A 72,089-nucleotide genomic window follows, 5' to 3' on the forward strand; every position below is an offset into this window, starting at 1 on the left:
TAGTCACATGTGCTATAACATTTATATATGATTTATAGTCACATGTGCTATAACATTTGTACATGATTTATAGTCACATGTGCTATAACATTTGTACATGATTTATAGTCACATGAGCTATAACATTTGTACATGATTTATAGTCACATGAGCTATAACATTTGTACATGATTTATAGTCACATGTGCTATAACATTTGTACATGATTTATAGTCACATGTGCTATAACATTTGTACATGATTTATAGTCACATGAGCTATAACATTTGTACATGATATATAGTCACATGAGCTATAACATTTGTACACGATTTATAGTCACATGTGCTATAACATTTGTACATGATGTATAGTCACATGAGCTATAACATTTGTACATGATGTATAGTCACATGAGCTATAACATTTGTACATGATTTATAGTCACATGAGCTATAACATTTGTACATGATGTATAGTCACATGAGCTATAACATTTGTACATTATTTATAGTCACATGAGCTATAACATTTGTACATGATGTATAGTCACATGTGCTATAACATTTGTACATGATTTATAGTCACATGAGCTATAACATTTGTACATGATATATAGTCACATGTGCTATAACATTTGTACATGATTTATAGTCCACATGTGCTATAACATTTGTACATGATTTATAGTCACATGAGCTATAACATTTGTACATGATTTATAGTCACATGAGCTATAACATTTGTACACGATTTATAGTCACATGTGCTATAACATTTGTACATGATGTATAGTCACATGAGCTATAACATTTGTACATGATGTATAGTCACATGAGCTATAACATTTGTACATTATTTATAGTCACATGAGCTATAACATTTGTACATTATTTATAGTCACATGAGCTATAACATTTGTACATTATTTATAGTCACATGAGCTATAACATTTGTACATGATTTATAGTCACATGAGCTATAATATTTGTACATGATTTATAGTCACATGTGCTATAACATTTGTACATGATGTATAGTCACATGAGCTATAACATTTGTACATGATTTATAGTCATGTGCTATAACATTTGTACATGATTTATAGTCACATGAGCTATAACATTTGTACATGATGTATAGTCACATGTGCTATAACATTTGTACATGATGTATAGTCACATGAGCTATAACATTTGTACATGATTTATAGTCACATGAGCTATAACATTTGTACATGATGTATAGTCACATGAGCTATAAAATTTGTACATGATTTATAGTCACATGAGCTATAACATTTGTACATGATGTATAGTCACATGAGCTATAACATTTGTACATGATTTATAGTCACATGAGCTATAACATTTGTACATGATGTATAGTCACATGAGCTATAACATTTGTACATGATGTATAGTCACATGAGCTATAACATTTATTCATGATTTATAGTCACATGTGCTATAACTTTTGTACATGAATGTATAGTCACATGAGCTATAACATTTGTACATGATGTATAGTCACATGTGCTATAACATTTGTACATGATGTATAGTCACATGAGCTATAACATTTGTACATGATGTATAGTCACATGAGCTATAACATTTATTCATGATTTATAGTCACATGTGCTATAACATTTGTACATGATGTATAGTCACATGAGCTATAACATTTGTACATGATTTATAGTCACATGTGCTATAACATTTGTACATGATGTATAGTCACATGTGCTATAACATTTGTACATGATGTATAGTCACATGAGCTATAACATTTGTACATGATTTATAGTCACATGTGCTATAACATTTGTACATGATTTATAGTCACATGAGCTATAACATTTGTACATGATGTATAGTCACATGAGCTATAACGTTTATTCATGATTTATAGTCACATGTGCTATAACATTTGTACATGATGTATAGTCACATGAGCTATAACATTTATACATGATTTATAGTTACATGAGCTATAACATTTGTACATGATGTATAGTCACATGTGCTATAACATTTGTACATGATTTTATAGTCACATGAGCTATAACATTTGTACATCATGAATAGTCACATGAGCTATAACATTTTTTCATGATTTATAGTCACGTGTGCTATAACATTTGTACATGATGTATAGTCACATGAGCTATAACATTTGTACATGATGTATAGTCACATGAGCTATAACATTTATACATGATTTATAGTTACATGAGCTATAACATTTGTACATGATGTATAGTCACATGTGCTATAACATTTGTACATGATTTATAGTCACATGAGCTATAACATTTGTACATAATGAATAGTCACATGAGCTATAAAATTTATTCATGATTTATAGTCACGTGTGCTATAACATTTGTACATGATGTATAGTCACATGAGCTATAACATTTGTACATGATGTATAGTCACATGAGCTATAACATTTGTACATGATTTATAGTCACATGAGCTATAACATTTGTACATGATTTATAGTCACATGAGCTATAACATTTGTACATGATTTATAGTCACATGAGCTATAACATTTGTACATGATGTATAGTCACATGAGCTATAACATTTGTACATGATTTATAGTCACGTGAGCTATAACATTTGTACATGATGTATAGTCACATGAGCTATAACATTTGTACATGATTTATAGTCACATGAGCGATAACATTTGTACATGATGTATAGTCACATGAGCTATAACATTTGTACATGATTTATAGTCACATGAGCTATAATATTTGTACATGATTTATAGTCACATGAGCTATAACATTTGTACATGATGTATAGTCAAATGAGCTATAACATTTGTACATGATATATAGTCACATGTGCTATAACATTTGTACATGATTTATAGTCACATGTGCTATAACATTTGTACATGATTTATAGTCACATGAGCTATAACATTTGTACATGATGTATAGTCACATGAGCTATAACATTTGTACATGATTTATAGTCACATGTGCTATAACATTTGTACATGATGTATAGTCACATGAGCTATAACATTTGTACATGATGTATAGTCACATGAGCTATAACATTTGTACATGATTTATAGTCACATGAGCTATAACATTTGTACATGATGTATAGTCAAATGAGCTATAACATTTATTCCTTGATTTATAGTCACGTGTGCTATAACATTTGTACATGATGTATAGTCACATGAGCTATAACATTTGTACATGATGTATAGTCACATGAGCTATAACATTTGTACATGATTTATAGTCACATGTCCTATAACATTTGTACATGATTTATAGTCACATGAGCTATAACATTTGTACATGATTTATAGTCACATGAGCTATAACATTTGTACATGATTTATAGTCACATGTGCTATAACATTTGTACATGATTTATAGTCACATGAGCTATAACATTTGTACATGATTTATAGTCACATGAGCTATAACATTTGTACATGATTTATAGTCACATGAGCTATAACATTTGTACATGATGTATAGTCCACATGAGCTATAACATTTGTACATGATTTATAGTCACATGAGCTATAACATTTGTACATGATGTATAGTCACATGAGCTATAACATTTGTACATGATTTATAGTCACATGTGCTATAACATTTGTACATGATTTATAGTCACATGTGCTATAACATTTGTACATGATTTATACTCATGTGCTATAACATTTGTACATGATTTATAGTCACATGAGCTATAACATTTGTACATGATGTATAGTCACATGTGCTATAACATTTGTACATGATTTATAGTCACATGTGCTATAACATTTGTACATGATGTATAGTCACATGAGCTATAACATTTGTACATGATGTATAGTCACATGAGCTATAACATTTGTACATGATTTATAGTCATGTGCTATAACATTTGTACATGATTTATAGTCACATGAGCTATAACATTTGTACATGATGTATAGTCACATGACCTATAACATTTGTACATGATTTATATTCACATGTGCTATAACATTTGTACATGATTTATAGTCACATGAGCTATAACATTTGTACATGATGTATAGTCACATGTGCTATAACATTTGTACATGATGTATAGTCACATGAGCTATAACATTTGTACATGATTTATAGTCACATGAGCTATAACATTTGTACATGATGTATAGTCACATGAGCTATAACATTTGTACATGATTTATAGTCACATGTGCTATAACATTTGTACATGATGTATAGTCACATGAGCTATAACATTTGTACATGATTTATAGTCACATGAGCTATAACATTTGTACATGATTATAGTCACATGAGCTATAACATTTGTACATGATGTATAGTCACATGAGCTATAACATTTGTACATGATTTATAGTCACATGAGCTATAACATTTGTACATGATTTATAGTCACATGAGCTATAACATTTGTACATGATGTATAGTCACATGAGCTATAACATTTGTACATGATTTATAGTCACATGAGCTATAACATTTGTACATGATTTATAGTCACATGAGCTATAACATTTGTACATGATGTATAGTCACATGAGCTATAACATTTGTACATTATGTATAGTCACATGAGCTATAACATTTGTACATGATGTATAGTCACATGAGCTATAACATTTGTACATGATTTATAGTCACATGAGCTATAACATTTGAACATGATGTATAGTCACATGAGCTATAACATTTGTACATGATTTATAGTCACATGAGCTATAACATTTGTACATGATTTATAGTCACATGAGCTATAACATTTGTACATGATGTATAGTCACATGAGCTATAACATTTGTACATGATTTATAGTCACATGAGCTATAACATTTGTACATGATTTATAGTCACATGTGCTATAACATTTATATATGATTTATAGTCACATGTGCTATAACATTTGTACATGATTTATAGTCACATGTGCTATAACATTTGTACATGATTTATAGTCACATGAGCTATAACATTTGTACATGATTTATAGTCACATGAGCTATAACATTTGTAAATGATTTATAGTCACATGAGCTATAACATTTGAACATGATTTATAGTCACATGTGCTATAACATTTGTACATGATTTATAGTCACATGTGCTATAACATTTGTACATGATTTATAGTCACATGAGCTATAACATTTGTAAATGATTTATAGTCACATGAGCTATAACATTTGTACATGATTTATAGTCACATGTGCTATAACATTTGTACATGATTTATAGTCACATGTGCTATAACATTTGTACATGATGTATAGTCACATGAGCTATAACATTTGTACATGATATATAGTCACATGTGCTATAACATTTGTACATGATGTATAGTCACATGAGCTATAACATTTATTCATGATTTATAGTCACATGTGCTATAACATTTGTACATGATTTATAGTCACATGAGCTATAACATTTGTACATGATTTATAGTCACATGTGCTATAACATTTGTACATGATTTATAGTCACATGTGCTATAACATTTATTCATGATTTATAGTCACATGTGCTATAACACTTGTACATGATTTATAGTCACATGAGCTATAACATTTGTACATGATGTATAGTCACATGAGCTATAACATTTGTACACGATTTATAGACACATGTGCTATAACATTTGTACATGATGTATTGTCACATGAGCTATAACATTTGTACATGATGTATAGTCACATGAGCTATAACATTTGTACATTATTTATAGTCACATGAGCTATAACATTTGTACATGATGTATAGTCACATGAGCTATAACATTTGTACATTATTTATAGTCACATGAGCTATAACATTTGTACATGATGTATAGTCACATGAGCTATAACATTTGTACATGATGTATAGTCACATGAGCTATAACATTTGTACATGATTTATAGTCACATGAGCTATAACATTTGTACATGATTTATAGTCACATGAGCTATAACATTTGTACATGATGTATAGTCACATGAGCTATAACATTTTTACATGATTTATAGTCACATGAGCTATAACATTTGTACATGATTTATAGTCAAATGAGCTATAACATTTGTACATGATGTATAGTCACATGAGCTATAACATTTGTACATGATTTATAGTCACATGAGCTATAACATTTGTACATGATGTATAGTCACATGAGCTATAACATTTGTACATTATGTATAGTCACATGTGCTATAACATTTGTACATGATGTATAGTCACATGAGCTATAACATTTGTACATGATTTATAGTCACATGAGCTATAACATTTGTACATGATGTATAGTCACATGAGCTATAACATTTGTACATGATGTATAGTCACATGAGCTATAACATTTATTCATGATTTATAGTCACATGTGCTATAACTTTTGTACATGATGTATAGTCACATGAGCTATAACATTTGTACATGATGTATAGTCACATGTGCTATAACATTTGTACATGATGTATAGTCACATGAGCTATAACATTTGTACATGATGTATAGTCACATGAGCTATAACATTTATTCATGATTTATAGTCACATGTGCTATAACATTTGTACATGATGTATAGTCACATGAGCTATAACATTTGTACATGATTTATAGTCACATGAGCTATAACATTTGTACATGATTTATAGTCACATGTGCTATAACATTTGTACATGATGTATAGTCACATGAGCTATAACATTTGTACATGATTTATAGTCACATGTGCTATAACATTTGTACATGATTTATAGTCACATGAGCTATAACATTTGTACATGATGTATAGTCACATGAGCTATAACGTTTATTCATGATTTATAGTCACATGTGCTATAACATTTGTACATGATGTATAGTCACATGAGCTATAACATTTGTACATGATTTATAGTTACATGAGCTAGAACATTTGTACATGATGTATAGTCACATGTGCTATAACATTTGTACATGATTTATAGTCACATGAGCTATAACATTTGTACATAATGAATAGTCACATGAGCTATAAAATTTATTCATGATTTATAGTCACGTGTGCTATAACATTTGTACATGATGTATAGTCACATGAGCTATAACATTTGTACATGATGTATAGTCACATGAGCTATAACATTTGTACATGATGTATAGTCACATGTGCTATAACATTTGTACATGATTTATAGTCACATGAGCTATAACATTTGTACATGATTTATAGTCACATGAGCTATAACATTTGTACATGATGTATAGTCACATGAGCTATAACATTTGTACATTATTTATAGTCACATGTGCTATAAGATTTGTACATGATGTATAGTCACATGAGCTATAACATTTATTCATGATTTATAGTCACGTGTGCTATAACATTTGTACATGATGTATAGTCACATGTGCTATAACATTTGTACATGATTTATAGTCACATGAGCTATAACATTTGTACATGATGTATAGTCACATGAGCTATAACATTTGTACATGATGTATAGTCACATGTGCTATAACATTTGTACACAATTTATAGTCACATGTGCTATAACATTTGTACATGATTTATAGTCACATGAGCTATAACATTTGTACATGATTTATAGTCACATGAGCTATAACATTTGTACATGATGTATAGTCACATGTGCTATAACATTTGTACATGATTTATAGTCATGTGCTATAACATTTGTACATGATTTATAGTCACAGGAGCTATAACATTTATTCATGATTTATAGTCACATGTGCTATAAACATTTGTACATGATGTATAGTCACATGTGCTATAACATTTGTACATGATTTATAGTCACATGAGCTATAACATTTGTACATGATGTATAGTCACATGTGCTATAACATTTGTACATGATTTATAGTCACATGAGCTATAACATTTGTACATGATTTATAGTCACATGAGCTATAACATTTGTACATGATTTATAGTCACATGAGCTATAATATTTGTACATGATGTATAGTCACATGAGCTATAACATTTGTACATGATTTATAGTCACATGAGCTATAACATTTGTACATGATTTATAGTCACATGAGCTATAACATCTTGTACATGATTTATAGTCACATGAGCTATAACATTTGTACATGATTTATAGTCACATGAGCTATAACATTTGTACATGATGTATAGTCACATGAGCTATAACATTTGTACATGATGTATAGTCACATGAGCTATAACATTTGTACATGATGTATAGTCACATGAGCTATAACATTTGTACATGATTTATAGTCATGTGCTATAACATTTGTACATGATTTATAGTCACATGAGCTATAACATTTGTACATGATGTATAGTCACATGTGCTATAACATTTGTACATGATGTATAGTCACATGAGCTATAACATTTGTACATGATTTATAGTCACATGAGCTATAACATTTGTACATGATGTATAGTCACATGAGCTATAACATTTGTACATGATTTATAGTCACATGAGCTATAACATTTGTACATGATGTATAGTCTCATGAGCTATAACATTTGTACATGATGTATAGTCACATGAGCTATAACATTTGTACATGATTTATAGTCACATGAGCTATAATATTTGTACATGATGTATAGTCACATGAGCTATAACATTTGTACATGATTTATAGTCACATGAGCTATAACATTTGTACATGATGTATAGTCACATGAGCTATAACATTTGTACATGATGTATAGTCACATGAGCTATAACATTTATTCATGATTTATAGTCACATGTGCTATAACTTTTGTACATGATGTATAGTCACATGAGCTATAACATTTGTACATGATGTATAGTCACATGTGCTATAACATTTGTACATGATGTATAGTCACATGAGCTATAACATTTGTACATGATGTATAGTCACATGAGCTATAACATTTATTCATGATTTATAGTCACATGTGCTATAACATTTGTACATGATGTATAGTCACATGAGCTATAACATTTGTACATGATTTATAGTCACATGTGCTATAACATTTGTACATGATTTATAGTCACATGTGCTATAACATTTGTACATGATTTATAGTCACATGAGCTATAACATTTGTACATGATATATAGTCACATGAGCTATAACATTTGTACACGATTTATAGTCACATGTGCTATAACATTTGTACATGATGTATAGTCACATGAGCTATAACATTTGTACATGATGTATAGTCACATGAGCTATAACATTTGTACATGATTTATAGTCACATGAGCTATAACATTTGTACATGATGTATAGTCACATGAGCTATAACATTTGTACATTATTTATAGTCACATGAGCTATAACATTTGTACATGATGTATAGTCACATGTGCTATAACATTTGTACATGATTTATAGTCACATGAGCTATAACATTTGTACATGATATATAGTCACATGTGCTATAACATTTGTACATGATTTATAGTCACATGTGCTATAACATTTGTACATGATTTATAGTCACATGAGCTATAACATTTGTACATGATTTATAGTCACATGAGCTATAACATTTGTACACGATTTATAGTCACATGTGCTATAACATTTGTACATGATGTATAGTCACATGAGCTATAACATTTGTACATGATGTATAGTCACATGAGCTATAACATTTGTACATTATTTATAGTCACATGAGCTATAACATTTGTACATTATTTATAGTCACATGAGCTATAACATTTGTACATTATTTATAGTCACATGAGCTATAACATTTGTACATGATTTATAGTCACATGAGCTATAATATTTGTACATGATTTATAGTCACATGTGCTATAACATTTGTACATGATGTATAGTCACATGAGCTATAACATTTGTACATGATTTATAGTCATGTGCTATAACATTTGTACATGATTTATAGTCACATGAGCTATAACATTTGTACATGATGTATAGTCACATGTGCTATAACATTTGTACATGATGTATAGTCACATGAGCTATAACATTTGTACATGATTTATAGTCACATGAGCTATAACATTTGTACATGATGTATAGTCACATGAGCTATAAAATTTGTACATGATTTATAGTCACATGAGCTATAACATTTGTACATGATGTATAGTCACATGAGCTATAACATTTGTACATGATTTATAGTCACATGAGCTATAACATTTGTACATGATGTATAGTCACATGAGCTATAACATTTGTACATGATGTATAGTCACATGAGCTATAACATTTATTCATGATTTATAGTCACATGTGCTATAACTTTTGTACATGATGTATAGTCACATGAGCTATAACATTTGTACATGATGTATAGTCACATGTGCTATAACATTTGTACATGATGTATAGTCACATGAGCTATAACATTTGTACATGATGTATAGTCACATGAGCTATAACATTTATTCATGATTTATAGTCACATGTGCTATAACATTTGTACATGATGTATAGTCACATGAGCTATAACATTTGTACATGATGTATAGTCACATGAGCTATAACATTTGTACATGATTTATAGTCACATGTGCTATAACATTTGTACATGATGTATAGTCACATGAGCTATAACATTTGTACATGATTTATAGTCACATGTGCTATAACATTTGTACATGATTTATAGTCACATGAGCTATAACATTTGTACATGATGTATAGTCACATGAGCTATAACGTTTATTCATGATTTATAGTCACATGTGCTATAACATTTGTACATGATGTATAGTCACATGAGCTATAACATTTATACATGATTTATAGTTACATGAGCTATAACATTTGTACATGATGTATAGTCACATGTGCTATAACATTTGTACATGATTTATAGTCACATGAGCTATAACATTTGTACATAATGAATAGTCACATGAGCTATAAAATTTATTCATGATTTATAGTCACGTGTGCTATAACATTTGTACATGATGTATAGTCACATGAGCTATAACATTTGTACATGATGTATAGTCACATGAGCTATAACATTTATACATGATTTATAGTTACATGAGCTATAACATTTGTACATGATGTATAGTCACATGTGCTATAACATTTGTACATGATTTATAGTCACATGAGCTATAACATTTGTACATAATGAATAGTCACATGAGCTATAAAATTTATTCATGATTTATAGTCACGTGTGCTATAACATTTGTACATGATGTATAGTCACATGAGCTATAACATTTGTACATGATGTATAGTCACATGAGCTATAACATTTGTACATGATTTATAGTCACATGAGCTATAACATTTGTACATGATTTATAGTCACATGAGCTATAACATTTGTACATGATTTATAGTCACATGAGCTATAACATTTGTACATGATGTATAGTCACATGAGCTATAACATTTGTACATGATTTATAGTCACGTGAGCTATAACATTTGTACATGATGTATAGTCACATGAGCTATAACATTTGTACATGATTTATAGTCACATGAGCGATAACATTTGTACATGATGTATAGTCACATGAGCTATAACATTTGTACATGATTTATAGTCACATGAGCTATAATATTTGTACATGATTTATAGTCACATGAGCTATAACATTTGTACATGATGTATAGTCAAATGAGCTATAACATTTGTACATGATATATAGTCACATGTGCTATAACATTTGTACATGATTTATAGTCACATGTGCTATAACATTTGTACATGATTTATAGTCACATGAGCTATAACATTTGTACATGATGTATAGTCACATGAGCTATAACATTTGTACATGATTTATAGTCACATGTGCTATAACATTTGTACATGATGTATAGTCACATGAGCTATAACATTTGTACATGATGTATAGTCACATGAGCTATAACATTTGTACATGATTTATAGTCACATGAGCTATAACATTTGTACATGATGTATAGTCAAATGAACTATAACATTTATTCCTGATTTATAGTCACGTGTGCTATAACATTTGTACATGATGTATAGTCACATGAGCTATAACATTTGTACATGATGTATAGTCACATGAGCTATAACATTTGTACATGATTTATAGTCACATGTCCTATAACATTTGTACATGATTTATAGTCACATGAGCTATAACATTTGTACATGATTTATAGTCACATGAGCTATAACATTTGTACATGATTTATAGTCACATGTGCTATAACATTTGTACATGATTTATAGTCACATGAGCTATAACATTTGTACATGATTTATAGTCACATGAGCTATAACATTTGTACATGATGTATAGTCACATGAGCTATAACATTTGTACATGATTTATAGTCACATGAGCTATAACATTTGTACATGATGTATAGTCACATGAGCTATAACATTTGTACATGATTTATAGTCACATGTGCTATAACATTTGTACATGATTTATAGTCACATGTGCTATAACATTTGTACATGATTTATACTCATGTGCTATAACATTTGTACATGATTTATAGTCACATGAGCTATAACATTTGTACATGATGTATAGTCACATGTGCTATAACATTTGTACATGATTTATAGTCACATGTGCTATAACATTTGTACATGATGTATAGTCACATGAGCTATAACATTTGTACATGATGTATAGTCACATGAGCTATAACATTTGTACATGATTTATAGTCATGTGCTATAACATTTGTACATGATTTATAGTCACATGAGCTATAACATTTGTACATGATGTATAGTCACATGACCTATAACATTTGTACATGATTTATATTCACATGTGCTATAACATTTGTACATGATTTATAGTCACATGAGCTATAACATTTGTACATGATGTATAGTCACATGTGCTATAACATTTGTACATGATGTATAGTCACATGAGCTATAACATTTGTACATGATTTATAGTCACATGAGCTATAACATTTGTACATGATGTATAGTCACATGAGCTATAACATTTGTACATGATTTATAGTCACATGTGCTATAACATTTGTACATGATTATAGTCACATGAGCTATAACATTTGTACATGATTTATAGTCACATGAGCTATAACATTTGTACATGATTTATAGTCACATGAGCTATAACATTTGTACATGATGTATAGTCACATGAGCTATAACATTTGTACATGATTTATAGTCACATGAGCTATAACATTTGTACATGATTTATAGTCACATGAGCTATAACATTTGTACATGATGTATAGTCACATGAGCTATAACATTTGTACATGATTTATAGTCACATGAGCTATAACATTTGTACATGATTTATAGTCACATGAGCTATAACATTTGTACATGATGTATAGTCACATGAGCTATAACATTTGTACATTATGTATAGTCACATGAGCTATAACATTTGTACATGATGTATAGTCACATGAGCTATAACATTTGTACATGATTTATAGTCACATGAGCTATAACATTTGAACATGATGTATAGTCACATGAGCTATAACATTTGTACATGATTTATAGTCACATGAGCTATAACATTTGTACATGATTTATAGTCACATGAGCTATAACATTTGTACATGATGTATAGTCACATGAGCTATAACATTTGTACATGATTTATAGTCACATGAGCTATAACATTTGTACATGATTTATAGTCACATGTGCTATAACATTTATATATGATTTATAGTCACATGTGCTATAACATTTGTACATGATTTATAGTCACATGTGCTATAACATTTGTACATGATTTATAGTCACATGAGCTATAACATTTGTACATGATTTATAGTCACATGAGCTATAACATTTGTAAATGATTTATAGTCACATGAGCTATAACATTTGAACATGATTTATAGTCACATGTGCTATAACATTTGTACATGATTTATAGTCACATGTGCTATAACATTTGTACATGATTTATAGTCACATGAGCTATAACATTTGTAAATGATTTATAGTCACATGAGCTATAACATTTGTACATGATTTATAGTCACATGTGCTATAACATTTGTACATGATTTATAGTCACATGTGCTATAACATTTGTACATGATGTATAGTCACATGAGCTATAACATTTGTACATGATATATAGTCACATGTGCTATAACATTTGTACATGATGTATAGTCACATGAGCTATAACATTTATTCATGATTTATAGTCACATGTGCTATAACATTTGTACATGATTTATAGTCACATGAGCTATAACATTTGTACATGATTTATAGTCACATGTGCTATAACATTTGTACATGATTTATAGTCACATGTGCTATAACATTTATTCATGATTTATAGTCACATGTGCTATAACACTTGTACATGATTTATAGTCACATGAGCTATAACATTTGTACATGATGTATAGTCACATGAGCTATAACATTTGTACACGATTTATAGTCACATGTGCTATAACATTTGTACATGATGTATTGTCACATGAGCTATAACATTTGTACATGATGTATAGTCACATGAGCTATAACATTTGTACATTATTTATAGTCACATGAGCTATAACATTTGTACATGATGTATAGTCACATGAGCTATAACATTTGTACATTATTTATAGTCACATGAGCTATAACATTTGTACATGATGTATAGTCACATGAGCTATAACATTTGTACATGATGTATAGTCACATGAGCTATAACATTTGTACATGATTTATAGTCACATGAGCTATAACATTTGTACATGATTTATAGTCACATGAGCTATAACATTTGTACATGATGTATAGTCACATGAGCTATAACATTTTTACATGATTTATAGTCACATGAGCTATAACATTTGTACATGATTTATAGTCAAATGAGCTATAACATTTGTACATGATGTATAGTCACATGAGCTATAACATTTGTACATGATTTATAGTCACATGAGCTATAACATTTGTACATGATGTATAGTCACATGAGCTATAACATTTGTACATTATGTATAGTCACATGTGCTATAACATTTGTACATGATGTATAGTCACATGAGCTATAACATTTGTACATGATTTATAGTCACATGAGCTATAACATTTGTACATGATGTATAGTCACATGAGCTATAACATTTGTACATGATGTATAGTCACATGAGCTATAACATTTATTCATGATTTATAGTCACATGTGCTATAACTTTTGTACATGATGTATAGTCACATGAGCTATAACATTTGTACATGATGTATAGTCACATGTGCTATAACATTTGTACATGATGTATAGTCACATGAGCTATAACATTTGTACATGATGTATAGTCACATGAGCTATAACATTTATTCATGATTTATAGTCACATGTGCTATAACATTTGTACATGATGTATAGTCACATGAGCTATAACATTTGTACATGATTTATAGTCACATGTGCTATAACATTTGTACATGATTTATAGTCACATGTGCTATAACATTTGTACATGATTTATAGTCACATGAGCTATAACATTTGTACATGATTTATAGTCACATGAGCTATAACATTTGTACATGATTTATAGTCACATGAGCTATAACATTTGTACATGATGTATAGTCACATGAGCTATAACGTTTATTCATGATTTATAGTCACATGTGCTATAACATTTGTACATGATGTATAGTCACATGAGCTATAACATTTATACATGATTTATAGTTACATGAGCTATAACATTTGTACATGATGTATAGTCACATGTGCTATAACATTTGTACATGATTTATAGTCACATGAGCTATAACATTTGTACATAATGAATAGTCACATGAGCTATAAAATTTATTCATGATTTATAGTCACGTGTGCTATAACATTTGTACATGATGTATAGTCACATGAGCTATAACATTTGTACATGATGTATAGTCACATGAGCTATAACATTTGTACATGATGTATAGTCACATGTGCTATAACATTTGTACATGATTTATAGTCACATGAGCTATAACATTTGTACATGATTTATAGTCACATGAGCTATAACATTTGTACATGATGTATAGTCACATGAGCTATAACATTTGTACATTATTTATAGTCACATGTGCTATAAGATTTGTACATGATGTATAGTCACATGAGCTATAACATTTATTCATGATTTATAGTCACGTGTGCTATAACATTTGTACATGATGTATAGTCACATGTGCTATAACATTTGTACATGATTTATAGTCACATGAGCTATAACATTTGTACATGATGTATAGTCACATGAGCTATAACATTTGTACATGATGTATAGTCACATGTGCTATAACATTTGTACACAATTTATAGTCACATGTGCTATAACATTTGTACATGATTTATAGTCACATGAGCTATAACATTTGTACATGATTTATAGTCACATGAGCTATAACATTTGTACATGATGTATAGTCACATGTGCTATAACATTTGTACATGATTTATAGTCATGTGCTATAACATTTGTACATGATTTATAGTCACATGAGCTATAACATTTATTCATGATTTATAGTCACATGTGCTATAACATTTGTACATGATGTATAGTCACATGTGCTATAACATTTGTACATGATTTATAGTCACATGAGCTATAACATTTGTACATGATGTATAGTCACATGAGCTATAACATTTGTACATGATTTATAGTCACATGAGCTATAACATTTGTACATGATTTATAGTCACATGAGCTATAACATTTGTACATGATTTATAGTCACATGAGCTATAATATTTGTACATGATGTATAGTCACATGAGCTATAACATTTGTACATGATTTATAGTCACATGAGCTATAACATTTGTACATGATTTATAGTCACATGAGCTATAACATTTGTACATGATTTATAGTCACATGAGCTATAACATTTGTACATGATTTATAGTCACATGAGCTATAACATTTGTACATGATGTATAGTCACATGAGCTATAACATTTGTACATGATGTATAGTCACATGAGCTATAACATTTGTACATGATGTATAGTCACATGAGCTATAACATTTGTACATGATTTATAGTCATGTGCTATAACATTTGTACATGATTTATAGTCACATGAGCTATAACATTTGTACATGATGTATAGTCACATGTGCTATAACATTTGTACATGATGTATAGTCACATGAGCTATAACATTTGTACATGATTTATAGTCACATGAGCTATAACATTTGTACATGATGTATAGTCACATGAGCTATAACATTTGTACATGATTTATAGTCACATGAGCTATAACATTTGTACATGATGTATAGTCTCATGAGCTATAACATTTGTACATGATGTATAGTCACATGAGCTATAACATTTGTACATGATTTATAGTCACATGAGCTATAATATTTGTACATGATGTATAGTCACATGAGCTATAACATTTGTACATGATTTATAGTCACATGAGCTATAACATTTGTACATGATGTATAGTCACATGAGCTATAACATTTGTACATGATGTATAGTCACATGAGCTATAACATTTATTCATGATTTATAGTCACATGTGCTATAACTTTTGTACATGATGTATAGTCACATGAGCTATAACATTTGTACATGATGTATAGTCACATGTGCTATAACATTTGTACATGATGTATAGTCACATGAGCTATAACATTTGTACATGATGTATAGTCACATGAGCTATAACATTTATTCATGATTTATAGTCACATGTGCTATAACATTTGTACATGATGTATAGTCACATGAGCTATAACATTTGTACATGATTTATAGTCACATGTGCTATAACATTTGTACATGATTTATAGTCACATGTGCTATAACATTTGTACATGATGTATAGTCACATGAGCTATAACATTTGTACATGATTTATAGTCACATGTGCTATAACATTTGTACATGATTTATAGTCACATGAGCTATAACATTTGTACATGATGTATAGTCACATGAGCTATAACGTTTATTCATGATTTATAGTCACATGTGCTATAACATTTGTACATGATGTATAGTCACATGAGCTATAACATTTATACATGATTTATAGTTACATGAGCTATAACATTTGTACATGATGTATAGTCACATGTGCTATAACATTTGTACATGATTTATAGTCACATGAGCTATAACATTTGTACATAATGAATAGTCACATGAGCTATAAAATTTATTCATGATTTATAGTCACGTGTGCTATAACATTTGTACATGATGTATAGTCACATGAGCTATAACATTTGTACATGATGTATAGTCACATGAGCTATAACATTTGTACATGATGTATAGTCACATGTGCTATAACATTTGTACATGATTTATAGTCACATGAGCTATAACATTTGTACATGATTTATAGTCACATGAGCTATAACATTTGTACATGATGTATAGTCACATGAGCTATAACATTTGTACATTATTTATAGTCACATGTGCTATAAGATTTGTACATGATGTATAGTCACATGAGCTATAACATTTATTCATGATTTATAGTCACGTGTGCTATAACATTTGTACATGATGTATAGTCACATGTGCTATAACATTTGTACATGATTTATAGTCACATGAGCTATAACATTTGTACATGATGTATAGTCACATGAGCTATAACATTTGTACATGATGTATAGTCACATGTGCTATAACATTTGTACACAATTTATAGTCACATGTGCTATAACATTTGTACATGATTTATAGTCACATGAGCTATAACATTTGTACATGATTTATAGTCACATGAGCTATAACATTTGTACATGATGTATAGTCACATGTGCTATAACATTTGTACATGATTTATAGTCATGTGCTATAACATTTGTACATGATTTATAGTCACATGAGCTATAACATTTATTCATGATTTATAGTCACATGTGCTATAACATTTGTACATGATGTATAGTCACATGTGCTATAACATTTGTACATGATTTATAGTCACATGAGCTATAACATTTGTACATGATGTATAGTCACATGAGCTATAACATTTGTACATGATTTATAGTCACATGAGCTATAACATTTGTACATGATTTATAGTCACATGAGCTATAACATTTGTACATGATTTATAGTCACATGAGCTATAATATTTGTACATGATGTATAGTCACATGAGCTATAACATTTGTACATGATTTATAGTCACATGAGCTATAACATTTGTACATGATTTATAGTCACATGAGCTATAACATTTGTACATGATTTATAGTCACATGAGCTATAACATTTGTACATGATTTATAGTCACATGAGCTATAACATTTGTACATGATGTATAGTCACATGAGCTATAACATTTGTACATGATGTATAGTCACATGAGCTATAACATTTGTACATGATGTATAGTCACATGAGCTATAACATTTGTACATGATTTATAGTCATGTGCTATAACATTTGTACATGATTTATAGTCACATGAGCTATAACATTTGTACATGATGTATAGTCACATGTGCTATAACATTTGTACATGATGTATAGTCACATGAGCTATAACATTTGTACATGATTTATAGTCACATGAGCTATAACATTTGTACATGATGTATAGTCACATGAGCTATAACATTTGTACATGATTTATAGTCACATGAGCTATAACATTTGTACATGATGTATAGTCTCATGAGCTATAACATTTGTACATGATGTATAGTCACATGAGCTATAACATTTGTACATGATTTATAGTCACATGAGCTATAATATTTGTACATGATGTATAGTCACATGAGCTATAACATTTGTACATGATTTATAGTCACATGAGCTATAACATTTGTACATGATTTATAGTCACATGAGCTATAACATTTGTACATGATTTATAGTCACATGAGCTATAACATTTGTACATGATTTATAGTCACATGAGCTATAACATTTGTACATGATGTATAGTCACATGAGCTATAACATTTGTACATGATGTATAGTCACATGAGCTATAACATTTGTACATGATTTATAGTCACATGAGCTATAACATTTGTACATGATTTATAGTCACATGAGCTATAACATTTGTACATGATTTATAGTCACATGTGCTATAACATTTGTACATGATGTATAGTCACATGAGCTATAACATTTGTACATGATGTATAGTCACATGAGCTATAACATTTGTACATGATGTATAGTCACATGAGCTATAACATTTGTACATGATTTATAGTCACATGTGCTATAACATTTGTACATGATGTATAGTCACATGTGCTATAACATTTGTACATGATGTATAGTCACATGAGCTATAACATTTGTACATGATGTATAGTCACATGAGCTATAACATTTGTACACGATTTATAGTCACATGTGCTATAACATTTGTACATGATGTATAGTCACATGAGCTATAACATTTGTACATGATGTATAGTCACATGAGCTATAACATTTGTACATGATTTATAGTCACATGAGCTATAACATTTGTACATGATGTATAGTCACATGTGCTATAACATTTGTACATGATTTATAGTCACATGAGCTATAACATTTGTACATGATTTATAGTCACATGAGCTATAACATTTGTACATGATGTATAGTCACATGAGCTATAACATTTGTACATGATTTATAGTCATATGTGCTATAACATTTATACATGATTTATAGTCACTTGAGCTATAACATTTGTACATGATTTATAGTCACATGTGCTATAACATTTGTACATGATGTATAGTCACATGAGCTATAACATTTGTACATGATGTATAGTCACATGTGCTATAACATTTGTACATGATGTATAGTCACATGAGCTATAACATTTGTACATGATTTATAGTCACATGAGCTATAACATTTGTACATGATTTATAGTCACATGAGATATAACATTTGTACATGATTTATAGTCACATGAGATATAACATTTGTACATGATTTATAGTCACATGAGATATAACATTTGTACATGATTTATAGTCACATGAGATATAACATTTATTCATGGAAGCCTGGGGTGACGATTTTTTATTTTTTGTTATCTCTACTTGATAACAGCACAAGGTGAAGTAATGGTACTTTTTCTTAAATGTTGCCCTATATTCCAATGGTTTCAACTTATTCTTCAACCAGGAACATAAACTTAGTGATATGTAGGTACCAGGGCACAGACCTACAGAGGAAACCTACACTGCATAGTGCATATGGGTTTGAATACACACTGGGAGCAAAAACACAAATGGGCCATAAAAAACAAATGTTGGACCCATGACATTCAAGCTAAAGACTAAATGTACAGTTTATATTATAAGGTTTCCATTTTTACTGTTTGAGTTCTATAAAAACTAAGACGTTCTTTCCCTTAAAGAGACAGTCTACGCCAGAATTATTTTGCTTAAATAGATAGTTAATCCCTTGATTATCCAGTCCCCATTTTTGCCTTACCAACACTGTTATATTAATGTTAGTTGTGGTAGGTGGCGCAAACCAAGTTGCTATTCCCAATGTGTCTTACTGTAAATATGTGTGATAATATGTGGGCTCAATATATGTTAATGTTTTGATAAGTACTATTTTATATTCTCTTATGGAAAAAATTGGATGTCGTAACTTTAAAAAAAATATATTATACTTTATTTGATTCCGGTAAATTTACCCAATAATGGTGATGCTAAAAGTACAATTAAACAAATATTATTACAAATTCCTTCAAAGTTTAAAAAATGACACCGGTGTTTCTATGTATCTATGTATAAAATGTACGTAATATATAAAAATATGAATATATAAAAATTAAATTAAAATAATATCGTTGAGATCTTGCAATTTATACAGTTATAGGTTTATCACAAGTTGTAATTTCTAACAGAATGTTTGTAAATACAATTTAATAGTGGATAAGACAATAGTTGCTGAAATCCTTAATTAAGGATTTCAGCAGTTTTTCGGGTTATAAAATAAACGTAGATAAATCGGAAATTCTATGGGTCATCAAGAGAAAAAATAGTTTAGTACAAAACCCATTTAAACAGGTATCCTCCAATATACGGTATCTAGGAATAATTCTATCTAAAAATCCAGCAGACTGGTATAAATTGAACTATGACTCGCTCTGGCAGAAATGTTTTGAGTTGCTTAAAAATTGGACTAAACTATCCTTATCTCTGTCTGCTAAAGTGACAATTGTTAAAATGACGCTGTTCCCGAAAATTCTTTTCTTGATGCAAAATATCCCTGCCTTCATCCCAGCAAAAGATCTGCGGCGGTTCAATACACAATGTCTCCAATTCTTATGGAAGAAGGGGAAACCACGAATAGCTCTGAAAAATTTGTCTCATACGAGATTAGATGGAGGATTAGCTTTCCCAAATTTGAAATTTTATAATTGGGTAGGTCTAGCAAAAAACGCCCTAGACTGTTTAGCGGGTAACGAATATCTCACCAATTATAGAAATGAGCAGAGAGCAATCTCTCCACTATCCCTAACGGCGCTACTTCACTTTCCGGTGACAAAACAAATTGACAGAACAAGCTTTCAGTTCACAATACATAATGTCACAATGGCATGGAAGAAAATCTGTCAGACATTAGCTCCAGGTTCGAGAATGTCCAAATACCTGCCAATCCAGGGTAATCCCCATTTCATCAGTGGGATGGAAACGCAAGTCTTTAAGGAATGGAATGAGGAAGGATTAAATAGAGATTACCAGTTAATAGACCAAGAATCTAAAACTGTCAAGACTTTTAACTCCCTAGTAATGGAATTCAATCTTAAAAGAACACACTTTTTTGCATATCTACAAGTGCGTCATTTTATTGACTCTAATAAATTGCTGGATCCAAGGGCTTCTATATCAGAATCGCTCGAATCGTGTATAAAGCTTTACCAAGCAGGAAAATATTCTATCGCCTTTCTATACCAAAAATTAAACTCTATAGTGGCTGAGGGGAAAATAGATGGTTTATATACTAAATGGAATAAGGATCTGGGAAATCTAACCTATGAAAGGTTCAAAGGAAGCTTTTCTCTTATATTGGAGTATACACGAGTAATATCGTTTAGAGAATCACATATAAAATTATTAAATAGAGCTTATCTTACCCCTTGGTGGATCTCTAGATGGAAAAGGCAAGAAACTGGTAGGTGTTTAAGATGTGACGCTGAGAAGGCAGATTTAGTACATGTCTTCTATAAATGTCCCAAGATAAAACAATATTGGTGTAAAGTTGAATTTTGGATTAATAGGTTTTTAACATCCAGCATCAAGTTCAAGATAAATGACATCTTTTTCCTAGTGTCTGATAAAGATAGGACTAACAAACACCTAATAAATACTGCTATTTTAGTTGCCAGACAGTTGATTTTATGTAACTGGAAAGGGAAAAACGCGCCAAGCTTCACCACCTTTACAGGAAATATGGTTATGCAATTAATAGTAGATAGTAAAGATCCTACAATATTAAAGGATAATCAAATTAGATTATTTCTGGCAAAATCGGAGATGATGATAGCAGATTTGTCTGAAGACATTAAAAAACAGGTCTTACTCCACCTACATGATTCGACATTTTTCCAGCAGCTACTTCTAACGGATAGGTATAGGCATTTGAGTAACATGATTAATAGCGGAAATTTTGAACGAGGATTGAGGGGGGACGGGGAGAGTGGCATAGAATCTGTTTTTTCTTTTTTCTTTTTTATTTATTTTGTTTTTTTTTTCTTTTCTTCTTTTCTTTCTTGCTCTGTTTTTTTTCCTTCTTCTTTTGTCTTGTCGTGTCTTGTCTTGTAGTAAAAAAATTGTATAAAATACCTCCATTGAATGCAGGTTGGATTTGTATTTCAACAAAGGATATGTTTCACGTATCATTGTATTGTTTATTATAGGTAGAGATTTGTTCTTTATCTTTTGATATCAAGCCCTGCGTGGCGTATCATGCTGTTTTTTCTGCACTCAATGTTGGATAATAAAAACAAATTAAAAAAAAAGACAATAGTTGCTGTATAGTTCATATAGGATTTTACAAATTAGTACCTTAAAGTGTATCTGTTTGATATCACTTTTGCGGTTAAATAAATGCCGCTATGCCAATAATTTGCTGATGGCAGTTCTATATGGGCTGCTGGCGGTTAAATAAATGCCGCTTTGGTTTCCTCTTGTTAGGTGGGCTTATCTGTTTGCTGCTAGGAAATTCACTTTTATATAAATGCTTGTGTAGTTGCCGTGGCCGCTTTGTTATCTTGTCCTTTGTCGGTCAGTGACCGATCGCGCTCTTAAGGATTTCTTGGTGGGATCTTCGTTGTGGTTAGGTGCTAACCGTTTGCTGATGTTTTTTAAGTAACTCCGGTTTTTTCTATTCTGTGGTTTGTCTGTCGGTCAGTGACCGATCACGATGGTATGGTTGTTGGATGACCTCCTGATATGGAATATTTGCGTGCCTCTCCGGTCCGTTGTTCCCAGGTTTCTTTGATGTCGGTCATTGACCGATCTGAGTACTGAAATGTGGTTGTGGGATAAGTAGAAAGTTTGTGGGATAAGTAGAAAGTTTGTAGGATAAGTAGAAAATGGAATTCTAGTTATCAATGTGATCTTTGCGGTTAAATATATGCCGCTAAGTAGGAACTTGAATATTTCACCAGGGTATAGCTGGCATTCTCTTTGTCTTCTCAAATCCTTTGCAGGTGTGCTCTGGTATCAACGCGTTTCGGCTGGACAGCCTTTTTCAAGATACCAGATGTGTGGATTCAAGGCTATTTAAAGCCTCTATAATTTAGCAAGAAATCCTTAAGAGCGCGATCGGTCACTGACCGACAAAGGACAATATAACAAAGCGGCCACGGCAACTACACAAGCATTTATATAAAAGTGAATTTCCTCGCAGCAAACAGATAAGCCCACCTAACAAGAGGAAACCAAAGCGCAATTTATTTAACCGCCAGCAGCCCATATAGAACTGCCATCAGCAAATTATTGGCATAGTGGCATTTATTTAACCGCAATCATCTCACAAAAGTGATATCAAACAGATACACTTTAAAGTGAAGGTAAAGTTACATGGTTTACCACACATCCAGGCATTGTATGACATTAACATATCCAGATTGCTATATTATTTTTTTTATAAAAATATTATTAACAGTTTTATTCTTATTGTTATAATTCCTACCGTTATCTAGCACGCTCCGCCCACCTTCCACTTCCTATCTCTCTTAGTGAGTTTATGTATAGAGCGGTCCCAACCACTCTATACGTAGCTGCAATGCGCGTTCACAAGCACCGAGCGCATTGCCCCTCCAATGGCAATTCAGCTATTCATTACCGTTTCATCATATTGAAAATTCTCAATCATACAAAGTTATTTTTGTTCATGGATAAAACGATTGATAACATTATTGTGTTATCAATCCGTTTTATCCATGAACAAAAATAGCTTTGTCTGATTGAGAATGTTCAATATAATGAAACTCTAATGAATTGCATTCTAAGTGTAAGGCATTGCTTCAGCACTCGGCAGCACTCACTCAGGCAGACTACAACGCAGAGGCTCTGCTCTTCTGTGCACACGCTAAGGGAGTCTCCTAGCACTGAACATGAATACCGCGCAATCCTCAGACACCCGTGCTGCTCAGGCACTGGCAAGCTTGTCCAATCAGTGCGCTGAAAAATTGACGTATCCGTGGTAATTTCTGTTTATTACAGAAACCGGGTAGGCGCATGCGCGCATCGGGAACGCGCAACTTGAGGCATAAAAAATGTCACGCATGCGCAAATCGATCTATACTCTAATGACGTAGCTGCCCGGCCGCCTAACGGCCAGAAAGTCAATTGGGAGATCACACAACGTGATCAGGACCTAAAAAAAAAAAAAAAAAACGGGTTGAATTGTAACTTGTAAAAAATTATATTTCATTGCTGATAAAATGTATTTAGAACGAACTTTCAAAAAAATCATGAATGAAACTACTATTGATTTTACATTAACTATTTAACTAAGTATAGTGAAGCATGTAACTTTACCTTCACTTTAAGGTACTAATTTGTATACTTGTATCACAGTGTGATAAAAATCGCACTAACATACCTCTACATTTGATATATAGTTACCTAAGATAAGATCTCAATTGCACAGCTGAACTTGAAACAAAGTATCCTATATGAACTATACAGCAACTATTGTCTTATCCACTATTAAATTGTATTTACAAACATTCTGTTAGAAATTACAACTTGTGATAAACCTATAACTGTATAAATTGTAAGATCTCAATGATATTATTTTAATTTAATTTTTATATATTCATATTTTTATATATTACGTACATTTTATACATAGATACATAGAGACACCAGTGTCATTTTTTAAACTTTGAAGGAATTTGTAATAATATTTGTTTAATTGTACTTTTAGCATCACCATTATTGGGTAAATTTACCGGAATCAAATAAAGTATAATATATTTTTTTTAAAAGTTACGACATCCAATTTTTTCCATAAGAGAATATAAAATAGTACTTATCAAAACATTAACATATATTGAGCCCACATATTATCACACATATTTACAGTAAGACACATTGGGAATAGCAACTTGGTTTGCGCCACCTACCACAACTAACTATAACTCTTTAAACTTTGGGATAAAGTTTACTTCAGGTGTGCTAGATTCCCCACCAGCTAGACAGTCTAACGCTACCAAACTGTTATATTAATGTACTTTTTACCTCTGTGATTAACCTTTTATCTAAGCCTCTGCAGCCTGCCCCCTTATTTCAGTTATTTTGGCAGACTTGAATTTAGCCAATTAATGCTGACTCCTAGTTAACTGCCCGGGAGCTTTATGGCACACATGTCTAGCCCTTAGATATGAGGCAGCATTTAAGGCTTAGAATTTAGCATTTGAGCCTACCTAGGTTTATCTTTCAACAACTAATACCAAGAGAACAAAGCAAATTTGATGATAAAAGTAAATTGGAACACTGTTTAAAATTCCATGCCCTATCTGAATCATGAAAGTTTAATGTTGACAAAACTGTCCCTTTAAACATTTTTAGTATGTGATGGGAGGGAAGTAAGTATTTGAGGACAAAAAGGTACATCAAATATATTGCCCAAAAAAAGTGCCTAGTATGACTGCACATTCTATATCCTTGAAGGTTTTTTGGAAGTGTGAAAGCTGTCCCTTCTATTAGATAAAAGTCTTCAGTGCCTATTTTTTATACTTCATTATTTTGATGAATAGTCAATAGAGAAGAGCATATGGACGAACTGGAGTATTTCACTGAAAAACAGCACACACACTAACTGACTTTAGACACAATGGCATCCAGTGTAAAATTTAATTAAGATTTTTAAAGGGGTTCCAAAACACTCATAAAGGCTCTTCAAGAATTTTTTAAAACACAATGTAGATATATCAATATATGTCTAAGGGATAATAATGCCAACTTTATTTATATTTACTGGAATATAAGAGGCAAATCCTCTTATACTTATTCATGTACATACTGTACGTGTTATGTTCTCTGAAAAGTAAAACACTTTTTTAAACTTATTAAAGGTACAAAAAATGTAATTATTAAGGGAATACAGCTTACAGTGCAGCAAAGAATTCTGGGTAGTCACATGCAAATAATACCTGCAGTTTGTCCTTTTTTTGTTCTTTTCACTTTAATCATTTTTCTTTGAAACATCAAATTATGGGCTGTTATTATATCCCACTGATCTCATCTGCAGCACAAACAATGTGACAGCTAGAAAAACGAACAGCAATATTCACTGCATTATTGAGATATAGTCTTTAACTTACTGGGATCTTACATGTCTGAGCTCTGTTGCTATCCACTGTTCAATCTCAAATGTTCAAAAAGGCTTTGGATTCTCTAATGACTTCGGTAATTGGCAGTCTTTGAAAATCTCCAACCTGCACTGATGGGATTTATTTACAGAACTTTGACAGTTAAAAGCTTTGGCATTTGTATTTTTTTTTTCATGCATTCTGCTTTATAAAATATAAATATTCCTAACATATTTAGTGCCAAATATAACTGCTAAAAATTGTATTATTCAGGGTGCATTAATACTTAGCAACTTGTATGAAAGTAAATAAAGAAGTGTATCAAGATAATTTAAACATCACTAAGAATACAGAATGGAAATGAAGTCTAAAGAAATGGTACTGAATTGAATGTTATTCCTTGTATCTGCACTTGTATTGTACCTAGTGCTGATCATGGGAATAATTGATGTATGGCATGAATACAGCCAATCCTGACTTAATACCTCCATATTCATTGGAGAACACTTCTTGTGGGTGGTGGAAAATGCCAGAGGCAATACCTGCTTTCAGTGTTCACAAAACTTACCAAAAGGACATTTTGTCAGGTGAGTTAGTTTTGTTTTTAAGCAATTACCTGTCAATTGTTTAACTAGCCCATCTTATAGTAGCAGTAACAATGTCCCTTTACATCTGTGAAATCATTATTATAGGTTGAAATTGTAATATTTGATTGAACAAAATGATGGTTTATATGGATTTAAATATGGTAATATATTAGTAACAATGAATGTATTAGCATCCCTTTATTCTGCTCTTTGCAGTACTGTTTTCAGGGCATTTACCTGGCGGACAAGGTTCTTAACTAGAGAAACTATCAGCCTGGGCTTTGGCCATTGGTATTTTACAAAAATAAATCTTTATGCAGCCTTGCCCTATGCTCTTGCACAACCAATAGCTTGAGAGCAGGGCTTGTCAATGATCCCTGATGAATTAGACAATTTAACTCCGCTAGGTGTGAGGTGTTTGAGAGCTTAGGAAGCCGTGACCCTATGACTACAGCACCTTAAAGGGACAGTTCACCCAAAAAAATTCCCCCATTTAAATTGTTCCCAATGATCCTTTTTACCTGCTGGAGTGTATTAAATTGTTTACAAGTAGCTCCTTCACCCTTATTTTGGCCCTTGAAATAGCTGATTTAGCTTGTGGTTTCCTAACCTATACTGAAAGTTTTAATACTGGAGTCTCAGCTATTGAATAGCCTAAGTGAACACAGCCAGCAGAAGAAATTAAACTCACAGTGGGTGCAGGATAGTTAACTAATAAAATGATAATTTCCCATTGTTCTCTCTATATATTGAGCTTTAGTTTTCCAGACAAATATAAGATAAGGAAGCAAGTGTGTGTACACAAAGTGATAACATAATGAGATCTGATATTACCTGAAGCTCAACCTAATGTAATAGGCTGTGGTGTGCAGGTTCCCAAGAGCTAGCCTGCACAGCAAGGATGGCAAGCTGCATCTGCAGCTCCCACATTGTCTCCTGAAATGAAAAAGATAATCCCTCTCTCCCTTCCTTAGAGGTTCTAGCATCAAGTGTGCACTGTAGTAGTCTATGTTTAGTGTATGTGCAACAATAAAGGGTTATCAGATCTGCACAGGTACTGGAAATGGTTAACTATGCACACAGACTTTCCTTGCTATTCCCACAGTTGTCTTAAGGACTATTCAATATGGTGATGCCCAGAAAACTATTATTTTAGAGTGAAACAAAGCATCATCTTCACATTTTTAACCATAACTGTTATTATTTAATTTCCTTTAAAAAAAGAGTCCTCATCTCTCAGCAATTGAAGGATAGATTATGGCCCCTATTTATCAAGCCGCCAACCGCAAATACGCTGGAATTCCGCATCGTAATTGTGGAGAGCCTGATTCCCCTTATTTATCAAAGCCTACAGACCGGAAAAAGTAGAAATTTGGGACGTAACATACGATCCGCCGGTCTCAGTCTGACACAGATCGATGCTTACATCATTACAGATGTTCAGAATGCAAATTTGGCACTATCTGACAACTTTTGCTAGTTAACAATTTCTAACAGGTACGCTCGCCACTATTCCGGCCCAGCGTACCTGCTTTTCAATCTGCCACCCTGGAGGCCGCGGATGCCATAGGAATCAATGGGAGTCTGAAAGCAGCGAAAGCTCATGTTCGCTGCTGCCCGATATCCCATTGTTTTCTATGGTAAAATAAAAGTTATGTTTACACCTAACACCCTAACATGTACCTCGAGTCTAAACACCCCTATTCTGCCGCCCCCTACACCGCCGCCACCTACATTATACTTATTAACCCCTAATCTTCCACCCCTACACCGCCGCCACCTACATTATACTTATTAACACCTATTCTGCCGCCCCGACACCGCCGCCACCTAAATAAAAGTTATTAACCCCTAATCTGCCACTCCCGACTCTGCCGCAACCTACATAAAGTTATTAACCCCTATCCCGCCACTCCCGGAGCCCACCGCAACTAAATAAATGTATTCATCCCTAAACCCCTGGCCTCCCACATCACTACCACTTACTAAACCTATTAACCCCTAAACCACCAGCCCCCCACATTGCCAAAAACTAAATTAAACTATTAACCCCTAAACCTAACAACCCCATACTTTATATTAAATATGAATTCATCCCTATCTTATAATAAATTTAAACTTACCTTTAGATTTAAATTAAACTATATTAAACTAATAATTAACCTACCCTAAATATTATACTAAAATTACATTAAATTATATTAAACTATTAATTAATCTACCCTAACTATTAGACTAAAATTAAATTAAACTAATAATTAATCTACCCTAACTGGTATACTAAAATGACATTAAACTACAAATTAAATTAACTATGTTATATATTTAAACAGCAGCCCTACTCAAATAATTTAATTCTACACTAAAAAATTACTAAGTTACAAAAAACTAACAACTAAGTTACAAAAAATAACAAACACTAAGTTGCAAAAAATAAATAAACACTGTTACACAAAATAAAAAATAAATTATCAAAGATTTCAACTAATTATACCTAATCTAAGAGCCCTATGAAAATAAAAAAATCCCCTACAAAATAAAAAAAACCTAGCCTACAATAAACTACAAATAGCCCTTAAAAGGGCCTTTTGCGGGGCATTGCCACAAAGAAATCAGCACTTTTACCTGTAAATAAAAAAATACAAATACCCCACAACAGTAAAACCCACCAGCCACACAACCAACCCCCCAAATAAAACCCTAACTAAAAAACCCTAAGCTCCCCATTGCCCTGAAAAGGGCATTTGGATGGGCATTGCCCTTAAAAGGGCATTTAGCCCTATTGCAGCCCAAACCCCTAATCTAAAAATAAAACCCACCCAATAAACCATTAAAAAATCCTAACACTAATCCCTGAAGATCCGACATCCATCCTTCAAGAAGCCGGAAGAAGTCTTCATCCAAGCGGCCAAAGTCTTCATACAAGCCCGCAGCAGTCTTCACCCAGACGGCATCTTCTATCTTCATCCATCCTGCGCGGAGCGACTCCATCTTCAAGACATCCGACGCTGAGCATCCTCTTCGTTCGACGTCTTCTTCCCGAATGAATGTTTAAATGACGTCATCCAAAATGGCGTCCCTTAGATTCCGATTGGCTGATAGAATTCTATCAGCCAATCGGAATTAAGGTTGAAAAAATCCTATTGGCTGTGGCAATCTTGCATTCTATTAGCTGATTGGAATAGCCAATATAATGCAAATTCAATCCTATTGCCTGATTGGATCAGCAAATAGGATGAAAGCTCAATCCTATTGGCTGATTGCAACAGCCAATAGGATTTTTTCAACCTTAATTCCTATTGGCTGATAGAATTCTATCAGCCAATCGGAATCTAAAGGACGCATATCTTGGATGACGTCATTTAAAGGAACATTCATTTGGGAAGAAGACGTTGAACAAATAGGATGCTCCGCGTCGGATGTCTTGAAGATGGAGCTGCTCCACGCCGGATGGATGAAGATAGGAGATGCCATCTGGGTGAAGACTTCTGAGGGCTTGGATGAAGACTTTTGCCGCTTGGATGAAGACTTCTTCCGGCTTCTTGGAGGATGGATGTTGGATCTTCAAAACTGTAAGTGGATCTTCAGGGGTTAGTGTTAGGATTTTTTAAGGGTTTATTGGGTAGGTTTTATTTTTAGATTAGGGGTTTGGGCTGCAATAGAGCTAAATGCCCTTTTTAGGGCAATGCCCATCCAAATGCCCTTTTCAGGGCAATGGGGAGCTTAGGTTTTTTTAGTTAGGGTTTTATTTGGGGGGTTGGGTTTTACTGTTAGGGGGTATTTGTATTTTTTATTTACAGGCAAAAGAGCTGATTTCTTTGGGGCAATGCCCCGCATGGGCTATTTGTAGTTTATTGTAGGCTAGTGGGAGGTTTATTTTGGGGGGCTTTTTTATTTTCATAGGGCTCTTAGATTAGGTGTAATTAGTTTAATTCTTTGATAATTTATTTTTTATTTTGTGTAACTTAGTGTTTATTTTTTTTTGTAACTTATTGTTTGTTATTTTTGTAACTTAGTTGTTAGTTTTTTGTAACTTAGTAATTTTTTAGTGTAGATTTAATTTATTTGAGTAGGGTTAGGTGTTTAAATATATAATATAGTTAATTTAATTTGTAGTTTAATGTAATTTTAGTATAACAGTTAGGGTAGATTAATTATTAATTTAATATAGTTTAATGTAATTTTAGTATAATAGTTAGGGTAGGTTAATTATTAGTTTAATATAGTGTAATTTAAATCTAAAGGTAAGTTTAAATTTATTATAAGATAGGAATGAGATAATATTTAAAATAAAGTTAGCGGGTTGTTAGGTTTAGGGGTTAATAGTTTAATTTAGTTTATGGCGATGTTGGGGGCTGGCGGTTTAGAGGTTAATAACTTTATTTAGTTGGGCTCTGGGAGCAGCGGGATAGGGGTTAATAACATAATGTAGGTTGCGGCGGTGTAGGGGGAGGCAGATTAGGGGTTAAGAACATAATGTAGGTGGCGGCGGTGTAGGGGGCGGCAGATTAGGGGTAAAGAACATAATGTAGGTGGCGGCAGGGTCCGGGATCGGCAGGATAGGGGTTAATAAGTTTATTAGAGTTGCAGCGGGGTCTGGGAGTGGCGGGATAGGGGTCAAAAACTTTATTTAGTTGCTGCAGGTCTGGGAGTGGTGGGATAGGGGTTAATAACTTTATTTAGTTGCAGCGGGGTCCGGGAGTGGCGGGATAGGGGTTAAAAATTTTAGTATAGTGGCGGTGCTTAGTGACAGTATACAAATAAAACTGTGAAAAAGCCGAAGAGTAGCGAGATTGATAACTGTTTAGTTAACAACAGTACGCTGCTCATTGCCCCGTACTTGAAGCGCGGCTTTTTGACAGCTTTTTATATAAATATGGAGAGCGTATTCAGGTCCCCGGCCGCGATGTTAGGCAATGTCAGGCGAGCATATTGGTGCCGTCGAATGCAAGTAAGTTGACGGCTTGATAAGTAGGCCTCTATGTTTCTGGACTGTTAAATGTTAAACCATGTTTAAGTAATAGCTGCCTGCTACTTTGGATTGCATGAATATGTATTTATTTATTTGATTTATTTTGTCAGTTTTGTCAGTAGGTGACAATGCTGAAAATCTAAATTAAATTATGTGTTTTGGAGTGTTTTTGAAATTAAGTTTAAAAAACGATACCCTTCCCTGTCTATTAAAGGGGCAGTAAACCTAGAAAATAATGTTATATAATTCTGCACATAGTGCAGAATTATATAACATTATCTTAGCCAAACTTTATGCAACATAATATTGCCTCTGAAATTTGATTAAAAAAGAGGGGGTTTCAGACTGCCACTCTTGCTCTACTGAGTGGTTCTGGTTTTCCCCCTGAGCGCACCTGGTCTAGTCACAGCCCGGCCCGATCGCGCCATTACACTCAATGCAGCTCGCTCCCGCTATCAGACAGAGCAGGAGCGAGTGTAATGGCACAATTGGGCGGGCTGTGACTAGACAGCTGCCCAGATGCGCTCAGGGGGAAAACCAGACCCGCTCAGTAGAGCAAGAGCGGCGGTCTGAAAAGTTTGGCTAAGATAATGTTATTTTCTAGGTTTACTGCCCCTTTAAGAATAAAAAAAATATTTCAAAACTGCTGCACTAATCTGTATAAAATGTTCAATGCACATAGATTATATTGTCAAGATCTAAAAGATTCTTTAGAAAAAAAAAGATCAATGTGTTTTGAGCATGTATTTAGAGCATGCTCAGTAGAAGCAAGCAGCTGAAAACATAAAGGAAGATATTCTCAGTAATGTTTCAGCTGCAGAAGTTTGTAGTCCCAGATATTGGTCCGAATGGGACTGTAGCCTTGAGGGCAGTTAGTACCTGCAGCAATTTACTGTAGCGTGGATATATATAAAGAACAGTCCAGAACCTAGCGCTCTCGTCTATAAGATAAAATGGCGGGGTGCACGACAAACAAATTTAAATGCATACAGAGCCCATAGACAGTACTCTAGAATCTTATTAAATATTAACCCCATAACTCATTTTGATGTATATATATGTTGTACAGTACTTTGTTTATTGTACAGCATGACTTATATATACATCTCAGTTAAAGGAAGCTCCAGCAGTCTAAAAAAAATATATAAAAAGAAAAAAGTGGTTTAAGTGTACTGGCATACAGCTGCCAGTATCTAAGATGGCAGACACTAGTTGGGGGGGGGGGGGTAACAGAGCTGTTAGGGAAGGATTAGGTAGGTTGGAGGGTAAGGGGGATCCTACACTGCAGAAATATTAAAACAATATAAAAATAAAAAAGAAGCCTTAAATCTTCATACTGGCAGACTGTCTGCCAGTACCTAAGATGATGGTGACCAGTGGGGGTGAGGGAGGTAAAAGAGCTGTTTGGGAGGGATCAGGAGGTGGGAAGTGTCAGGTGGGAGGGTAATTTCTACGCTTAAGCTAAAACTAACCTTATAAGCCTCCTTGATTAACCCCTTCACTGCCAGGAATAATAGCCGTGTGGTGGTAGTGAAGGGGTTAATAGTGATGTTTCCTGGCTACCCCCTTCATCAGACATATACAAAAATATTAAAACATATACTGCAATATATACCCTGTCCCCCATTGTCCATACAGATCTGCCATACCGGAAACTATATATATATATATGGTTTTGTGTGATAGAAAATCATAAGAAGTTCAGTTTCTTTACTCATTTACTTGTTTATATTATATTTCAATGATATCTTAATGTGACTAACTACAGAGTAAAAGTTAATGTAATATTTTGCATTAAATAAGTCTCTCAGTGTGAGATGTAAACAAACGTAATTATTATATAACAAAAGGAACCCCACATTTCATTGTAATTAGCCTTATGTAATCATGCACTACAGCTTTATTTTACTGTAATTAAAGGGCCACTAAACCCAAAATCTTTCTTTCATGATTCAGATAGAACATACAAATTTAAACAACATTACAATTTACTTCTATTATTTATTTTGCTTCATTTTTGAGATATCCTTATTTGAAGAAAAAGCAATGCACATGGGTGAGCCAATCACATGAGACTTCTATGTGCAGCAACCAATCAGCAGCTACTGAGCATATCTAGATATGCTTTTCAGCAAAGAATATCAAGAGAATAAAACAAATTAGATAATAGACGTAAATTAGAAAGATGTTTAAAAATGCATTCTCTTTCTAAATCATGAAAGAAAAAATGTGGGTATCATGGCCCTTTAATGCTGCATTTACCTACATCCATAATTATTTATTTTTTGAAGTGCAAGGGAAACACTGCACTAAAATACCTGACATGAAATAGTTTCTTAACGTTTCATTTATCTGTCTATTGCAATATTCTAATTTGCTTCTGTGAATTTTTATCTGTGCCTAGATTTCTGTATTTCAGAGTAGTTATATCTGCTTCATAGAGCTGCTCACATAACATTCAGTCTTTGACCTTTCCAATGAACAGTGGAATACACAAATGTTAAATTTTTAAGCAAACATGGCAATAGATAATTCAATATTCAAAACCCTGGTATGTCTATTTTGTGACCAACACTGTAATGCAGGAATGAGGTTAAACAAGATCAACTTAGCAAAGGTAAAATAGTAATAAACATGTAAAACCAACCTACTATATTAGTGAACATTATTATGTAACCAATTACATGAAAATAGCACACATGCTGCTAAATGTGCATTTAACCTATTGGCTGCCGGCATTCAGCTGTCAATTAGAAGTCCTAGGCAGCAGAGGTAGATTTATCATTTTCATATACACTCATTGTTTTCATCTTCAACACTAACTGAAGGTTGTTCAAAGAAAAGGCTCTATTTAGTTTTCTGTTTACCTGGCTTTCAGATATTATACACATTTAACAGATAAACTCTTCTTTTTTTCTAGACTAGAGCTAATATCTTTCAGAACCTCCCACTGTTTTTCCAGCACGGCATACAATGAGAAATTACATTTTTAAAATGTTCCTATGGGGACCATTTACAGCATAAAAAAACAGCACAGTGGGTGAAATTAATAATAATTGTTTCAGCATTGTGATGGATTTCTTAAGGGCAATATTTAGATCCACACTTTCCTTATTTTAGTAGCAGATGGTTAAAAACCTTGGGCTGACTCTTCTCTGACATATCTCTGACCCCTTCCTGCAGATGATTACATCATGAGGAGTGGTCGCTGGGTCTGCTGAAGACTGTAATGCCCTTAATGTACCGTATCAAGGGTATCAGTGGGGAATCTCACTAACTGCTTTTTTATTACTGTCACATTACTAACTGTGATACTTGAGCTTTTGAAGAGTCACGTCAGCAATTGTGAAGCAGCTCACAGGGAGACTGGATTCCTACGGTGGCATGTCAGTATTGTACTGCAGACCAATAGAAAACAAATAAAAGATTATATAAAGAGCCAACTACCGTTGTTAGTGATACTGTTGCAAACTAGACATTGATATATTGTCTTCACTGAGATATCCTGCCAGGCTATTATGGTTCCCCTAATGAGGTTGTCATGCATTTCTCTTTATGTAGCTATTAAAATCGTGTCTACATCTGCCGATGTTTTCCTGTGCGGGAGAACTTTTGATTTTCTCTCTGTTGTGCAATCTGGCCCTTTTTCTCTGGCAAGTGCCATGTCTGACCTTGCAGCAGACACAAATATTTTTACTTGGTTTAACACTAGACAGATCAAAGGCTTTGGTGAAACAAAGTACACAATGGAAATAATATTCCAAATCTTTCAAAAATTGTATTATTTCAATCCATGGCAGAAACTAGAAGCAGATGGATATTTTCTGGCACTCTTTATTTCTTGAAGAGTCTTGATCTGTTGTAATAATGGGCAATATCGTATAATTTAAATAATATTTTTAATAAGCACACACCGATTTATATGTGAACTAGAATTAGTAAAAATATATGTGTGTGTGTATATACTGTGTGTATATATATATATTTATATTTAAATATAGTATATATATATATATATATATATATATATATATATACTATATATATATATATATATATATATATATATATATATATATATACAAACACACATGGATTCTATTTCAGTTTGCAGTATGCAAATGCAATATATTTCACAGGGATTTCTATTGGTAGAGGAATTACTTGATATAAGTATGTTCTTTTATCTTAAAATCTTGGCATCAATTATGAGGTTTAAGGAGTTCTGAGACTATTCTAGGTTATTCTAAAATCAGAATGAAATGTGATTAATTATATTGAATAAGTAAAGAGTTGAGAATGAAGACAAAGAGGCCTATTTATGAAATGTCTGTCCGACATGATCCGATCAGCGGATCAGGTCCGATAGACATCGCCGAATGCAGAGAGCAATACGCTCTCCGTATTCAGCATTGCACCAGCAGCTCTTGTGAACTGCTGGTGCAATGCCACCCCCTGCAGATTTGCGGCGAATTGGCCGCTAGCAGGGGGTGTCAATCAACTCAATCTGGTGGAAATGTGCAGCCCCTCTCTCCCACTCACTCCCCCCTCCACCACTGTGCTGCCCACCCACCTCTCTCCATCCCTCCTGAACCTCACACCGGCACAGACAAGGTAATCGCTAAGAAACACGGCACTTCAAGCTCCATACGGAGCTTGATAAATGGGTCCCGATATGAATAGTTTTGCATTCTGACACATGGTTGTCATTGCACAACTCCCTCTTTTAACCCCATCTTACCACATAACATATATATGCGTCCAAGCTTCAGGATACTACAGCAGCCTCAGCTGTAAAGTTATGATCAATGCTCCAGTTCCATATGAAGACAGATGCCTGATTGTTACAGACAGTGACACAATTTGTGTCACTGTTTGTACTGATTATCGTGTCTGTGCCAGTGTGAGGTTCGGGAGGGATGGAGAGAGGCTGGTGGGCAGCACAGTGGTGGAGGGGGGAGTGAGTGGGAGAGAGGGGCTGCACACTTCCGCCAGAAAACAAAATAGTTTGGAAGGAAGGGAGGGGACATTACGCTTCAGAAAAAACTTAATCGGGGTAGGGGGCCTACATACTGATCAGGGGGAGACCCCTACATTGGAGAATATTAGATTAAATGAATAATAAGAAATGTAAAAAAAACCTATATTCTGGGAACTGGTAGAAAGCTACCATTACTTAAGATGGTTATCCTTACCAGTTAACTAATTAACCCCTTCATAGACAGGAATTTCAGAAGTGTGGTGCACAGCTGCAATTAGCGTATTTCAAATTGCTAAAAACTAATTGCAAAGCCATAAATTTCAGCTTTTTCTGAAGAAAGAGTGTACCCCAGAAAACCTTTTACAACCATTTGTCTTATGATTGCAGTAGTTGTGTGTATTTCATTTCAGTGAGAAATCTAAAGTTTGTGAAAAAGTTAACTTTTTTTTTTTAATATGATCACATTTGGCAGCGAAACAGTGACATGAAATATACCAAAATGGCCCTAGATCAACAACTTGGGTTATCTACTAAGAAAAATATATCTATACATATACAGTATATTTGTAGTTCTGGGATCCAAGCACTCACTGTAAATGTAAATTGCCTGGGTGCACTCTATGGTAGATAGGTAGAAATGTATGGATATCAATGGTGATTATTACGTGCGTGTATGATCACAGCCTATCATTCTATTTAAGTGTCTGTAATGAATAATTGTCAATAGGGTATTAGGGAGCGCAGAGTATATGTATAAGCCGTTGGTCTGAGCCCCATGTAAAAAAAGGAATAACGAGCAGGCAGAAGCAGCTGCTACATAACATTACCTGGAGATAAACAATTGGAAATTAACAGATGCTATGCTCCTTACCTCAATTCGAACGTGTGTATTATGTTCAGCGGTGGACAGATGTAAATCTGTGCCGCTCTTAAATACTATGTGGGCTAAGTGGCGCTGATGTGGATGACGTCATCAGCCATGCGTCTACTATGCAGACGTAATTACGGGTAGTCATAAAAACCATATGTTAGCTGTTTATGTGTCTACGATAAATGTAGAGTTTAGTATGTGTGGTTTCTAGGTGCCATGGCTATGTATATTAACCTATATCATACGATTAGACAGGCCACTGAGTCATCGAAAACTTACATGTGTGTATTAAAATGTTGATGCACACCACTTGAGGTGTCAGGCTATCGAATCAGCTCTAATAATAATGTGTATAAATCCATGTAAAAAATAAGTCACTTAAGGATACAAGGGATATGTTTGGGACAATATTATAGAATATTACGTATGTATGAATAGTGGCTAACTAATTGACCATACTGAGTTCAAGGACAAGTAGGATAGGAATCTAAAATATGTGTAGTGGAGGTGCTGCATGTGGGTGTGTGTGGAGTCACAACATGTGAAAGTTTACACTATGGTAGAGACATCTGGGGGAACTCAGGTTAAATAGAATAGGATTGATATTAAAGAGACTGAAGAGGAGGAGATAAACATATACAAAATTCAGAATATCAACTATGAGAACAGTGAAACATAAATGAATAGATATGCACAAGGATGATGGGGTATGCATTGCAGTCCCAAATGTTTTTTGGGTACCACATTTGGAATGTGAGTTGTAACCTTTAGGTTATGCTAGGTTATCCGTACTAAAGTCCACTTAGTAGAATAGGACATAGTCAGTACTGGTATTGAGTCCCTTGGGGACCAGTGTATCCAAGCGATTGATCCACCTTGCTTCCCTCTTGAGTAGTTCAAGGTTTCTATCACCCCCTCTTTTTAATGGGGGTATCCAATCAATGAGGATAGTTCTTAACATGGCAACAGTATGGCCATTTTGCATAAAGTGATGTGCCACAGGTTGGTCACTCTTCTTGTCTTTGATGGCTTTTCTGATTGCGCTGCGGTGATTTGCTAGGCGATCATGGAAGGACCTGCTCGTCTTTCCTACATAGTATAGGCCACATGGGCAAATGATCAAATAGACAACATATTCCGTGGTACAGGATAATCTATGCTGTATATGTATAGTTTTCCCATTGTGTGGGTGATGGAATTTAGCACCTGTTATGAAGGAGTTGCATGTAATACAATTGCCACAGCTGTAGCAGCCTTTCTTAGGTTTTGGAAGCCAGAGGTTTTGTCCCATATCAGGCTCAAAGGTTGTTTTGACCAGTATGTCTCGGTGGTTGCTGGTTCTGTTATAAACCATTCTTGGAGGTGGCTTGTTGAAGAAGGGGAGAGTTGGATCTTGGTTTAGAATGAACCAATTGTTCTCTATGACTCGTTGAGTGAATCTGCTTGTAGGATTAAAGGTTACCATCATGTTCATGCGTTCATCTTTGTTCCTATCTTCAATTTCTCTAGTAAGAAGATCAGTTTGTGTCAGGTTCCAAGTGTCTTTCATGATCTGTTCCACCTCAGTTTGTTTATATCCTCTTTGTATGAATTTTAGCCTCATCGCTTCCAGTTGTTTTTCAATATTCTTCTTGTCACTATTATTATGGATTACTCATCATTTGTGATCTTATTATTCCTTTCTTTAGTGCTTGCGGGTGGAAAGAGTTAGCTGTAGAATTAAAATAAACTATTTTTAAACTATCAATTAACCTACCTGTAGAATTAAAATAAACTATTTTTAAACTAGCAATTAACCTACCATAACTATTATACTGCAATTAAATTAAACTAGCAATCAAATAAACTAAATTACATATTAAAAAAAACTAACCCTACTAAAATTATTTAAATCTACTATTAAACCTTATTAAAAATTACTAAATTACCAAAAAAAATAAACGCTAAGTTACAAAAAAATAAAAAACACTAAATTACAAAAACAAACAAACCCCATTATCAAAAATAAAAAAGAATTTTACCTAATCTAATAGCCCTAACAAAATAAAAAAATAATTAGCCTACAATAAACTACCAATGGCCCTTAAAAGGGTCTTTTGTGGGGCATTGCCCCAAAGAAATCAGCTCTTTTACCTGTAAAAAAAAATACAAACACTCCCCAACAGTAAAACCCACCAACCAAACCCCCTAAATAAAAAAAACTATCTAAAATAACCTAAGCTCCCCATTGCACTGAAAAGGGCATTTGTATGGGCATTGCCCTTAAAAGGGCATTTAGCTTTTTTACTGTCCAGACTCTAATCTAAAAATAAAACCCACCCAAAAAACCCTTAAATAAACCTAACACTAACCCCCAACGATCCACTTACAGCTATTAAAGTCCCGCTTGAAGGATCCATCCAGCCTGCAAGAAGTCTTTATCCTATAAGGTAAAGCTGCAGTGGTTAAGCATATAGTTAAATAGTGTAGAAATATTATAAGGTTTGGAACAGGTTGACTCCTACAATAGTTAATAGCTAATCTACACTTAAAAAGCAACTTTGTGTTACAATGTAAACGCTACGATTGAGGTAGACTGTTACAACCCTTGTACCCTCACTACACATCTAGAGTAACGATAGGTATATTCCATCCATCATAAGATCTATATGTTGACTGCAGATAAGTAAAAAAAAAGTTATCCCTTTAATGTCACTTGTTCCACTGGTTATATGACATAATTTATTCTGATACAGCTATCTAAATAATCCCCAATTGGACTTTTTTATAGTCACTATGCTGATCAGAAACGTGTCTCCACATATCCATCTATAGGTTTTAACCTGTATATATGTATTTAACCCTGTGGATCTAGCGTGACCTTCATTTCATTTGCTTTAAGCTTTTATCTAGAACATAACAAGAGATATGGGGGCCGATTTAAATGAACATAATACTCATATGCTAAATCACTTGAAACTGATGCAGTATAACTGTAAAAAGCTGACAGGAAAATATCACCTGAGCATCTCTATGTAAAAAAGTAAGATATTTTACCTCAAAATTGTAAGTTCTGTGTAAAAAGATATATTTCAGCTGCTGTCCAGCTGCAGGTAAAAAATAAATAAATGAAGAAATGAGCTGCAGCCAATCAGCATCAACAGTGCTGAGGTCATGAACTCTTTTACTGTGATCTCATGAGATTTCACTTAACTCTCATGAGATTTCATAGTAAACTTCCTTAAACTGAATAGGGAAATAACATGAGTGTGCATGAGGTTCACTCCCTTGGACGGGCATACTGATTTGCTGCTTAAAGTCCTTTACAATGGGGTGTAAATACTTAGGACATTTTGAGGTAAAATATATTTTTTAAATAGAGATGTTCAGGTGATATTTTCTAGTCAGCTTTTTACAGCTATGCTGCATCACTTTCAAGTGTTTCAACATTTGGGTATCATGGCCCTTTAACAAGCCTCGAATGGTACCTAATGCACCTGTTTCCACGCGAGACTTCAGACTTGCTGGAAACAGGAGTTAAAGAGACACTCAAGTCAAAGTTAAACTTTCATTATTCAGACAGAGCATGCAATTTGAAACAACTTTCAAATTTACTTCCATTAAAAAAAAAGTGCACAATCTTTTTATATTTAAACTTTTTGAGTCACCAGCTCCTACTAAGCATGTGCAAGAATTTGCAGAATACGCATATATGCATTTGTGATTGGCTGATGGCTGTCACATGGTACAAGTATGCATTTGTGATTGGCTGATGGCTGTCACATGGTACAAGGGGAGTGGAAATAGACATAACTTTTAAAATTGTCAGAAAAAAAATATACTATTCATTTGAAGTTCAGACTAAGTGCTATTGCATTGTCTTGTTATCTTGCATTTGTTAATTATACAAATCTACTGTGTTGACTGGTCCTTTAAGAGGCTGCAGACATAAATCCACCCGATCGAATATGATAGGGTTAATTGACATTCCCTGCTAGCGGCCGTGCTTGTGCATATGCTGTCGGCATTCTGCAATGCAGGGCGGACATGATTCGCTATAGCGAATCATGTCCGCCCATGGTATGATAAATCTACCTCATAGCTTCCTGCTGGACTATTGTCTCTACACACATGATATATGTCAGCGCCTCGGACACATTCAGACTACACATATTGCCTTCGTGTATTTTTACATTTTGCAAATTCCTAATTTTAAATTTTATTAAAAGTTACGTTTTACTTAGTTTTTCATGGCTCACACCCCCATGACATACTCCTGAGTGCTAATTAGAGTATTCTTCAGAGGGTTTTTTTGTATCTCTCTCTTTTGTCTTCACATAATACCCTTCATCTAAAAAAGGGAAGTGTCACCATTCAAATGCAGGATGTCATGACCATGTAGATGTTAGGAGATTGCTAGAGTAATAATTATCCCCTGACAGCAACCGATAGTCTAACTTAATTATATATTTTACTTTAGGGCTCATAGATTCTCGTTTCTTTGAGAATATACAAATTTTTGGTATCCATATAAGGGCTAGATTACGAGTGGAGTGCAAATTAGGGCTCCAGCTCAGGCATTAACTCCGCTACAAGTAAGCTTTTTGCACACGTCGCGTAGCACACGTATTACAAGTTGAAAGTAAAAATCAGCAGCTAGCTCCCACTAGTGTAGGATATGTGTGTATTCTTTTTCAAGAGATGCCAAGAGAACAAAGCACATTTGAAAAAAGAAGCAAATATAAAAATGTCTTAAAACGACATGCCCTTATCTGAATCATGCAGGTTTAATTTTGACTTTCCTATACCTTTAACTGCAAAGGGCTGCAATGTATATGTATATATGTCTGTGAATACATATATATATATATATATATATATATATATATATATATATATATATATATATATATATATATATATTTATATACACATGAATACATATATACACACACACACACACACACATATATATATATATATATATATATATATATATATATATATATATATATATATATATATATATATATATATATATATATATACAGCATATACATACATATGCATATTTATACATGTATATGTATGTATCTCTATTTTAAAGCCCTTTGCAGCCCTTTTTTTTCTAACACCTGAGACCTCATATCTTTGAGCCATTATAACATTTTATAATTCAGTGTTATTATGAGTGTAAATGTACTTTTAAATGTATTTGTATGTGTTTTTTTACTCTAACAGTTAACCAGAGCTATGAAGTCACACTAACCCGATGTGCGCTAAATTCAATTATGCTCAAACAAATGCATTTCCTTTCAACTTTAATATGCGCGCTACTTCTGATGTTTGCAAAGGAACGTTATCACTCACGCGCAACTATTAGCGTGCCACTCATAATCTAGCCCTAGCCCTGGTTTTATGTTTGAGCTTTTATTATTTTTAATACTACTCTAAGTAAATTCTATCTGGGGCAGGAGCTTGCATGCACCAAATAGCCATTCCTCTGTGAAATCTGAATTTCAGAAATGTATTAATAAAATTTCAACTCTGCATAGGGTGCAAAATGGTGTGAAGTGTCAAAATGTCTCCAATTGACTCTATTTGCAGTACTTGGCATATAAGACAAAAGGAGACTAATTAAGTTGTGCCATTGGACCAAGAGAGCAGGTGCCACTCTAAGAGACAAAAGGCAGTGGTATTATTTGTCTAATGACATATATGTCCTGGGGCTGAAGTATCAATAATATTTGTTATCATGTGGATTAAGGGTAGACTCTATACCAGTTGGGAAAAAAATGTCATTAAACTCTATGGGGATTAAAATGTAGCTGTAGTTTAAAATATAAAAGGTATGTTTGTGTACTTGTGGTGTACTTCTTATACCACTTTGCCCTTCTACCTTTTTCCATTCATTTTCTCTAAAACTGACATATTTCTGTCTTCTCTGTTTGCATCCAATGAATGTTTCTAGATCTTTTTTATGTAGGTTTGTGAAATGTAACTTGCTAAAGATTTGTTTATTATTGTTTATTTTTAACTTGTATATTTTTTATTTGTTTGCCAACACTGCACATTACAATAATATTCTGGCTTAGACCTTTATTTAAGGCTGGTCCCTCTTGTTTTTTTGCACATTAAATTACTTTCAGTCTTTTACATTCGGAGTGTGACTGCACTTTATATTACGGTTTTGAATTTTTTGAATGGTAAATGATCTACTATATGACAATAGTGTCCGCTGGTGAACATATTTCTTCATAGTTACAATGAGAAAGTCTCAAGAGAGACAAGTGTCATTAGCAGCTATTAGAAGAAATATATGGATGGTTTCTTAAACATTGCTACCCAGGGGGTTAGAAAAGCTTCCCATCAATCCTCTAATGGGATAGATCCGAATGGTCTAATACATTTTCATACACAATGTGCCAGTGTCTGTTTTTTTGTTTTAGTGAAATAGTGGCCTCTCTTCTTTTCTCTCTTCTTAAATGCAAAACAATAGGTCCTCACCACATGAATCCTTTATGTCCTAAGGGGTTTTTAGTTAGGGTATAACTGTTTAACCAGGCGGTGACAGCAAAGAATCCCTTTAGAAAGTGTCTTTGAAAGGATGGCTTTCATTGATCCACAGCACTGGTCTGCCTTTTTATCCCTTGTCTTGAACTCCTCATACTCATAAAGGTAACTTTTTTTTTAAAATTCAGCATGATGTCCACTCCATCTGTCAGTGAGTGAAGACTTCAGGGACTTCAGTCCCCAAAGTTTTATTGATTTATTTCTATGATTTAGATACTTCCCAATGTGTAGGAGGCTGAGATCAGAACATGGCAAATTCTATTTGCTGGAAATAAAATCTTTAGCGTATGCAATGTCCTTGCACTTAAAAAAATGCAAGACTTATGTTGCTTTTGTTTCTAACAAATTGCATTTTAATATAAATAATATATATGCTGTCAAAATATAAATTATGACTGATAGTTGAGTGAATGTGTACATTTATAAAGCGTATCTATAGTTATCATTTGTTTTATTCTTCATTTAGTAGTGTATATTGTTAGGATTATTTATTTAAACAATTATGTAAACCACGTTTATGGCTCAAGAATACAAAACTGTGATGCAAGTTAAAGGGACAGTCAACACAAAAATTGTTATTGTTTAAAAAAGATATATAATGCCTTTACTACCCATTCCCCAGCTTTGCACAACCAACATGGTTATATTGAAATACTTTATAACCTTTAAACCTCTAAATTTCTGTCTGTTTCTAAGTCCCTAAAGACAGCCCCAAGATCACATATTTTGTATTTGCTTTTCACAACAGGGAAGTGCTAGTTCATGTGAGCCATATAGATAACATTGTGCTTACGCCTGTGGGTTCTAACAACACAGCACTAATTGGCTTAAATGTAAGACAATAGATAATACATTTAAAGTCATGTGGTTTGGTGGCCCGTCAGAAGATGCTTAGGGGCTGATTTAACAAAGTGCGAGCGGACATGATCCACTGTAGCGGATCATGTCCCCCGCACATCGATAAATGCCGACAGCATACGCTGTTATTATTATTATTATACTTTATTTATTAAGCGCCAACATATTCTGCAGCGCTGTCCATGGATACAATTCATTTAAATAAAACAATACAAGACTTGTAAGATACAGGACAAAATTTACAAACACATACAGGAGGGATTGAGGACCCTATTCCCGTGGGAACTTACGCTGTTAACATTTATCATTGCACAAGCAGTTCTGGTAAACTGCTTGTGCAATGCTGCCCCCTGCAGATTTGTGGACAATTGGACACTAGCAGGGGGTGTCAATCAACCCAATCGTATGTGATCAGGCGGATTGATGTCCACCGCCTCAGAGGAGGCAGACGAGTTAAGAAGCAGCGGACTTAAGACCGCTGCTTCTTAACTCCTGTTTCCGGCAAGCCTGAAAGCTCGCGCGGAAACAGCTGCCGTACGGAGCTTGATGAATCGGCCCCTCAGAAACAAGATAATCACAGAGGTAAAATGTGTATTAATCTAACCATGTTTTCTGTGCAAAACTGTGGAATGGGTAATAAAAGGATTATCTATCTTTTTAAACAATAAACATTTTTGAGTTGACTGTCCCCTTAAGAAGCAAAAGTTTAAAGATGGCTGCTTACTAACCTCTACACCACCTCTTCAGAGATAGCAGAGTTAAACACCTCAAACGCATTGGTCTGGGGTGAAAGACAGCAGTGGCGTCTCCAGGATTTAATGATTAGGAGGACACTTCCCAGAGGTCCAACGAAATCATTAAAATATTTAAACATCCACATTTAAATTGAATAAACCTTCCATTGATGTTAGTATGCACAAAAGCTTGCGCAATCAGCCAAAAATGCTGCTTGAAACAGATTCAAATTATTTTTTTTATGAGGTAGAATTTGAAAAGTCCATTTGGAAAATGCAGCTTAAAAAGTTCTTTGCGATAAATTGGAATACTCATGTCAAATTGTACCCATTCTTTCTCCCTATTTCAAGGGACAGTCAAGTTAAAATTCAAGTTTCACAATTCAGATAGAGCACACAATTTTAAACAACTTTCAAATTAACTTTCAAATTAACTTCCATTATCTAAATGTGCAAAATATTTTTATTTGAACACTTTCTGAGTTACCAGCTCCTACTGCGCATGTGCACATTTTACAGGATATATGTATATGTAATCTGTGATTGGCTGATGGCTGTCACTTGATGCATTAGGAAGAAATGAAACTAGCTTTTTGACATTTGTCAGAGAAAAATCTACTACTCATTTGAAATGCTTTTGCATTGTCTTTTTTATTATGTATTTCTTGATTATGCTATTATTCTAAAACAAATGTATCAACTGATCTTAAACCCTGAACATTAATGGGACACTCAATCAAAACTAAACTTTCATTATTCAGATAGAGCATGCCATTTTAAACAACTTTCCAATTTACTTCCATTAATAAAATGTGCACAGTCTTTTTATATTAAAACTTTTTGAGTCACCAGCTCCCACTGAGCATGTGCAAGAATAAGTGTGTATGCATTTGTGAATGGCTGATTGCTGTTACATGGTACGTGTGTGCATTTGTGATTGGCTTATGGCTGTCACATGGTACAGGGGGAGTGAAAAAAGACAACTTTTAAAATTGTCAGAAAAAAAATCTACTTATTTGAAGTTCAGACTAAGTGCTATTGCATTGTCTTGTTATCTTGCATTTGTTGATTATGCAAATCTACTGTGTTGACTGGTCCTTTAACTAATGCAAAAGCCCTAACCACCACTTTATCAACCATTCTTGTCCTTAATAATTCTAGCGTCCAATTAACTTAAAGAGACATTAAACACCTCTTGTTTTTGTGTAATAATTGTGTTTTGCCCCACACTCCCTAGAGAGGTCATAAAGCAAAATATGTAACCTAGGTTTTCAAAATGCCACAAATTACCTTAACCAGCTATTTGATTTGTAGCAGCTGCAGAATACAGAATTAATTTTTACCTCACCGGGAAACGTGGGACAAGTATTATTATTATTTTTATTATTCTTTATTTATAAACCGCCAACAGATTCCGCAGCCCTGCCCATGGGTACAAGGATAAAAGTACAACGGAGAAACAATACAATAAGAAACAAAATTGTACAGACAAATACAGGGGGAATTGAGGGCCCTATTCCCATGGGAGCTTACAGTGCACATAATAATCTTATCAACTAAACCCTATTCCTGATGTTTCAAACTTATCCAAAAAAATGAAGATTAATTTAAAGTGATTGTCAGTTTTGAAAAGACGCTGTTCATAACAGACACTGTAAGATCTTAAAGTGAATGTGAATTTTGATGCTAAAGTGCCCGGTTTTTAAAATTTTTATTAAAAACAGGGGCACTTTAATTCATCAAAATTTACATTTCACTCCAGTTGAGAAAAAAAAAACTTACCTTTTAAACTTCACAGCAGCTCCAGCTTCCTCCGGTCGTTGCAAGCCATTTCTGGCGTCAGAAATGATGGATAGGTCATCCTCCAATTACGGCTCCCCCCCGGGGGAATCAGTGTCTGATTCAACTCCGTGATTGGAGGAAAACGGATTCCTCATTTTAGACCCAGGAAGAGGCTTTGCAATGGGTGGAGGAAGCTGGAGCTACTGTGAAGTTTAAAAGGTAAGTTTTTTTTTCTCAACTGGAGTGAAATGTAAATTTTGATGAATTAAAGTGCCCCTGTTTTTAATCAAATTTTTAAAAAAACGGGCACTTTAGCATCAAAATTCACATTCACTTTAAGATCTTACAGTGTCTGTTATGAACAGCGTCTTTTCCTTTTATGCTCGCTCTGTTCCACTGAGAAGTTGTTACCAGGTGATATAGCGGAACCAACCGTGAGAGCTTTTTTCTACAATTAGGTAATTGGTCCTGGTACTGAATACAATGTTATTCCACTTATCAATCCAGCAGTATAGCTCATAACAGATGTTGATTCTTCTGTTTTTGGATATGGATGCCTGCTTCTGGAGGTAACGTTTCATCTTTCAATTATATATTGGTCAGTATAAGAACTTATGTGACTCTAAGCAGGTTGTACTTAGTACTGTGGGACTATTTACCACAATGTTTCCCAAACACAGTCCTCAGGACCCTTACTCATGCCAGATATTCATTAAATCTTAACTAGAGCACAGGTGAAACAATCAGCTCATAGGGCTTGATTTATCAAATGTAGTTCAAAGCTTTCTTTAAGGGCAAAACTTAGTGACAGGATTTTACTTTAACTTTACATTTCAATAGTGAATCAAAAATGTGAACACATAGAACTACAAGACATTTTCATGTTTTCTGCTTTGAGGTAAGGTGTCCAGCACTTTTAATAAAAAATAAACCTTGTAATCACTCCCCCACCAGAAATATTATGTCTTAAAAAATATCTGTAACTACTTTTAAAGTCTTGTTAGATTTTAACCAAGTTACTGCTGCAACAAATTATACAAAATACAAAATAAACAAAAACTGCTTCCTAAAAGGATGAGACATTTAAAAACATATTTAGCATTCACATGTGTTCACAAATCAAATAAATATGACTTCTAACACATTGCAGTTCATCTCTCTCCCTCAGTTCTCTGCCTCTTGTTATCATGGTGCATGACAGCACTGGACCTTGTCACTTAACAAAAGTAAAATAATGGATTACATGTATTAATAGCCTACTTAACTATGCCATTTTATTCAGTCTTATCAATGCTTATGCTATTTTATAGAACCCATTCAAGAAAGCTCACACACCTCACAGTGTAGCAGTAAATTAAAGGCAAACATTTTTATTGTTTAAAAAGATAGATAATTCCTTTATTACCCATTTCCCAATTTTGCATAACTAACATGGTTATATTAATACCCTTTTTACCTCTGTGATTACCTTGTATCTAAGCCTTTTCTGACAGCCCCCTGGTCACATGACTTTTTTATTATCTATTGACTTGCATTTTAGCCAATTAGTGCAGTGTCTGCCACAACCCACGGGCGTGAGCACAGTATTATCTATATGGCTCACATAAACTAGCACTAACGCCTGTTGTGAAAAACTAATAAAAAAGCATGTGATAAGAGACTGTCTTTAAGTGGCTTAGAAACAGGCAGAAATTTAGAGGTTTAAAGGTTATAAAGTATATTAATATAGTAATGTTGGTTTGGTTGTGCAAAGATGCCAAACGCTACTTAATACTTTTCTTTTTTATTGGACTAAATACATAATTTATACACAGTTAGCCACTGTCATTTTGTCATCTGATAAATGATCCTGAACTTTTGATCTTTAAGTGGTTATAATGAAAAACATCCATAAGAATTTGAAAACTCTAACATCCATTGTAAAATGTAACTTTCACAGTCAAAAGATATTTCTAATAATGTACAAAGGGGGTTGGTGGAATTTGCCCTTTATATCCAAAATTAACAGCCATTTGAGTCCCATATTTGAGACCAATGAGCTACCATTTTTAAACTGATGGTGTTGCTAATTTTCAGAGCAAACAACTCTCTTCTGCTGAACATGTTGTTACTGCTATTATTTGGTTTTGAGCACATTATTTTTTTTATTTTTTGCCCTCACCCCCTCCCCGGAAGAAAATTGTGTGGACACCCATGTACCATTTTCAATATTTAACTTAGATAGTCAAATGACACATCTCAATAACTTATTTAACAGTATAGTAGGGTATGTATATACACACACACATGCAATTTGCTGAGTGATATCTGTTCATTTAATTGCAGTAGCATTTCACTTGATTCTTTGTTTCAGGTATACTTTGCCAGACACTTGATGGAAAGCATGAGTAGCGTACAAACTGAAAGGGAATCAAAATATGCTCTCTTTGATTCAGTGGCGGCTGGTGAATTTTTAAGATGGTGGTGCACAAGACCCCGCCCCTTTGAGAACGCCCCACCCCTCGAATGGCCCCACCCATTTGAACCAAAACCTAAACTCTTGAATTTGATTATATATATGTACTGGTCTGATAAACACTATTTATACATATCTTACTTACATTACATATATAATATCTTTATAACAGCAGCATGCTCTTGCCTTACACCTCTTCTATTCTATTCAATATTGCAAGTATGCGCCGAAAGAAGAGCAGTATGAGAGCGTGCTGCTGTAAAAAAAATGTGTCTGTGTATGTGTCTGTGTGTAGTAGTAGTAGTGTTTATGTGTGTGTGTGTATATGTGTGTATGTGTCTGTGCGTAGTAGCAGTAGTGTTTATATGTGTGGGTATCTTTTATAGCCATAATATTTTTTGTCAGGGTATAACACACATACACACACACTTTCATTATTTATTTTGTCCCCTTTTCCTGCATTGTGAAATTTCCAATTTTCCTGAGTTTCTATGAAGTAATGGGTACTTCCATGTTAAAAAGTAGTTATCCTTTGTCTAGTCTCTTCTACTGAGGACAATTGAAGACAAAAAGTGTGCAAATGAAAACTTTTAAAATATAGCAATGCTAAAAAAGTGTTTTAAAATGATAAAATTACTTTAACATTTGTATATTCCACAAACCATTGTTTGCACAGTTGCACACTCTATGTCCCTAATTGCCCTCAGCAGAAAAGATTAGATAAGAGAAACCTAGGTTTTAACATGGCAGTGCCTAATTCTTTAAAGAAGCTAACATTTTATACATAGTTCTTAAAATTTAAACTGGTATTTTAAAGATACATCTACATATTCCTAAGGTAACCTTTGCTTTCATTATATCTTCATTATATCTTCAGTAAAATAAATGTTAGAAAAAAAATAAGAAAAATGCATACATTTTTAGTAAAACAAATGTAAAATTAAAAATAAAATATTTTGGGTGTGTCCACAAAGCTTTTAGCTAATTTTTGTATATATAGATGACAACCTTTGACTTTAATTGTTAACATTTCGCAAGACACACAAATGTATGTACATATGCAGACAGTCACACAAAAACGCATATACATACTAACACATTCTAAGTTTGATGAACATTTGTCTTTACACTTTCAATCAACAATCTGAGCTAAGCAATTAATTTTGAAGCAGGCCTCTTGTAATACACTTGTAAGGGAGATAACATTTCCCACCATGCATGCATAGATTCTATTCTTAGTAAGCTAAGATGGTTAATGAGTAATTTGCTTCCTTTAACACAAAACAGACCCTCAGAAAACGAAAACCATTTCTTGCTTAAGCTCTTGACAGCTCTGAAAATAACTGTAGGCAGCTGCCATATACATATTTTATCCCCATGATTATTTGCAGTTCTGAGAACATTCATACTGAATAAAGTTATTTACAAGTGCCCTTTGCCTGTGCTTTTCATGCGTTGCATGTGTCAGAAGAAAGGTTAGGTTGAGGACAAGCCAAGGTAGGAAATTATGGCGCCATATATATCGATAGAAACACATTAAAACAGTTTTTATTCTAAAGCCATAGTACCTGCTCTGTATGAACAAAGATCCTCTCCTGACAGCCTCCTCTTCCGCCCACACAAGTAAGGCCAAGTCCGCCTAGCTCAGACGCTGCAAAAGTAGTTGTGTAGTTTATGGCGTAACTGTTACGCCCCTGCCTCCTCTCCTCCTACACTGACACACATAGTCAGCTCAGCTCTTAGTGTGCGAGTGTCACGTGACAGCTGGCTCCCGCACACTAAGAGCTGTGCGAACAGGGAGGCTATGGGCTGGCCTGTAGGTGGCGCTGCAGTCAATGCAGTTTTAAAGTGGAAAGTGCTTTTGCCTATACTTCTATGTATCGCACGTGCGATACATAGAAGTATAGGCAAAACAGCCCTTTCGACTTTCAGGTTTCAGCCTAATATGCATGATGTCATGATGATAGTTACACTGCACAGTCTCACAGAAGACAGCACACAGGAAAATAATACATAAATATAATATAAAATATAATATAAAATAATATAAATAAAAATAAAAATTTTCATAATTTTTTTTTCTAATTTTTTTTTTTCTTAAGTTCTGCTCATTTTTTCTCCCTCTCCTCTGCCCCCTGGGGGTTCACGTGCGACAGTGCACATATGGAGGAGCCTCCACTGCTTTGATTTCACATTCAATAACTTGCAGGCACTAAGCCATTAAGAATTTTACTTTCATATTTTCAGGCAACAATGCTTTTATGTGTATAATTAACTATAGTAACATATTCTCTTAAACCCTCAAAGCTATGTCTGTTCATTTACACTCTAGCAGAAGGTAATCTATTTAAGTGGTGACCAACAGATAAATATTTGTAAACATAAACGCTGTGTGTTCTAAATACTGATATACTGTTGCTTTCTCCTAGAACAGTTGTACCCAGATATAAGTGAGCTAACCCCTTTGCCCAGTCCTAAGTAAATCTACATCACGTGGCTCAAAGCCTAGTGTACTGCATTATGTAGACCTATAGAAAGCCCAGGCAGTCTCAGTTGTCAAGTAACAACCAAGACTTGTTGTTTGTGGGTTGCCTGCATCTACCTTCATATGTTAATTGAGCATGATCAGTGCTCTGTTACGATATGAAGCCAAATTGCCCCATCATTACAAACAATGTCTGTAATAAGGTTGCCAATTTGGCCATGTTTTTCTGGACATTTATGAGTTACACATAATACAGGGTGTGCAGGGAGGCAAATAAAAAGTGCTGTCTAGCAGCACTTTTCATGTGCTATCCAGAGAAGCAAAGCATGTTTCCCCCTGGACACCCTGCAGCAGGTGTAACAAATAACTGTCCAAGAAAGCAGGGCTGAGGTGGCAACCCTAGTTGGTTATTATTATCCGTTGGTGTGAGTGGGAGGGAAGGAGGGAGGCAGGTGGGCGGCCCAGCAGAGGAAGGGGAAGGGAGGGTCAAAATTGGGTTTTGGAAGGTAGAGGAGGCACCGGCCCCTACACTACAGGAAAAACAATAGATAAAATATATATTAAAAAGTGATAACTTAGAGGGGTGGGGGGGTTGAGGTTAAACCATACACTACAGAAAAAATATAATAAAACACAATAATTAATATAAATATACAACCCCTATTGAAAACACATTATCAACACATTATTTGATGTTCTATTTTCTGAATTGAATGCATTTTTGAAAAAATACACTCATTTCAAATATGATAACTGCAACACACTCCAAAAAAGTTGGGACGGTTTACCACTGGGTAACATCACCTTTTCTTTTAATAACACATATTAAGCATGTGGGCACTGAAGACACCAGTTGGTTAAGTTTAGTAAGCAGAAATTTCTGTATGGGGCCTTTGTTGACTTATTCATAATGCGCCACACATTCTCAATCGGAGACAGGTCAGGACTGCAGGCAGGCCATGATAACTCCCACGCTCTCTACTTACACAACCATGCGATTATAATCCGGGCAGAATGTGGTTTGGCGTTGTCCTGCTGGAAAATGTAGGGACATCCCTGGAAAAGACGATGGCAGCATATGTTGCTCCAAAATGTATACATATCTTTCTGCATTATTGGTGCCCTCACAGATGTGCAAGTTACCCATGCCATGGGCACTGACACACCCCCAACAGCTTGGATGGCCCTTTTCCTTTCTGGCTCGGAGAACACGACGGCTGTTTTTTCCAAAAACTATTTGAAATGTTGACTTGAGGGACCACAAAACATGATTCCACTGTGCTACTAGCCATCTCAGATGAGATAGAGCCCAGAGAAGTTGGCGGCACTTCTAGACAGTGTTGACATATGGTTTCTTCTTTGCATAGTAAAGCCTAAACGTGCATCTGTGGATGCAACGGCGAATGGTGTTGACTGACCAAGGTTTACAAAAGTATTCCCGAGCCCATGTCAGGATATCTATTACAGATTCATGACAGTTTGTGAGAAAGTGATGTCTGAGGGATCGGAGAACACATGCATTTAGAAGTGGTTTTCAGCTTTGCCCTTTACGCACCGAGATTTGACCGGATTCCTTGAATCTTTTAATTATATTGTGCACTGTAGATGGTGAATCACCCAAAATCCTACCAATTTGTCTTTGGGGAAAGTTGTTCTCAAAGTGTTAGATTATTCGCTGATGCATCTGTTTGCAGTTTTGTGAGCCTCGACCCATCCTTGCTCTTGAAGGACTAGGCCTTTTTTGGAGGCTCCTTTTATAATATGATTACACGATTGCCTCACGTTTTTCACATCACCTTCTTATTTCAACGTATCACATCACTATTAGTCCTAAATTGCCCCGTCCCAACTTTTTTGGAATGTGTTGCAGTCATCAGATTTTAAATGAGTGTATATTTTCAAAAATATATAAAATTCACAAACTAAAACATCAAATAGTATGTTAATAATGTGTTTTTTACTTTTTTCGGATTTGGCTTTGTATATATATATATATATATATATATATATATATATATATTGAATAAAGATGAAATAATATCCAGGCGTCCTCGTAAAGGTAAAAAATCCAAAACTTTATTCTCAACAGGTCATATCAAAGTTAAAAGACCCTGTGCAGCAGAGCCTCTGGTAAAAACAATTCAGCAAGCACAGCCTAACATGTTTCGGCCAGCCTGGCCATAATCATAGACATATCCCCCTTCTCAGAGGGTGTGCTTTTTAAAGGGTAATACTCCGCCCCTTAAACAATTAAAAAACAAACACTGTAATTGAATTTAATTAATAGTTGCAATGCCTATCACTATCATTTTATATATGGTACAACACTAGTGAACCTATTCGCAATCTTAATGGAAATGAACATGACATAAACAAACATACTTTCATTTGTAAGTCACAGATATGATAAACAAAATAATTAATTAACCAAAAATGGAGGCTCATGGTTAATACAAGAGGAATGGTAAAGCATAGAGGTGCTACCAATACTTTAGCTGACACCTCTCTGCTATACATACTATGTGCTTAAGTTAATTACAATATATAGTGCTAAAGTGAATACTTATAGTTGTCTACTTAATGAAGGCATGCCATACAAGCATGATACTATTCATAGTTACATAAAGACATAACCCAGTATCACACAGTAGCTATGATACTAAATTCTGAAACTAGCACAAAGTACATAATCCAATCTTTTTACTTTTTTCGGATTTGGCTTTGTATATATATATATATATATATATATATATATATATATATATATATATATATATATATATATATATATATATATATATATATATATACTAGCTATTGCCCGTGGATTTTTTGATTTGTAAAAAATCGAGAAAAATACGACCACTCGCAATGACGTGTGCCCTCCAAGTGTGTGCCATTCGGGTTGCACACTCGCTGACATGAACTTTGTGAGTTTTCATTGATTCTCTGTGTTTCTCGTACATGGGCATTAATCAGCTAAATTGTGGGTGGGGCGTCCGCCAAGCACATAAAAAAATATGTTATTATTATTCTGTTGACACTTAAATTATTAAATTGTAATGATATATTATGAGGCCTATTTATCAAGCCGTCAACCGCAAATACACTGGAATTCCGCAGCGTAATTGTGGCGATCCTGATTCGCCATTATTTATCAAAGCCTACAGACCGGAAAAAGTTGAAATTTGTGATGTAACATACGAACTGCGAGTCTCAGTTCAACACAAATTGATGCTTACGTCATTGCAGATGTATTGAATGCCAATTCGGCACTATCTGACTACTTTTGCTAGTTAACAAATATCTACCAGGTACGCTTGCCACTATTCTCGCCCAGCATACCTGCTTTTCAATCCGCCGCCCTGGAGGCAGCGGATGCCATAGGAATCAATGGGAGTCTGAAAGCAGCGAAAGCTCATGTTCGCTGCTGCCCGATATCCCATTGATTCCTATGGGAGAATAAAAGTTATGTTTACACCTAACAACCTAACATAAGCCCCGAGTCTAACCCCTAATCTGCTCCCCTCTACACCACCTCCACCTACATTATACTTATTAACCCCTAATCTGCCACCCCGACAGCGCCCGAAATCTATCATCTAATCGGAATCTAAGGGACGCCATCTTGGATGACGTCATTTAAAGGAACATTCATTGTTGAAGAAGACGTCGGAAGAAGAGGATGCTCTGCACCGGATGTCTTGAAGATGGAGCCGCTCCGTGCCGGATGGATGAAGATAGAAGATGCCATCTGGATGAAGACTTCTTCCGGCTTGGAGGAAGACTTCGGCCTGCTTGGATGAAGACTTCTGCCGGCTTCGCTGAGGACTTCTGCCGCATTCATTGAGGATGGATGTCGGCTCTTCAGAAACTGTAAATGGATCTTCGGGGGTTAGTGTTAAGTTTTGTTAAGGGTGTATTGGGTGGGTTTTAATTTTAGATTAGGGTTTGGGCAAGGAAAAAGAGCTTTGTGCCCTTTTAAGGACAATGCCCATACAAATGCCCTTTTCAGGGCAATGGGGAGCTTAGGTTTTTTAGATTATGTTTTTATTTGGGGGTTTTGTTGAGTGGGAGGTGGGTTTTACTGTTGGGGGGTATTTGTATTTTTTTTTACAGGTAAAAGAGCTGATTTCTTTGGGGCAATGACCCGCAAAAGGCCATTGGTAGTTTATTGTAGGCTAGGGTTTTTTTTATTTTGGGGGGCTTTTTTATTTTCATAGGGCTCTTAGATTAGGTGTAATTAGTTTAAATATTTGATAATTTATTTTTTATTTTGTGTAACTTAGTGTTTATTTTTTTGTAACTAAGTGTTTGTTATTTTGTGTAACTTAGTTGTTAGTTTTTTGTAACTGTAATTTTTAATAGTAGATTTAAATTATTTGAGTAGGGTTAGGTTTTTAACTATATAATATATTTAATTTAATTTGTGGTTTATTATAATTTTAGTATAACAGTTAGGGTAGATTAATTATTAGTTTAATATAGTTTAATGTAATTTAATGTAATTTTAGTATAATAGTTAGGGTAGATTAATGAATAGTTTAATATAGTTTAATGGAGTTTAATGTAATTTTAGTATAACAGTTAGGGTAGATTAATTATTAGTTTAATGTAGTTTAATTTAGATCTAAAGGTAAGTTTTAATTTATTATAAGATAGGGATGAGGTAATATTTAATATAAAGTTAGCGGGTTGTTAGGTTTAGGGGTTAATAGATTAATTTAGTTTATGGCAATGTGGGGGGCTGGTGGTTTAGGGGTTAATAGGTTAATTTAGTTTATGGCGATGTGGGGGCTGGTGGTTTAGGGGTTAATAGGTTAATTTAGTTTATGGCAATGTGGGGGCTGGCGGTTTAGGGGTTAATCGGTTTAATAAGTGGTAGTGATGTGGGAGGCCAGGGGTTTAGGGGTTAATACATTTATTTAGTTGCGGTGGGCTCCAGGAGCGGCGGGATAGGGGTTAATAACTTTATTTAGCTGCGACGGTGTCAGGGAGTGGCAGGATAGGGGTTAAACAGTTTAGTATAGTGGCAGCGTTTAGTGACAGTATATAAATAAAGCTGGGAAAAAGCTGAATAGCAGCGAGATCGATGACTGTTAGTTAACAACAGTCCGCTGCTCATTGCCCGTACTTGGTGCGTGTCTTTTTTGACAGTTTTTATATAAATATGGAGAGCGCATGCAGGTCCGCAGCTGCGATGTTAGGAGATGTTAAGCGAGCGTATTGGTGCCGTCGAATGCAAGTAAGTTGACGACTTGATAAGTAGGCCTTTATGACTCAACTGTTAGATGTGAAAAAAGACTACTAATTTTTTTAGTGCTATCCATATCTTGAGAACTTCTTGACATTAGGAGCAAGAAATGTGTTATGTAAATTTAGTTTATAATGAATATTTTAAATTATAGTTTTTACTTTTCTAACATCTTCGGTTTTTGAGATATAGGTTTCCTCATAAATAACCCCCCTCCTTTTCACCCCCTTAAGTGGATTTTTTGGGAAATGGTAAAACATGTGTTTCTTTATATTTAAAGGAGAATGTAAATACCAATTTTTACGTCTATAACGGCTTAGCTCGCGTGGATTTTGTAATTTGTAAAAAATTGCGAAATTTTTTTGTGTGCCCTCACGTGTGTGTCCATTCGGTTTGCACACTCTGACTTGAACTCAGTGAGTTTTTGCTAATTCTCTGTTTTTCTCATACATGGGCACCAATCAGCCAACTTTCACGTCTGTAACATCTTTTGTTTTTGAGATATAGGGATCCTCATAAACCTCTCCCCTTTTCACCCCCCTTAAGTGGATTTTTGGAAAATGGTAAAACATGTGTTACTTTATTTTTAAAGGAGAATCTAAATACCAATGTTCATGTCTGTAACATCTTTGGTTTTTGAGATATAGGGATCCTCATAAATAACCCCTCCCCTTTTAACCCACCTCAAGTGGATTTTCGGGAAATGGTAAAACACGTGTTTCTTTATTTTTAAAGGAGAATCTAAATACCAATTTTCACATCTGTAACATCTTTGGTTTTTGAGATATAGGGTGCCTCATAAATAACCTCTCCCTTTTCACCCCCCTTAAGTGGATTTCCGGGAAATGGAAAAACACGTGTTTCTTTATTTTTAAAGGAGAATCTAAATACCAATTTTCACGTCTGTAACATCTTCAATTTTTGAGATATAAGTATCCTCATAAAAAAATTCACCCCCCTTTTTTACCCCCTTTAGGACATAATTCCCAAAAATCCTTTCTTGGGTGCATACGTCTTAAAATAATGTACCTTCCATATTTCATGTTCCAAGGTTAAATGGTTTGAGCTGGGCGTTGATGAGTCAGTCAGTCAGTCCTTCTTCTTTTAGATAGATAGATAGATAGATAGATAGATAGATAGATAGATAGATAGATAGATAGATGAAAATATACAGTTATAGGCATATACAGATATATATAGGAATATATTTATTTAAGAATACAAAGAACATTTTCCTCTATGTGAAGAACAATGGATTGTTAAACATTTACAGTAAATACAGAGTAGATACCATAGTTAAACACAATATTACATATTACTATTGAATAAAATAGATTTTTCATGTTTCAATGCATTTGAAAAATGCTTTCACTACCCCAAATAACACCTCATACACCTTGACCACGTAACACTCTAAACCTCATTAACTGCACCTCTGTTAGTACACCACAATTATCTTGTGCCCTTTGAAATGCAGACTCTGTATGAAATAAGCTTACCTCTATTCAAGACCTATTAATTTCACATTCAATTAACCTGTTAGCCCTCACTGAACCTTGGCTTTTCTCATCACTTGGATCTCACAGACTTTTCCACTCAACTTTCATCCCTCTCTTGCCCAAACCTTGTGGCTTTACAGTATAATTCAGCACTTAAATCAACATTTGACAAAGCTGCACCATCCACTGTTCACCATCCATCAATAACTTGAAGGCAACCGTGGCACACTAAACAGACCAGATATCTTCAGCGATGTTCACAGGCTGCTGAACGGCAGTGGAGGAAAACATGCACCTGTGCTGATTTCTGGCATTAAAAATTCATCCTTAAGTCCTACAACTTTGCGCTCAGCCTGGCCAAATAAGTCTGTTTCTCCTCCCTTGTGTCATCTCATGCATCCAACCCCAGAAAGCTGTTCTCAACCTTTAACTCCCTTCTACATCCGCCTGCACCCCTGTCCACTACCAATCTCACTGCTCAGATTATTGCTGCTCACTTCAAAAATAAAATTGACACCATTAGAAAAGATATCTGCACCTCACACCCCTCAAACCCAGCACTCCTACTCATCCCTTCTATAAACAAAACTCTATGTACTTCCCTGCTATAACAGAGGAAGAAGTCTCTGTTCTCCTATCTTTGGCTCATCTCACAATCTGCCCTCTTGACCCTATTCCTTCACAACTTCTTCCCTCTCTCTCTGCTTCACTAACCCCTACCCTAACTCATCTATTTAACCAATCTTTTACCGCTGGCACATTTCCTGATACATTTAAGCATGCGTCAATCATACCATTGACCCCTCCACCCCTTCTAACTATTGACTGTTGTCCTTGCTTCCCTTTGCTTCAAAATTATTGGAACGACTTGTCTATAATCGGCTAATTTAATTTCTCACAACTAACTCCTTACTTGATACACTACAATCTGGTTTCCGCCCTAAACACTCAACAGAAACCGCTCTTACTAAGTAACAAATGACATGCTATCAGCTAAAGCAAAATGCCACTACTACTTACTAATTCTTCTTGACCTGTTTGCTGCTTTTGACACAGTTGACCATCCTCTCCTTCTAAAAATAGTACATTCATTTGGTATCCAAGACACAGTCCTCTCCTGTTTTGCCTCATATCTCTCAAACCACTCGTTTTCAGTTTCCTTTAACAACATATCTTCTGATCCTATGCCTCTCTCAGTTGGAGTACCACAAGGGTCTGTCTTGGGTCCCTTGCTTTTCTCTCTCTATACAGCCTCCCTTGGAAAACTTATAGCCTCCTTTGTGTTCCAGTACCACTTATATGCTGATGATACCCAAATCTATCTTTCCTCTCCTGATATCTCTCCCTCTTTACTCAACCAGATTTCCAACTGACTCTCTGCAATTTCCTCTTGTATGTCTTCACACTACTTCCAACTCAATCCATCCAAAACTGAGCTGCTTCTTATTCCCCCCTCTTTGAGACATCCAACACCTGACATTTCTCTGACGGTTGGAGACTCTATTCTCAACACCTCACCCCAGGTCCGCTGTCTTGGGTCACACTTGACTCAGAACTCACATTCAACCCACATATACAAGCGCTTACCAAATCCTGGCGTTCACACCTATGCAACATTTCTAGAATTCGTCCCTTTCTTACTCAAAAAAACTACAAATATAATTATTAATTCCCTTATTTTGTCACGCATTTATTATTGCAATCTACTTCTAAATGGCCTTCCAAAACACTGCCTCTCCTCCCTCCAATCTATTATGAATGCTTCTGCTAGACTCATCCACCTAAGTTGATGATCTACATCAGCTGCTCTGCTCTGCCAGTCACTACACTGGCTCCCCATACACTCCAGAATAAAATTTAAAGTATTAACCCTAACTTGCAAAGCACTCAACAGTCTAACTCCCAACTATATTCCCTCTCTCATCGTGAAATATTCCCCATCCTGTCCTCTTTGATCAACCTCTGCCCTTACGTCTCTCCACTCCTGTTATCTCTAAGTCCCACTCCCGTCTCCAAGACTTCTCACGTGCTGCTCCTGTCCTCTGGAACTCTCTACCCCGCTCCATAAGACTGTCTCCAACCTTGTATAGCGTCAGACGCTCCTTAACAACTCACCTATTCAGAGAGGCTTACCATCTCTCCTCCATCTCTCATCCTAACCAAACTAATACATGAACTGCCTGACTCACTGCTGCAACTAAAATCAATGTGACAAGCTACCCCAACCTTATGTTTCCGCACCCTAAACCTGTAGACTGTGAGCTCTCCAGAGCAGGGACCTTTTCCTCCTGTACTAGATTTGTTTAGTTTTGTTATGTTTTGTATTTATCACAAATCTTTGTTATAGTATACGCCTATCATTGTACCCAGTGCTACAGAATACGGCGACGCTATACAAATAAATGATAATAATAATTTGAGTGAAAAGGGCTCCAAAGTATATATACATATGTATATATGTGCATATATGTGATTAAATGTGTATATGTATGTACAGTATATACATATATAAATACACACACAAATATATATATATATATATATATATATACACCCACCATAACTTGTCTGCTGCCTCTGAGGCTGCAGTCTGCAATCCGCCCGATCCTTGACACCCCCTGCTAGCAGCTGATTGTCCGCGAATCTGCAGGAGGCGGCATTGCATAAGCAGTGCTGGTGAACTGCTTGTGCAATGTTAAATGCAGACAGTGTATGCTGTCGGCATTCAGAGATGTCTGTCGGACATGATACGCTACAGCGTATAATGTCGGACAGACATTGATAAATTGGCCCCTATATATCTATTTCCATTCAAACACCTTGTCATATACCATATACCTTTTAAACCTTATTAAAAATGAATTAATATTAACATGTATCATTTTTATTAGAAAGTGTATAAGTGAGTTTAATGCTTAATTTTAATGTATTTATGTTGTGTTTGATGCACATTTATTTTTAGCTTTAACCTTTTAGATTGCACTAGTCGGTGCATGTTTACTGTCAACAAGCTATATGTGCAGGAAGTTAGCGTGGTCACGATATTACAATATTGTGCCTATGCTAATGCTAGCGTGCCACTTGTAATCTAGCTCTTAACCATTATTCATAACAATAATGCAATGAATACATTTTATTTGTTTTAATAACTGATGTTATAAAAATGGTTAACAGTTTTACCTACAAAATGGAATTGTGGGATTTTTTTCTAAGAGTATCTAATTATTCCTCAGTTAATGGATACTCTGTTTTTATTTATTTTGAACATTAGCATTTAGATGATCTGCTGCTTAAATGAAATAACAGGGAGCAGCTAGATGCTAATAAAAAGAGATTGTCAAAGTCATCAAAACTAGCCCAGATCATTCTGTAGAATTAAACAAATGGCTACTACTCTATGAATCTTATATTTACCATGCTATTTAATTCAAAATATATCAAATGTAATACCCAAAAGGTCAAGCTGGACAAATACAATCAGCTAGATTACGAGTTTTTGTCGGTAAGGCTTGTGGGGCTAACGAGCCTTTTTTTTCTCGCCGCTCCCTTAAGACAACGCTGGTATTACAGGTTTTTCTAAACCTGGCATTAGCCGCAAAAAAGTGAGCACAGAGCAAAATTTAGCTCCACATCTCACCTCAATACCAGCGTTGCTTAAGTCAGCGGTAAGCTAGCTAAACGTGCTCGTGCACGATTTCCCCATAGGAAACAATGGGGCTGAGCTGGCTGAAAAAAAAACTAACACCTGCAAAAAAGCAGCGTTTAGCTCCTAACTCAGCCCCATTGTTTCCTATGGGAAAATACATTTTACGTCTACACCTAACACCCTAACATGAACCCCGAGTCTAAACATCCCTAATATTACACTTATTAACCCCTAATCTGCCGCCCCCGCTATCCCCGACACCTGCATTATATTACTAACCCCTAATCTGCCACTCCGGACACTGCCGCCACCAACATTATACTTATGAACCCCTAATCTGCTGCCCCCAACATTGCCGATCCCTACATTATATTTATTTTTATTTTTAATTTTTTTTTTATATTTTTATTGAGGTAATAATTTGGCATACAAAAACAAATTGCAGCAGTATATAATAGAAATCTAAATTTGCTTATGACATATTACAATGTGTAGGTTATATATTGATAGACATTACACGTGATCTCAGTTGCACTAAGCAAAGCGAAAAACAGAATCACCTGCTGCAAGAATAAAAGAGGTAAAACGGTTGGGGGCGGAGCCAACCGCCATGGCGATAGGTCGCACAGACACAGAGCTCCTGCAAAATATTTTCCTTCTATGGTTGTAATATGTAGCCTAAATACCTTGCTTCTGTTTTTTTATCTCTGACATATTGGAGGAATCTACATTGGGCTGCTTTAATTTGATTTCTACAGCAGTAGCTAAACAAACATGGACTTTATTCTCTGAGGCCGTGAGGAGAGCTAACCTAGAGACTGACACCTACACTATGGAGCTCTCAATGTAATTCAGTAAGCCTGCTGACTGGACTATCATTTTGCGGCTTGGGCACAGATCGCAAACACTGCAGAGCCTGCTAATTCTTAATTTAAGACCTTCCGGAGGTGATTTTTGGCACTCAACATGGAGCCTCTCACCCTGCTGCGCGCAATTGATTGTGCGCTGCGCCAGCACCAAGAAAATTTTCTAGTTCAGATGGAGGCCGCATTTTCTCTCCCTATTGCTTATGCTCCTACTGCGGACACTGAGGACAACACAACTAGCGAGCCTTGTGATGACACTACCTTGGATTCCCAGCAGTTGCTGTCCTGCGGGGCCTTGGATCTCCAGCCACAGATGGATATTACTATAACGGTGAAGGATAGTATTCACCCGGCGGCCATCGCAGACCCATCTCAGTATGCAGTAACAGGCTTGGACTCTGGCAACATTTATTTAACCATGGAGGGGTCTCTGACCTCACGGGGACAGGCTGGGGAGAAAGATTACCAGGTATCGTATGGGAACTTCATAGATCCTTGCAGCAGCACGCACATAATTAACAATCGCGGTGACTCAGGAAAGCAGACCTTATCTCCTGTGCTTTTTTCATTTGTCTATGTAGACATACCCTTGGGGTTTGCCTCACTTTGCCTTAGCCTGCATTGGCCAGCTGCTACTTACACTAAATTGCAAATGCATGTACCCATCATGCCGATCAACATGTTCCTAAGATGTGGAATAGGGTAACCCTATCTGGGGAAATCTCTTTGCATCCATGCCCTGCATGATGCTAACTACCACGTTCATCTGTATGCAGAGGTGGCAGAGATATGGACATCGCAGTTGGACATTAACAGTCTTTGCCACATCTGTTTTCTTGTTACCAGTATGTACTGTTCCAAATCAGTTCTACTATTTCATATATACCTTATTTGGGTACAATACCTCTGCTCATGTTGGACTGGCTACATATGTAATGTTCTAAAGTTTTTTAGTTATATGTCTGCTCTACCCACCAATGTAATTTTCCATATATCTTGTTTTACAGGCTGAGTTCATTATGTCATTTTATGTAGGGTTGAGAGTTCTTCCTACTGTATTAGCCTCCTTGCAGTATACTTAACTGTTTGTACTGTTGAGTTTGCCCCCTATTCTTTTTTTTATTATTACACCATTCCCACCAGGAAACTCTCACTTCTTCTGTCCTACAATTAATGACGGGTGACCCTCTTGATAAGAACTCTTACTACTATTGCTGGTTGGTGGGATTTGCTGTTTTCATTTCTAGTCCTCCTAATAGTTTTACTCTTATTTTTTCTCTTCACTTTATTAAAGGCTGCATTAAGGGGAATAACTCCTGGTTAATATATTGGAGTTCTACTGACTAGGGGTCTTTTTGATGCCTCTTAAATCTATGTACCCATATAATCAATGTACTTTCCTATCCATATATTCCTTATGTTATTTCTGTATCTTTTGCTTGCATATTTCCTGTATGGAAATCCTACGCATCTGTTTTAAACTTAACAGTGTTATTAAGTCAGGATGGCATTGGTAACTCTGAGACCTGAGTGTTTCTTGACCCCTTGCTCTCACAAATTCTATATATTTTTATGACTGTTGTGTTATCCTGTTTGTTGTCCCATACCAGATATTTATGCTTCAGAATGTGAGAGTAACAGAAATGCATGCGAGTTTGAGATTAGGTCTGTCACATGACCATATCTACAACCGTTGTGTTGCAATTGAGATTATATTCATTTTCCTGCACATGTGTTATTTATATAGGAGCCACTTGTGCCATAGCGTTTAATGTATTATATTACACCTAAACCTTACAAAATGTGCTCAAATACATTTCTACCTATTGTGATACCCTGGGCATAGTGGCACCACATGGCAGCTTAAGTTATGTCTTGCACGTTAGGTCTATGTGAAGGCTCTGTGTGCTGCACACGTTATATCACAATCGCTGCTTATAGAGTTATGTTTGTTTTTAATATGACATATGTATGCAATGTGTGTTTTCTCGGTGCATCCCTCCTGTTGTTACTGTACTGTAGTGTTCAGAGATGCTATATGTTTTATTAGATGGGTCCTGCTGTTGTATATACTTCCTAATCTGGCAGAATTGTGAATGGGGTCATATAGAATACTTATAAAGTCTACACACTACATTAGTGCAGCTATATAGTGGGTTTATCTATTTCTATACAGTACAGACGTAGCCAGCGGCCGAGGCTGCGTCCTAACATTTGGTATGCTCCACCTTGCAGTTCATTCTGCCTCAACTTCAACTTTAGATTCCACGTAGCTCTGGGGACAATTATGCATAGCTATATGTATTGCACTTTAAGCTGGTCCCATCCTAACTACTATAGTCTATTTGTGCCCTAGCATACAATCTATGTAAATGTCCCAATTTTTTCTGTTCCAGAACATGATCCACTCTTAATATATCACCTTTACATGATTCCCACAATTGCAACCATACCCCGTGCCCTACTAAGTCTATTACCTTTGGCCCATTTGTTTAGCGCTCCAACTTACATATAACCCTTGCCTAAATGATGTCAACAATTCAGTAAAAAGGCCTAGAAGTCATATACACAGTTTCCCTTACACAGTTGTTAGAGCAGGCAGGTCCTGCACCATTGTTATTCCCTTTTATGTAATATGGCGCTTTACTTAAATATTTGGCCCAACACACTCAATTTACCACCTCTCCCCCCCTCCTCCCCATCCTTAATATATCTCCTATTTAACAAAATACCCCCTCCCCCCCCCGCTATAATATAATGTACCCTCTATACTAAGAGGGACAACTGTGCAGCTTTTCTATCTAATGGATGCCCTATATTTTATATGCTTCCTTTGACTACTAGTCTCCTACCAGATATTATATTAATGTGAAGCATATTCTATCATACACACCTTATTCAAACGCCCAGCTACTCCTTTATTAATCCTTACTATTAACAATTATCCTCTAGCCATGGTTTTTAGTCTAAATCTCAATTCAAATTCCAATGACCACCTCCTCCCCCCCCCATCTTATAATGTTCCTCCTAGGTAAGGAGGCCTAACTATGCGGTCTTTCTAACCAGTACCGCAACCTATCCCATCTATTTTCTATGTTTCTGGGTGTAGCTTGTCACTTTACTATAAAACTGACTCTATTTCTACTACCTTGTCAAGCGAAACTGTTAAGCTCCACTTACAAATTGAGTTACAAGTTTTAAGTTTAGTATGTTCAATTTTACCACACTACTTATATATTACAATAACTTGTTTTGCTGTGTTATTAAAAAAAAAATAAAATAAGGAAGACACATGAAGACCATTTGCTATTTACATATTGTGAAATATATGCCATAACTATTGTTTATACTTGACTTACTTTGAGAATTTTGAATATATTTCACTGGCAAGTTTGTGTATTATAAACATTCCTACAGATCTAGCTTATGTATAATTTTACATCCCTGTAAATTCTCATGTCTATATGGCTTCGTGATAATATGCATGTAACCTTATTGCTTTTTCTTTGTCTTCCATAAAAAGAATATTTAAAAAAAAAAAAAAAAAAAGAGGTAAAACAACAATTCAAGAAAATGCCAATAAAATTTTTTAACCTTCTTATCCATCTAAGAGGCCACTCTTGGACCTCATAACAAAACATATTAAACAGCTATAGCGGAAGGTTACCCCCAAGATAAGAGGCCTCTTATAGACCTCTTTATGAAAACCTCAGATTTTAGTTTTATTGCACTGTATGTTTACTAGATAGGGGAAAAATTAAATATCTTTTCAATGGAATGAATTTACCATGGGAGTCTAGAATATAAGGACATGGCTGAGCTACATAGAGTTATAAGTTAGAGCATATGTCTCAAGGCCCACAAGGTTATGATTGTAAAGTGCTGATTAGGAGAGTATAAAGGACATGCACCTATATATTGTGAGCTATAGATTTTCAGGGCAAATGCTTTGGCCAATAAAATAATTCACAATTTATTGGGAGGAGTATTTGGCAGGGACATAGGGAAAAAACACTTCACACTATATGCTTACCCTATTATTAATCTAAGTTGAGGCTTCATGGTAGATATTATTATTAAGACAGCTATTAAATATATATATATAAATCCAGGTATGAGACATCTGCTAGCTTCTAGACAAATATAGGATCTTGCCATCTCGGCCGCAGACAGCGAGACCCAGGACATGTTAATAGAAAAAAAGAGATAGGTGCTTTCAGATGCATCTCGAGAAACCAGATTAAGAAAAAACATTGGCAAAATTGTTACTTCAAGGTGAGAAAGAGTAAATTTATTTGACCTGCAAATATATATAGAAAAGGGTTACATTTCTGCTACTAGTTATATTTACAAAGTACCACACACACACACCAGATGCTGCTACACATAAGCGGCAGAGCGCGGTATACAGTTCATATAGCATATCAGCGTCTCTTCTACAACTGTAATTCATAGTCCAGTAGAAATCTCCTTATTTAGACTCAGATCAATCACAGTGGCAATTGCTAGTATAAACAACAGATATATATATTGATTTATTTATTTCACTCACTGTGGGTCTTGTTCCATTCATGCCGACTCCTCTCTGTGCAGACGTATTTGTATCTCGAGTGTCTCCTTCTCCTCAGCTCGCAGCAATCCACATCCCTTATTTTGTAAGGACCGAGTTACCATCGAGTGTGCCCTATGGGTTCCTCAATGAACAACAAACTCCAAGATAAGAACAGACCCAGTCCGGCACAATTTCGACAGTGATAAAAGGAGCTTTATTAGTGATAGATGAGTTTAAAAATACAAAACACACATCAAAAAGCAAACTAACCAGACAGCTGCTGCTCGGTTAAAAAGTACACGGCTACAACCATGGCCCGATGACGTCTGGTTCGTTTGCTTTTTGATGTGTCTTTTGTATTTTTAAACTCGTCTATCACTAATAAAGCTCCTTTTATCACTGTCGAAATTGTGCCGGACTGGGTCTGTAGTTATATTTACACCAGATATCTTTGGTTCGCTACTTTATCTCTCTTTTCAAATCTCAAACTAGTAGATGCTATATAAACACATATATAAATTTTATCCCGGCTTGGGTACATTGCTATATATGACCTGCAGAGAATACATTAAATACACATTCAACTTCTATTGCTATAACCAGGAGGTCATTGTAAGATATTTATCTTCAGTTTGTTGCTCCAATTGCTTTATAAGGACTCAAACTGGTAGGCACAAAATAGTTATAAAATTTGCAAGCATCAGAATATAGAAAATGTAACTATGGGCTATGCATCAGAACGTTATAAATATATTTGTTTGTCCTGTAATTATATATATAAAAAAATTAAACTAAGCCCTAGTTAATATACATTTAAGCTTTGATTATGCAGTACTCCCTGAAAGTTTGATAGTTAGAAAAAACAAAAAACTTGCCGTTTTTTACAATAGGGGGGAGAAAAGGGTAGTGAAACACATTGAAATTAAACTTAGAATTATGATCTAAGATAGCCAGTTGTGATTGATTAAGGTTTTGTGAAGGAGTCTCAATGTCAGCATAAACGTGCTATGTGGAACTTCATACCCATACAAGCAAGAGTACAATTAGGGAGAAAAGTCATCAGAGATAAAACAATAACAGGGTCAAAGGACCGCTAAGAGATATAGATTGTATCACACATTATTAGCATAGTGATGTGACAAAGGAATTCTCAACCGGAACTGTAAATAAAAATAAAGTATTTAACTTGGGTCTGTTTACTCGTGGCAAGGCCTGAATTTAACCAACTCCGGTGCGAGTCCCCCTGTAAAAGTCAAAGTTACCAGCCAGTTGCAGGATCAATGACCCACTTAAACACCAGCGGATCTGTACACCGAGGGATCGCTGAAAGCTGCAAAGTCACTGAGGGGCACTGTAGTCTTGGTCATATGTCTTCCCGGTCCCGGGACGAGCGCTCAGCAGGGGCTCTCTCGTGTATGCTGTCCTTAGTAAGTAAAAAGATTGATTGGACCGGTGCTAAGCCATTTTTACTAATCCCTGTACAGGTTGCGTCCCTGATGATAGCTCGGTCGGTTTTCACTTCCGTGATCGCCCCATCACCTGTTACTGGACCCGTGATAGCGAAAGCCTTATCCTTTTCAGCCAGGGTAGGTATGTAGCACCGGGGCCCTAGAGCGCTATCGCTTAGATGCATCGCCAAAACAGGCCTGGTTGGAGTAGTTTGTTGGGGTACTTTGAGAACTCCAGGTTTAAATGCTGCAGTTAGCGGTTCTTCTAGGGCAGCATGGTGATCCGAGAGAAGATTGCTCAGCACTTTTAAAAAGTTAGTAGCACCCTTCCTTTCCATGTTGGTTCAACAATTGGTAAGCCAGCACATTGAATAGGATAGTGTGGATGTACTCACACTTCTAACTAACGACAGGAGCTGGAGAGCGTCCTGCCGGGGGGTTATTTCACGTGGCTGATGTTGTAGGCCACAACTTTAAATTAGCTCCGGGCTCTGAAGCCAACAGCAATCCCGGCAAAAGTGATCTCAGTGACAGGTTTTCTTTAGTGTAATTTAAATATGCCAAGCTCCGCATTAGATGCTTCTTAGAAAGGGTGATATCTGATTGATGATACAGGAAAGCTAGAGCAGCTTGCAGAAGTTCGACCAATCATGGCTGCTGCCCGGAAAGTTCCCCCCTACATTATATTTATTAACCCCTACTCTGCCGCCCCCAGCGTCGCCGCAACCTAACTACAATTATTAACCCCT

This window comes from Bombina bombina, chromosome 3, assembly GCF_027579735.1.
Source record: "Bombina bombina isolate aBomBom1 chromosome 3, aBomBom1.pri, whole genome shotgun sequence".
Classification (NCBI taxonomy): domain Eukaryota; kingdom Metazoa; phylum Chordata; class Amphibia; order Anura; family Bombinatoridae; genus Bombina; species Bombina bombina.